Here is a 72,089-nt window from a genome sequence, read left to right as displayed (position 1 = left end):
TATTATGGTGTTCCCGGATTCCCGGATTACATGCCTCTGGTTCAGCAGTTGGCAGGGTATGCTCAGACGTGAGTCCCTTGCTCACTTGGCCACTGGATTCAAGATAGCCTGGCTGATGAGGATTATGAATCCAAAACCGGTCACAGGATGCTTGTTTCCGGTCCAGGGAAGACATGGCTTGGCAGTTCGGGCTGGACTGTTCCCATGAGGCACAGGGTCGGACTGATTTGCATATGGCCATGTCTGAACTGGGGTGGCTGAGTGAGCTAAAGAATGGTGATGGATTAAACCCAGATCAGTTGACTGAGGGTGAGTGTTTGATTTGCTCAAACGCTCCGTCCATCATCCCCTTTTGTATCGCTCTGGTGCAGCAACAGCGCCAATCCTTCACAGCTGCGAAGCGCAGACTGCGTGAGCTGAACTTGCAATACATGTTGTTGTACCCAGCCAGGATGCGGGTGATCTACAACTCCAAATCCTTCTTCTTTGACACCCCTGAGGCTGTTTTAACATGGACAGATGAGCGCCCCCAACTGAGACCTAACTCTCCACCTGTAGTTGACTCTGATTCCTCTCGCAGCCACGGAGAAACAAATCCAAAAAACGATGCAACTCCGGATCAAGCAGGAGATCGGCGAGTCCGGAGCGGCCACCTTGACAGTCCGGAAGCCATTATTGCAACTCAAACCTCAAGTTGATTTGGGACTGGTATAATTCAAACCTTTTTCATAATAGTCTCCTCTGGGTGGGCGTGGGACACGACCATGGGACTGCATAGCCACAGACTTATTGTGCCCCCTTGTTGTGTATGGTTGCGGTGGGAAGGGATCCTTTGGTGTGGATATGGGGGCCCCCCGTTGGGGGTCTCCTGTGTCACACACCGTGACAGATACCCCTATTTCTTGGCAGTGTCGGGTGGGGGGGAGGGTTTAGGGATATTTAGCTTTGTTGTGTTTGAGTTAATATTTTTTTTTCCGCAGGCAGGCCATGATCTCCGTGCTCTTCTACCTGTAACTTCAAGGGGTGATAATGTCAGGTGAGGCTACTCTGGTTGGGGATCCAACCGTAGTGTCTTGGAATGTTAAGGTTCTCCTCAACAAGGTGAAACGGGGTGCAATCTTGCGCCAAGCAAACAGATATGGGGCAGACATCCTACACTTACAGGAAAACCCACTTATTAGGCACCAAGGCCCCTTGTCTAGCTCGATTTGGTTTCCACCATGTGTACCCGCTGGGTTTACTCGGGGTTCCAGAGGGGTGGCTATTCTCATCCACAGCAGGGTCCAATTTCAATACATTACACACCAGGCGGATCTGGGAGGCCGGTTCCTCTTTGTCACATGCACATTGTCCGGGAAGGGGGTCACCATAGGTGTTAGCTGAGCTGCGCAGGGTACACACGCATACTATTGGATGCATGGTTCTCCGGACACTCCGCATCTCCGCATAGAAACAGTAGTGGCCGCCCCACTACCACTGCTGGCGTTGATGTTCCAATCTGCTGACCGTAGGATGGGCATTCTGGACTCAATCAACGCAACGACACGTGCGTAGCACCATCTATTACAACAGCAGGCAGGTGCGATTCTCTACTCACCATCTGCTCCGCTCGATTGGTGTCTCTGGCTGTCCCCATGCAGAGATAAAGGGGTTACACGTGCACTCTCCACACTGGGTATACAGACTGTTGGTGAGTTATTCCAAGATGGAACTAGGGTCATAGGACCATAATACCCTGACATGGCCAAATTGTATAAATAATTTCTATACAGTATTTTTAACTTCTCAGATAGACCCCAAAATAAAGGGACACCGGGGATCTATCTGGGTGATTTTATCTTACGTAAAGCCCCCTCCTTGAATATATCAGAAGAGCTTCCCAACACTGTGGTCTAGCCCACCCCGTCTTGTAGGGGTCGGGGTGACCCGATGATGAAGCATGACACCGCTAGGGTGTGTGAGGGTAATATAAACAAGCTAATTTCTTCCCCCACATACTTGGTTGCGCTAGACACAACCTTATAGTATCATTAGTCGTGTCGCTCCTACCTTTCTTTCCTCTAGACCACAGGTACAGTGTTTTATATATTACTCAACTGACCACCATGTGGTCCACTGGAGTATTTTCTGTGCTATACTTTTCTGGGAGGACATACTCCGGTTACTACCTCTCTTACCCTCAAGGTACCTGGGTCATTCCAGTGCCTATTTGTGTTATCGCGATTCTCTACTCACCATCTGCTCCGCTCGATTGGTGTCTCTGGCTGTCCCCATGCAGAGATAAAGGGGTTACACGTGCACTCACCACACTGGGTATACAGACTGTTGGTGAGTTATTCCAAGATGGCACTAGGGTCATAGGACCATAATACCCTGACATGGCCCAATTGTATAAATAATTTCTATACAGTATTTTTAACTTCTCAGATAGACCCCAAAATAAAGGGACACCGGGGATCTATCTGGGTGATTTTATCTTACGTAAAGCCCCCTCCTTGAATATATCAGAAGAGCTTCCCAACACTGTGGTCTAGCCCACCCCGACTTGTAGGGGTCGGGGTGACCCGATGATGAAGCATGACACCGCTAGGGTGTGTGAGGGTAATATAAACAAGCTAGTTTCTTCCCCCAACATACTTGGTTGCGCTAGACACAACCTTATAGTATCATTAGTCGTGTCGCTCCTACCTTTCTCTCCTCTAGACCACAGGTGCAGTGTTTTATATATTACTCAACTGACCACCACGTGGTCCACTGGAGTATTTTTTTGTGCTATACTTTTCTGGGAGGACATACTCCGGTTACTACCTCTCTTACCCTCAAGGTACCTGGGTCATTCCAGTGCCTATTTGTGTTATCGCGATTCTCTACTCACCATCTGCTCCGCTCGATTGGTGTCTCTGGCTGTCCCCATGCAGAGATAAAGGGGTTACACGTGCACTCACCACACTGGGTATACAGACTGTTGGTGAGTTATTCCAAGATGGCATCGCCAAGACTTGGAGGGATTTAAACTCTGGTGACCCGACACTCAGTATGCTTACACAATTCTAATTCCACAGAACACGACACGCACTGCTAAATATTTTAGGGGATGACTTATTCGAACCCCCAGAACTACCAGCCTTAACCTATGCCATAAAGGCGAAATCCCCGTTAAGAATAGTTTTCACAATATATAAACTATCTATGTCCTACAGAGAAAACCATTACACCATGGCCAGATTAGCCTTGGCAACGAGACTTGAATAGAGATATAGACAACAGGACTGACATCTGCACCATTTGCCATAGAGAGTGGGACCCGTCAGGGGTGTCCTCTGTCACCACTATTGTTTGCAATCCTCCTGGAACCGTTAGCGTGTGTTATTAGACAGCGACATAGGGAAGCGGCCCTCAATTTTAATTATCGTCCGGTAGCTATCTCACTCTATGCGGATGACATGGTTCTTTTTGTGCCAGAACCTTCCAGGTACCTGATGCAACTGCTCCGGGAATATGTGAGATATGGCCACCTGTCGGGTTTATGCATAAATTGGGATAAGTCTGTTATCATCCCACTGACGACATCCACGACACAACCAGATTTAGAATTTCCCTTAGTATGGTCAACGGACCGGATGAAATAACTCAGAGTGCGGATTCACCGAGATCCCAATACAGTCGTTCGTGAAAATTTCGGGAGAGCTTACGCGAGGCTGTGGAGTCAAGTGGACAGGTGGATCTCGCTACCGCTGTCATTGGCGGATCGCATTGCACTTATTAAAATGGTAGTCTTGTCACAGTTTTTATATCTTTTTATTAACATCCCGGTGGTATTGACGTTGGGGTTCTTTCGAATCTTCGCACACAGTTATTACGTCCGGTGTGGGGAGGCAAGTGTGCCCGAGTGAGAGGGTCGGTACTTGCCTAGAGTTATGACAGGGGAGGATTCGGAGCCCCGGACTTCTATGTGTATTATCTGAGTGCACAGGCACAATACGTGTTTTACTGGTATAGACCTCATGCGTACACTCCACATGTCGCGGTGGAGGAGGGGGACGCCGCCTCGACACCACTACACAGGGTGATTACTCACCGGACAAGATGCACCCCGAGGACAGAGATAAATGCGGTGGATGCCACTGTCACTGCCTGGCAGAGGATAGGGCGATTGGCACACAAATTGCCGATATATGCACCGCATATGTATCTGGAGCATCATGCTGCTCTATCTGTCACACACGAAGCACCTTCGATGCGTTTGATACAAGAGGCGGGTTTCCGGAACATGATGGATGTGTACCCAGATGGCTCATTCATTACACAAGCCGACCTCCAATACGTTAGTAATCCATCGCTATTATTAAGATTCGCGGTACATCGCTTACGTCGTGCGGTAAGGGAGCACTACACCACGTACCCGCGGGAACCCTCAACGCTATTGTCCTTACAATTTGCACTCACTACCTCTACCAATAAACAGTTGATATCTAAACTCTATAGGCTGATTAAAGATGAAAGCATTAATGATCCTGATGGGAGCCGAGAGCGATGGAATGAGAGCTTACCTGACCCGATTTCGGAAGCTGATTGGAAATATGTTTGTGAATTGACCGGGACGCTCAATATGAATGGGAATCTGTGTATTATACATTTTAAATACATACACCTGTGTTATACTCCTGTACGTCAGCATAGGTTCAGGTTACGTGAATCGGATAGATGTGTGCGGTGCGGACAAGAACATGCAGATTTTTTACATTTAGCATGGGACTGCAGGAAGGTGTCTGAATTCTGGAAAGTGGTGGTACGCCATTTGAAAGATATGGTAGCTGTGGAGCTTCAGTGTTCTCCTCTTGTGTGTTTGCTCTGTTGTGTGCCGCACATTAAGGGAGTGAGTGGGAAATTTGTGCGTCTGGCACCTGCTATTAGGGGCGCGTAGAGTGGAGGTTGTCTGGGGGGGCAGATGCCAACCGAAAGTAAAACAGTGGCTGAAAGATCTGGTCTATTGTAAAGATAACCTAGATTTATATGCAGAAGAATTACAGACAATCTCGAGACCAAGGGATATTTGGGAACCACTACGTATAGCATTGCTAAATAACAGCGATGTATACTGACTATTGCACAGAGAAAGAAGGAGCGGGGCAAATGAGGAATACATAAAATAGAAAATACCCTACCATGACTATGTAAGATAGGCATGGGGCATGTTGAAGAAGTGATTATCTCTTGGTTGTGATTTATTTTTCTTTTGTTTAATATTTTTTATTGTTGTAGCGTTTTGTTGAGGATTGTCTCACTCTGACGTATAGAACACTTGTAAAGTTAGTACTACTGGATAATGATGGCCTATTGTGATATGTGCAAAATTGACTTATTGGAGTGACAATATGTGATGTTTTTTTATGTGTGTCCTTTTTTTGCATAATAAAAATAAATAAATAAATAAAGATATAGGCAATACAATGTGGACTTACTGCTGCGCTAGCACCCAACACATCTCACTAAATGGTAGGCATATATTGATACACTTTAAATACCTCAATAGGGTATACTACACCCCAGAGTGATTGCATAGATATGGCCTACGGGAGGATCCAGCATGCGAACGTTGCACTACACAGTCTGCTGATTTTCTTCATTTGGCCTGGTCTTGCCCTGGGATCTGCGTCTATTGGGATTTGGTTTTCAGGGAGCTGGGACAGATTACCGAACTGACACACCGGAACCTGCACTTGTCTTTACTAGGCTACTCTAAACAGATACCTAAGGGGATCCGACGACTGGTAGCCAAATGCAGGGTATCAATCTGCTGGTCAAGTGGACCTATTCACACTTTAACACAGTGGTCACGAGACATGATATACTGTAGCAGACAGACAGAACTATTTAGTGAACTCCTACCTCAACGTAATAGACCGAAAAACTTCTGGGGATTGTACAAAACTTACCTCGCCACCAAGATGAGTGGCGAAGTGGCAGCTGCTGACACTACACAGGACACGACCTGATCAGCTAACAACAGCCCCTAGCCGCCACACTGAGAGCGACGCACTCAGACTTTTAGCTAGACACTGAAACTGCACCGAGGCTGTGCTGGGGGGAACACTCAGGATATGGGTGTGGCAATGAGGATAACTGAGTTTTTATAGCTGTACTAGGATGAGCTTCCTGTCGCAATGGTGCTCTGATTGCATTTTCCTGGTCAATGTGTGTAACTGCTAATGTCATTTTGTCATATTGAGTCTCATGTCTGTTTAAAAAATAACTCAATAATTTTAATTTATTTTTTAAAGTGTAGGTTAAAAAATAAAACAGTTTAATTTGACTGATGGTATTTATTCCCTATACAGTTTTAATTCCATTCATTTGGCATTTCAGTGTACCCTTTATATACTCTGAATTTATACTGTACATCATTATATCTCAACAAAAGAATAACTCAAAACTGATGAACTCACCAAAGAACCAAATATATTTCCACTACAGTGTTTAAGCTGTACCATCCTCAGGTAGTATAAGATTGTTTGTCAAGTTTCTTAATCATTATTGCTGATTTTTGATCACTGGCTAATTTGTCAGTTGAGGCTGCAGTTTTAAACTGCAGTGGTCAGGCTACAGTGGTACAATTCCATATGAAAACCGTTTTAAGTTTAGTGTATAACTTAGAAGCTGTTTATCAATTCTACACAAAACTTTCCAAGCCAAGAGTTCATCTATCTCAGCTCCCTCCAGGAATGTTTTTCACCAACCCATCTAGTGGGGGCACAGAAAAGGGTTTCCCCAAAACGTTGGTTTCCCATGTTAATTCCCATAGGAAACTTAGCTCTCCGATACAGAAATACCACCAAATAAACAGTATTATTCCAAATTTGGCAAAAAGATGAAAATATGCTCAGAAAACACTTTTTGTGGTTTGGTGTAAATCATAATTGGTTTTGTTTTTTTGTTTTAAAATTTTGCGGGTACAGCAGTACTTCAGCATTTCCAATACTCAAGCCTCTCCTCCATGGAAGTTGAGTGCCATGCAAGCTTCCCTTAGGATGTTTGCAAGGTACCACGGTACCATGGGGGTGATGCTTGAAGGGCGGTACCCACGGGAGTACCTCAGTATCCCATAGAAGAGCGGGTTATATAACCAGCTGGAGTACCGTGGTACCTGCGGCATAATTCTTTTTTGACATTTTGTTCCTTGGGGAGGCTCTGGGACCCCCATTTCCCAATAAATGCCAGGAGTAATGGGGTCCCTACCCAGCTTCTTCATCAATTATTATTTTATACATCTGGAGGACACAAGGACCAAGTCCACGTGGCCTGCAATGGCAGAGCAACATTTTTCTTTTGGATGAGGTCACCAGTGAGATTGCTCAGTTTAGCCAAAATGAGGGCCCAATTTTTTACTTTTCAGTGCTCAGGATTCTGACAGGAATCCTGCTGGGCCAACCATCCAGATATACCTATGGACAAATTTACATCAATGTGCATGCTGAGTTCAATTGTAACTTTTGATCAGATTTGGAGAGCAAACCTTCCTCTGGGAATTAACATGGGAAATTCATGTTTTGGACCCCCTCTTTTTTGTCGGACCCGCTTATGAATACGTCGCAAAACTTTCACGGAAGGAGCTGAGGTGGACGATTATATTTTTGAGAACGTTTTGTGCAGATTTCTCAAACAGTGTCAAAGTTATAAAAACAAAAAACAGTTTTCCTATAAAAAACTCTGACCTAACTATAACTAGAGATTGGCAAACTTCAAGCGTCGGCTAAGAAAAAGGAGGGCCCCACAATGTTGATTTCACATGTTAATACCAAAAGGAAATTTTGCTTTCTGATACAGAAAAAAAAGAGAAAATGTAATAAAAACCAAATATGGCAGAATTCCAGAAAGCGTGCTTTTTGGTCATGAAGGGGGGGGAAAATTTGGGGGGGCGTGGCTAGCTAGCCAACATGGCGGATGCAAGTCCGTAACGCTGGGACTGACATCCCCCTTGAATCTGGCGAATCTATACTGTAAGTGAGCCATCCATGCTAAATATCAGCGGGACCAGTCGGCTAAAGACTTGCTGAGGTCAGAGAGCCCGAATTGTGCTGCTCGGCCAACCAAGACTGTGGTTGCTGCGGGGAGAAAGGCCGGGGCCTGCAGATGAGAGGTGGCTGCCCACGCTTCAATAGCGGCCTCTGTGGCGGAGAAGAATAGACGGCCGTTCTCCCACACGACCCCTGGTACCTAGAGCATCATTGTGGTGATCGGCGAGCCAGCGCATACCAGATCACTTGACCCCCCAGGACTGCAGCTGATGTGGTGAGGAGGGCCTGCAGCCTGTGAGCCAGGGCGCAGGTGATTATAAACGGCGGGTGGCTGCCCGCGCTTAGACTACGGCCCCTGTGGCGGCGAAGGACAACAGACAAGGAGAGACCGTTGCGTCCCGCGCGACCTCCGGTACCGTGAGAGGCGGGGACGCATCCGGCGTTGCAAGTCGTACCGGATGCCGCGCTGCAGGTGGGAACTGACCTTGGGGGGAGCGTCCCACAGTGATCAGACTCCTGATGAGGCCTTGATGGTGTGACTTGCAGGAGACCGCTGCGAGGTGAGCCGGGTCCCCACCAAGTGAGCCTGAGCCGCTGGGCATCGCTGAGAGACCTGACGGCCGTAAAGCCAAAGTAGACACCGCCCTCTCCTGGAACCCCACGGTGAGTGACTACGCAGAACGCAGGCCGCGTCGGGGGCGAGCGCGGGTTGCCACCCGGTGCAAGGGATGAGAAATGAACATCGGAGGAGCTGAGGCGTGAGGAGCAGGAGCGGGCGCCCGGTGCCCGCTGCGGGGGCAATTAGACTCCTGGTAAGGCCTTGCTGATGAGAAGTGCAGGGGGCCGTTGCGGGGCGAGCCGGGTCCCTACGAGGCGAGCCTGAGCCGCTGTGGCAACGCTGAGAGACCTGACGGCTGAGAGACCAAAGCAGAAGCCGCCCTGTCCCGGAATCCCCCATTGAGTGGCTGCACAGAGTGCAGGCCGCGTCGGGCGGCCCACTGCAGGGGGTGAGACCCGTACGTCAGAGGACCTGAGGCGTGAGGAGCAGGAACAGACGCCTGGTGCTCGCTGCAGGGGCACTCGGCGGGACTCCAACACATCCAGGCTACATTTGCACAGCAGTGGACGTTGTACATTTGTGGGGAGAAGCCTGGAGGCAGTCAGGGTATGGCATGGCGGTCCCCAGTTCTTTTCCCAGGGAAGCAGCAGAAGTCACAGCGTATCCCTGTACCCAGCAAATGTAATATAATGCATGAACTGAATCAAGAGTTGGGATCAGATTCTAAAAAGTAGCAGTGAACTGAGGCAGCCCATGGACAAGCTGCCTAACCGACCGAGGTGTGTAGCCCAGCGGGGACAGACTGGAGAATGTGAAAGCCCCCAAAACTGAGGCCTGGGAATCAGGCATCGCGCTGACAAGGCGTACGTCGAAAACAAAGGGAAAAAAGTTAAGAACGACCTGCGCAATATCGATAGAGGAGGGAGATACGGGCTGAGACCTACACGAAGACATACAAGGTAGCCTGGGAGGCACTGACTCGCATAGACCAGCCACTCTGCCGCAGCGGCTACCGGCCACCGAGGAAGGAAGAGAAGGAAATGATGCCCTGTCACTGGGGGGTGCTGCTGACTGCCATTCTGCTGTAGGCCCAGACGCCCTGCCCTACAGTAAGACCGCAAAACATTCCAAACGACATAACATGCGCCCTCGTGAATAGGCAGTCCCGGGCAATGTGGCTGCCACTAGCGACCCCGGCTGACTGCACACCTGAAGAAGCTCACACCTGCGAAGAACACCAGACACCTGATCAGAACCTCAGCAGAGGCATTACTACCAACATAACAGCCCCCCCCCCCCCAGCGGCTAGTCACGAATGCCCACGGCCCAACAGCTCGTGATGTGCTGGATGCGCGCCAAGATGCAGTAAGGGGTAACTACTCATAATATCGATTTCAAAATATCAAATGGGCTAAATATCGAGTCAATAATATCGAGTGTAGAGAAATATCGAATGTAAGTATATCGATGTAATAAATATTGTTTTATATTTCACTAATAAAATATCGAAGTACAAAATATCGAATCAAAAATATTGTGTAGTGTTAATATTGTGTTGTTAAAAATATCGAAATCACATATATAGAATGTAAATAATATAGAAAAAAAATATCAATAGTATAAAATGTATGTAATATTAATAATATAAGTATAAAAAAAGAGTTATTATAGAAAAATGTGTCATATTTATTAAATTTAATTTTAGAAATAAAATTTTAATTGTGTTATTTATTTTTTAGGAGCGGGATGTTGGGTTATTAGGGGATAAGGGTGGGGAGTGTTTTAAAATAATACATTTTAAAATATTTAAAATAATTTATAATATTTTTGGAAAATGATTTCTAAATTTTTTGGAGCGGGATGTTGGGTTATTAGGGGATAAGGGTGGGGAGTGTTTTAAAATAATACATTTTTAAATATTTAAAATAATTTATAATATTTTTGGAAAATGATTTCTAAATTTTAGGAGCGGGATGTTGGGTTATTAGGGGATAAGGGTGGGGAGTGTTCGAAAAAAATCATTTAAATTTTGGAAATATGCAATGAAATAAAAAATAGAAATAATATTTTTTTTAATATTTTACATATTTCATGTTATTTTAGGAGTGGGATATAGGGTTAATAGGGGATAAGGGTGGGGAGTATTTTAAAATATTTAATTACATTTTCAAAATTGATGAAAAAATATTTTTTTTAATTATATACAAAATTAAAATTTCAATTTTTTAAATGTAAACATATTTAAATAAAATTAAAATTTTAAAAATGTATTATATTTTTAAAATTTAAATAAAATAAAATTGTACATTTCATTTATTGTGTGTAATGGTGAAATTTTTAACTTATAAAATATAAAATTAATGTAAATGTAATGAAAATTTGGGGTGCATTTAAAAAAATTAAAATTAGATTTCAAATTTTCAAATATAATTACTAAAATATGTTCAAAATTTATAAATCAATATATGATTTAAAATTTTATTTTACATTTTTTACAAATTTATAAATAGTTCAATATTATTATAGAAATATAAAAATTTAAGATTACATTTTTTATTACAAAAAATAAAAAATAAATGATCTTACATATAAATATTATTTTTCTAAAATAAAATATTTATATTTAGATGGGAGGATATGTTAATATGGGTAATGTGATATATTGTTAGACTTATATAAATATTATATTACAATTAAAATTTTGAAGTAGGAATAGTAACGTTGATATGATTATTATCCAGCTATTTATGTCAAAGTAATTTGATTGGATTTGGAATAGTAGATTATATTGGGTTGGTGTCCAGCACCTTCCCTGACATTTGTTAGACTGGAGTTGGAATAGTAAATTATATTGTGTCAGTGTCCAACACTTTCTCTGATATTTGTTAGATTGGAGTTGGAATAGTAAATTATATTGGGTCAGTGTCCAGCACCTTCCCTGACATTTGTCAGACTGGAGTTGGAATATATAATTATATTGGGTCAGTGTCCAGCATCTTCTCTGATGTTTGTTAGATTGGAGTTGGAATAGTAAATTATATTGGGTCAGTGTCCAGCACCTTCCCTGACAATTATTTGACTGGAGTTGGAATAGTACATTATATTGGGTCAGTGTCCTGCACCTTCCCTGACATTTGTCAGATTGGAGTTGGAATAGTAAATTATATTGGGTCAGTGTCCAGCACCTTCTCTGATATTTGTTAGATTGGAGTTGGAATAGTAAATTATATTGGGTCAGTGTCCAGCACCTTCTCTGATATTTGTTAGACTGGAGTTGGAATAGTAAATTATATTGGGTCAGTGTCCAGCACCTTCTCTGATATTTGTTACAATGGAGTTGGAATAGTAAATTATATTGGGTCAGTGTCCAGCACCTTCCCTAACATTTGTTAGACTGGAGTTGGAATAGTAAATTATATTGTGTCAGTGTCCAGCACCTTCCATGATAATTATTTGGTTAGAGTTGGAATAGTAAATTATATTGGCTCAGTGTCCAGCACCTTCCCTGACATTTGTCAGACTGGAGTTGGAATAGTAAATTATTTTGTGTCAGTGTCCAACACTTTCTCTGATATTTGTTAGATTGGAGTTTGAATATTAAATTATATTGGGTCAGTGTCCAGCACCTTCCCTGACATTTGTTAGACTGGAGTTGGAATATAACATTATATTGGGTCAGTGTCCAGCATCTTCTCTGATATTTGTTAGATTGGAGTTGGAATAGTAAATGATATTGGGTCAGTGTCCAGCACCTTCCCTGACAATTATTTGGCTGGAGTTGGAATAGTAAATTATATTGGGTCAGTGTCCTGCACCTTCCCTGACATTTGTGAGACTGGAGTTGGAATATAAAATTATATTGGGTCAGTGTCCAGCATCTTCTCTGATATTTGTTAGATTGCATTTGGAATAGTCAATTATATTGGGTCAGTGTCCAGCACCTTGCCTGACAATTATTTGACTGGAGTTGGAATAGTAAATTATATTGGGTCAGTGTCCTGCAACTTCCCTCACATTTGTCAGATTGGAGTTGGAATAGTAAATTATATTGGGTCAGTGTCCAGCCCCTTCCCTGATATTTGTTAGATTGGAGTTGGAATAGTAAATTATATTGGGTCAGTGTCCAGTACCTTCCATGATAATTTATTGATTGGAGTTGGAATAGTAAATTATATTGGCTCAGTGTCCAGCACCTTCCCTGACAATTATTTTACTGGAGTTGGAATAGTAAATTATATTGGGTCAGTGTTCTGCACCTTCCCTGACATTTGTCAGATTGGAGTTGGAATAGTAAATTATATTGGGTCAGTGTCCAGCACCTTCTCTGATATTTGTTAGATTGGAGTTGGAATAGTAAATTATATTGGGTCAGTGTCCAGCACCACCCCTGACATTTGTTAGACTGGAGTTGGAATATAAAATTATATTGGGTCAGTGTCCAGCATCTTCTCTGATATTTGTTAGATTGGAGTTGGAATAGTAAATTATATTGGGTCAGTGTCCAGCATCTTCTCTGATATTTGTTAGATTGCAGATTTGTTAGATTGCAGTTGGAATAGTCAATTATATTGGTTCGTCGGTGAACCCCCTGGTTCACCGACGAACTCAAGGAATCCAAGAAGAACTGCCGCACCCTCGAGAAAACCTGGCGGCTCGACCACACCACAGACAACAGGACCGCCCTCAAGCACGCCACCCGCAAACACCATCAGCTGATCCGCGCCACCAAGAAGACGGCACTCAAAGAGAACGACTAGACAACAACACCCACGACAGCAAGGAACTCTTCAGCATCGTCAAAGAGTTCTCCAACCCCAGCGCCGGAAACAACAACATCACTCCTTCGCAAGACCTCTGCAACTCACTTGCCTCGTTCTTCCACTGCAAGATCGCCGACATACACAACAGCTTCGACGCACAGACCACGCACCCCACCACCGAACCAACGCCCGCCACCACCACCCTCTGCAACTGGACCCCGATCAGCACCGAAGACACCACCCGCACGATGAACTCCATCCACTCCGGGTCACCAACCGACCTGTGCCCACACCACGTCTTCAACAAAGCCGACGCCACCATCGCACCCCATCTCCGAGACACCATCAACTCCTCCTTCCACACCGCCACCTTCCCGGAGAGCTGGAAGCACGCCGAGCTGACCGCCCTCCTGAAGAAACCAACGGCGGACCCCACCGACCTCAAGAACTACCGTCCCATCTCGCTTCTTCCTTTTCCGGCCAAAGTCATCGAGAAGACCGTCAACAAACAGCTGGCCGCCTTCCTGGAGACGAACGGATCCCTCGACCCCTCGCAGTCCGGGTTTCGAGCCAATCACAGCACCGAGACCGCCTTGATCGCAGCCACCGACGACATCAGAACCCTGATCGACAACGGGGAAACAGCGGCCCTCATCCTCCTGGACCTCTCTGCGGCATTCGACACCGTCTGCCACCGAACTCTAGTGAAGCGCCTCATCAACATCGGAATTCGAGAAAAAGCGCTGGAATGGATCATCTCGTTCCTCACCAGAAGAACCCAGAGAGTCCGCCTCCCTCCGTTCAGATCCGAGGCCACCGAAGTCATCTGCGGCGTACCACAAGGATCTTCACTCAGCCCAACCCTCTGCAACGTCTACATGAGCCCCCTCGCAGCCATCGCACGCCAGCACAACCTCAACATCATCTCCTACGCCGACGACACCCAGCTCATCCTCTCCCTCACCAGCGACCCCACCACCGCCAGAGCCAACCTACAAGAAGGGATGAAAAACGTCGCCGACTGGATGAGGAACAGCCGCCTTAAACTGAACTCGGACAAGACGGAAGTCCTCATCCTGGGATCATCACCCTCCGCCTGGGACGACTCCCCGTGGCCCTGGCCCCGGGCACAACTCCCAAACCGACGGACCACGCACGCAACCTGGGCTTCATCCTGGACTCCTCCCTGTCAATGACCAGACAAGTCAACGCCGTCTCATCCTCGTGCTTCAACACCCTGCGCATGCTCCGCAAGATCTTCAGATGGATCCCCACGGAAACCAGGAAGACCGTCACCCAGGCACTTGTCACCAGCCGACTTGACTACGGAAACACCCTCTACGCCGGAACCACAGCGAAACTTCAAAAAAGACTCCAACGCATCCAGAACGCCTCCGCCCGACTCATCCTCGACATCCCCCGACACAGCCACATCACCGGACGCCTGAGAGATCTGCACTGGCTCCCCGTCAGCAAGAGAATCACGTTCAGACTCCTCACCCACACACACAAGGCTCTCCACGACCTGGGCCCCAAGTACCTCAACGACCGCATGACCTTCTACACGCCCACCCGCCAGCTACGATCGACCCGCCACGCACTCGCCACTGTACCACGCATCCGCAGAGCCACCGCCGGAGGAAGATCCTTCTCCTACATGGCAGCCAAGACGTGGAACTCCCTCCCCACCCACCTCCGGCGAACCCAAGACCATCTCGCCTTGAGACCCTCCCGGGTGAGTAGTGCGCTATACAAATGTCGTGATTGATTGATTGAGTGTCCAGCACCTTCCCTGACAATTATTTGACTGGAGTTGGAATAGTAAATTATATTGGGTCAGTGTCCTGCAACTTCCCTCACATTTGTCAGATTGGAGTTGGGATAGTAAATTACACTGGGTCAGTGTCCAGCACCTTCTCTGATATTTGTTAGATTGGAGTTGGAATAGTAAATTATATTGGGTCAGTGTCCAGTACCTTCCATGATAATTTATTGATTGGAGTTGGAATAGTAAATCATATTGGCTCAGTGTCCAGCACCTTCCCTGACAAATATTTTACTGGAGTTGGAATAGTAAATTATATTGGGTCAGTGTTCTGCACCTTCCCTGACATTTGTCAGATTGGATTTGGAATAGTAAATTATATTGGGTCAGTGTCCAGCACCTTCTCTGATAATTGTTAGATTGGAGTTGGAATAGTAAATTATATTGGGTCACTGTCCAGCACCTTCTCTGACATTTGTCAGACTGGAGTTGGAATAGTAAATTATATTGTGCCAGTGTCCAACACTTTCTTTGATATTTGTTAGATTGGAGTTTGAATAGTAAATTATATTGGGTCAGTGTCCAGCACCTTCTCTGATATTTGTTAGATTGGAGTTGGAATAGTACATTATATTGGGTCAGTGTCCAGCACCTTCACTGACATTTGTAAGACTGGAGTTGGAATAGTAAGTTATATTGGGTCAGTGTCCAGCACCTTATTCACTGTTATTTGAATGGAGTGGGAATAGTAATTTATATATGTTTTATAATTATTTCTGAAAAGGCTTGTAAAATGAAATTATGATGTTATATTCTAATTGTAGAATACATCTTTGTAATGGAAAAGGAAGATGTACATATATAATATTATTATAATAATAACATTTTAAAAATAACATTGTAATATTCTTTGTCAAATAAGTAGACATGAAGTTTTAGCAATTTTTTATTGACAGATTGTATTCATAATATGTACAGTACAGTATACAATAATTCTAATGTTTTCATTATAAAGTTAGGTATATAGAATGTATTATATTACATTTATTTGTATTCATAAATGTTTAACATTCCCATAAAATAATATTCTAAACAGTATTTCTTAAAAAAATATAGTGTTGTTTTAGAAAATTAAATAATTACAAACATTTTGTTTTTCTATCTAATACATATTTAATTAATAATGTTAATATATAATATATTAATAATTATATATTTAGAATATTTACATAAACTGAAAATAAACAGGTAAGTATATATTTCCATTATTTACATGCAAACTATGTTTTAATAACATCTATAAATATTAAATACAATGGTCTCAATAAGGACAAAAAATTGAAAATAATTATTAATAACAATATAATTGTGTTTTGACCAAAAAAATAAATGATAATACAGAATGAAAAAATAATTTAGTTTTACAGTTGGATACAATGTTTGATATGTATTTTAAAATTATTTACATACATAGATATAATTAATAACAATAATCAATGTATTGTATTAATTAATATTATTAATTTACAAATGATATTTAATTATTACATATTTTTTTTAAAACATAAACATATTTTGAAAATATTAACTGAAGTGTACATTTTCTTTTGTATTTATTTACAATTTTGATACATAAATATGATTAATATTAATATTAAATATTATTTTATATTTATTATTATTATTAATTTACAAATGATATATAATTTTCTACAAACTTCACAAATATTTTGTAAATGTAAAATGTTATATAAACTCCAAATAAATTTGTTCTATGTATTTATTATAATGTTTACATATTTAATGAAGTATTAATAATAATTAATAATATATTATTAATATTTATTATTAATTTACTAAGGAGATTCAATCAAATATTATATTTATAAGTGTTAGAATTTTTTTTATTACATTTTAAGTCTAGTAATGTATTTTATTTTTATTTAGAAAATTGTATTAAAAATGTTTAAGTTTCTATTATTGTTTAAATGGGACTATTTTTTTACCGCGTAAGGTTATTTTGCTTCATTCCGGACTGGAGAAGCTCGCGGTTGAATGCTGCGTCGAGTTCGGAAAGATAAGGTGTGTTTTTGTTATTATATGTTATAGACTAGTAGGGCCCCATTAGGATGGCGGGCGGGCTTTGCCCGCCCGCCATCCTATCGGAAATCGGGACCGCCCGCCCTAAGGGCGGGGGTCCTGCACGCACCATTAGGATGTGCCCGCCACAGTGGCGGGCACATCCTGTATTTATAGTATTGTGGCGGGCGGAGCTCTCTGCTCCGCCCGCCACAATACTAAAAATGCTTAGCAGCATTTACGTAATCAAAGCGGCAGGCACCGCGCGGTGCCTGCCGCTTTGATTATGCAAATGCAGGGGGGTACCACAGGTACTCCCCCGTGTGCCACCCCCCTTTGGCCTTCCCTCCGGGGGCCCACAGAGTGAACACCGCCTGCCTTTTCCTGCGGAAAGGCATTGCACACTTGCCATTGTAATATGGCTGGCGGTGTCTCATAGACACCGCCACCATATTAATAATTTTCCGCCCCGGCCGCAATGCGACCGGGCGGAAAAGTGGCGGGCGATGTTTCCCACCGTTGCGGTCCCCCCCGCCATTGTAATGTGGCGGGGGGGAAAAGGGTGGCGGGCGGTCATTTCTGTTGGGCGGATCGCCACCGCCACCATGGCGGTGGCGATCCGCCTGACATCCTAATGGAGCCCGTAGTGTTTGAGTGTATTTAGGAGGTGTTTAGTGTTATTGTGTGGTTTTAGTCATGGTTTTGGTATGTTTTAGGTGTAAGTTGGTTTTTACGGAAGTGTTGTGAGTGTTTAAGGCGTAGTGTATTTTTTTAAGTTAATGTTATAATATGTTTATTTTAATGTTTTATAGTGATGATTATGTATATTTTGAAATGTTTGGGAGTTTGTATGGGTGGTTTTGTTGTAACCATTTTTATAGGTTCCGGGATTTCGCGGTTTCGTTCCGAAAATGGATGCGATTTTTTTTGGGAGAAAAGAGTGTATTACTTTATTAAAGTAATGTTTTAAACTCTCTCTCCTTTTCTCATGGTTTCATGGTGCGATTTTTTATCTTTTTGTTTAATTTTTGGGTTTTTAAGGGTATCTATTTGGATTTGGAGAAGACTGGATGGCGAATAATCGTTTACAACTTAACGCCACCAAGACGGAGGTCATTATCTTCGGTAGGGACAGCGGGCTCTGGGGAGACCAATGGTGGCCTTCTGAACTGGGTCCTGCTCCCACTCCTGTAGCCGAAGTCAGAAATCTGGGCGTATGGCTTGATGATCAACTGTCTTTTATTCCTCACATCAAGCGTGTCGCTGGAACTTGTTTTGGCGCTCTACAGTGCCTACGGCCTATTTTTAAATTCTTTGACGCGGACACCAGGCAGATCATAGTCCAAGCTCTGGTGTTGACCAGATTGGACTATGCCAGCTCCCTGTTTCTGGGTGTGAATCAAGCTGAGCTAGCCCGCCTTCAGCGGGTACAAAACGCGGCGGCCAGGATGCTGGTCGGCCTTCCTAAATTTGTTTCTGCTCGCCGCACTATCTACGACCTCCACTGGCTCCCAGTTGGCCAAAGAATTAAGTTCAAGGCTTTGTGCCTTACTTTTAAAATTCTCAATTTGGCCTCCCTCCTATTCTCACCCAGACTATTCTCCACTATGTCCCCTCAAGAGCCCTTCGGTCTGCAGGGTCTAATTTAGCCATTATTCCTCGCTTTAAAAAGTCCAGAATGGGTGGACGTTCCTTTTCGGTGATGGCGGCTACACTATGGAACTCTTTGCCTGCATCACTTCGTTCCATCCCAGATTTGTTTCAGTTTAGGAAACTATTAAAAACTCATTTATTCTCCTCTGCTTAGCTCCAGTGTTACCTGGTCCTCTCTGTTGTGTTGTGTGTTTCATCTCCAAAAGCGCCGGGACGCCTCTTGGCTGCGGCATCTGTGCGCTATACAAAATAAAATAACATAACATAACATAACTAGGGGCCCCATTAGGATGGCGGGTGGGCTTTGCCCGCCCGCCATCCTATCGGAAATCGGGACCGCCCGCCTAAGGGCGGGGGTCCCGCACGCACCATTAGGATGTGCCCGCCACAGTGGCGGGCACATCCTGTATTTATAGTATTGTGGCGGGCGGAGCTCTGTGCTCCGCCCGCTACAATACTAAAAATGCTTTGCAGCATTTACATAATCAAAGCGGCAGGCACCGCGCGGTGCCTACCGCTTTGATTATGTAAATGCAGGGGGGTACCACAGGTACCCCCGTGTGCCACCCCCCTTTGGCCTTCACTCCGGGGGCCCACAGGGGGCCCCCAAAGTGAACACCGCCTGCCTTTCCGTGGCGGCATTGCCGCAGCGGAAAGGCATTGCACTCGTGCCATTGTAATATGGCTGGCGGTGTCTCATAGACACCGCCACCATATTAATCATTTTCCGCCCCAGCCGCAATGCGACCGGGGCGGAAAAGTGGCGGCTGGTGTTTCCCTAGGTTGTGGTCCCCCCCACCATTGTAATGTGGCGGGGGGGAAAGGGTGGCGGGCGGACATTTCTGTCGGGCGGATCGCCACCGCCACCATGGCGGTGGCGATCCGCCCGACATCCTAATGGAGCCCTATGCGTTTTATTTTTAACCAAAGTGTGTGTATGTGACTTTAATTAATAAAGTTACCACACTTGCTTTTATCGGGATTTCCTGGAGCGTTTTTTCATATTTTTACTTATTTTCGGGATTTTGAGGGTTTCATCAATTGGATTTGTAATGGATTACCAGTGGAGTACATGGATAAGAAGTGGCTGGAATACGTATTCTTGAGCAACATAAATTGTAAGTGTTTTTATTTCTTATTAGTTGGGTGGGAAATGTCATTGTTATTATTGTTGGTGTATTTGATGTCATAATAATAGATATTTCGTAATTGTCTAGAAAATGTTTTTTAATTTGAAATAAATATGTTTGACAATTATGGAATATTTTTTATGATCCAATATTATTTTGATAATTTGAACATATTTTTAATATTGATAAGGTATTGTTTTTTTGGATCACATAATTCATAGTAGGCTTTTTGCTATTAGGGATAGGTAGTCTAGGCCTCTTGTAGAAGGATATAGGGTGACTTGGCTTTGGAGTAGAGTAAACATTTGTTTTGTTTGTTTAGTTAGTTTTGGTCCTATTTGTGTTACTGATTGTTCAATGCGTAGTTCTTGGTAGCTTTGTTCTTTTTGTAAAGCTTCAATTAGTTTCTGTACAGTGGGATTTCCTCTGCTAGTGGTAGCTTGAAATGCATTATGCCATCCTTCTACACTGTTGTTTGTTTTAGCTTCTTGATTCAGTGTACTTAAATATACATTCCACCAAGCTATGTGAAACTTAGGTTGGCGTCTGTGTCCTGAGCTATGTAGCCTTCCCACCCATGTATCTTCAAAGTAGTCTAGGAGTGGGTCTAGTTGTTCCTCATATTTTTTGTAGTATGGGCTGTCAATTAGTATGTCATAATGTTCTGCTACATCTGTAACAGGGACATAGGATAGTGAAATTATTTTTTTTATTTGGTATGCAAAAGTGCTATCGGTAGCATATTGCACGCTTAAGGTACATTTTTGGAGATGTCTCCAAATGCTCTGATTGAAATGATAATAGCAACCTTGTATTGCTGTGTGGGGAAATGTTTTTAATATGCTATTAATCATTGCTACCTCGAAATCAATAATTATTTTTTGTGGAAAATAATTGTTGATTTCTTGTTTTATTGTATTCAGGAGTTCTGTGTAAGTATTTTGTTGTTTGTTGGGTAACAAACAGTAAATAAATGGGATGTTGGAATGATGGTACAATCCATGTATGCTGTAGAGTTGGTTAAATGGTTTAGGGCATGTTTTAAAAGTACCATCCATCATCCAGTGTTCGCATTCCTGGAGTTTTCTTAGATTGTTTGCAGTAGCAAACATTATAATTCGGTTGGTAGGGCTTTTGTTATCAAATAGTAGAAATGGTTATTTATCATGTGTTATACTCAATTCAGGAGGAATGACTACTTCTTCAAATGTTTTGGGGTTAGGTTGAGTCGTTGTTGTGACTCTTTTTTGTCTGGCAATTGTGCGTTTTAGAGAGTCAATTGAGGGTAGTTGGCCACAAGCATGTTGAGGAACTTTTAATAGTTCCTCTTTCAGTATTTGGGTAGTTGGTTTGTCAGTTCCTGTACTTGCTTCTTTTATGCTTTCTAGAGCAACCATTGACCTCAATTTCAGTTACATTAGGGGGGTGATTGTGTTCTTTGGTAAATAATACATTAGCTTCTTCAGTTGTAGCCCTACCATAACATTTATTAGAGTAGTATTTACTACATTTCCAGAATACTTTGCGTCCTGATTGTTTTTCTTGCGTATACACATACCCCATATAACACAGTAAAAGCTTGTTTTTCTGAGACATAACAAACTCAGCACCTTCAGTCATTTTTCTATTTCTTGTGCTAGGAAAGATTAGAAAGTAATATATTTTAAGTTTAAATATTGCTATACATGTGTTTTATACATTTCTCTTTCAATGATTATACTTACATTTATTATGTGTTGTAATTTGAAATGTTGAGAAGGTGTTTTCAAGCTTTTTCTTCTATTTGCTTGCTTTATTTCTGTTGGTAGAAAATAAAAATAATTAGAAAATCTATTCTTTTATTACACTTTGAGTCTTTTCTAGGGTGAAGATTTCTTTTATTTAGCATTTACTTACATTTATTATGTGTTGTAATTTGAAATGTTGAGAAGGTGTTTTCAAGCTTTTTCTTGTATTGCCTTGTTTTATTTCTGTTGATAGAAAATTACAAAAATTAGGAAATCTATTCTTTTATTACAATTTGAGCCTTTTCTAGGGGGAAGCAATCTTCTAGTTAGCATTTAAGGTTTTCTTAAAAATTTTACAAATATACTTACTTGTTTAAATTGTCTAGTCTTTAGCTTTGATGTAGTAGTTTTTGGATGTTTTCAAAATTTCTGTAAATAACATAGAATAAAGATAAAATGTTTATTAGAAACTTGGGTTTAATAAATGTAGTTAGTTTGTCAGAAAACATTTAAATATACTTACAATAAGGAATTTCTAGTGAATAATCAGTTAAGTGTTTTTTGTTGTGTTTTGGAGATCTGTGTAGAAGAAATGTAAAGGCAAAAAAATAATTAATTAAATTGTTTAGAGAAATATGTCCACTTTTAGGGCCCCATTAGGATGGCGGGCGGGCATTGCCGCCGCGGAAAGGCATTGCACACTTGCCATTGTAATATGGCTGGCGGTGTCTCATAGACACGCCACCATATTAATCATTTTCCGCACCGGCCGCAATGCGACCGGGGTGGAAAAGTGGCGGCGGTGTTTCCCACTGTTGCGGTCCCCCCCGCCATTGTAATGTGGCGGGGGGTAAAAGGGTGGCGGGCGGTCATTTCTGTTGGGCGGATCGCCACCGCCACCATGGCGGTGGCAATCCGCCCGACATCCTAATGGAGCCCTAAGTCTACTACTTTAGTGTTAATTACTAAATAGTTTAACTTACTTCAATTATTTCTGTAGGAGTCTTGTTTGGAAAAGTATTTTTCTCTGGAAACAGTTGGTCAGAGTGTCACCTTCTTTCTTTAGAGTTAGAAGCAGGAAGTAGCAGTTGGACAATAATCCTTTTATACTGTGTATTTGATTAGTTCTTTAATTTGATTGGATGTTTTAAGAATGGGACATTTTTATTGGTTGGTTTGAATTTTTTTAACCCCTTAAGTGCTGATGACGGAACCGCTCCGTCATCAGCTGCGGGTGCGCTGTGCTGATGACGGAGCGGTTCCGTCATGGCCCGCTCGGCGCGCCTGCGCTGAGCGTTCTATTGAGCGGGGCGGGCCATGACGGAACCGCTCCGTCACAAGCACAGCTCAACTGACGCTGGTGATGGAGCGGTTCCGTCACCAGCATGCGGCCGCCGCGCGGCCGCCCCGCCCCCTTAGCACTGCGGCGGAATAGCCGCCGCAGTGAAGGGGTTAAATTTAATTGCTATGTTCGTTGTTGTGGAAATGCTATTTTTTTAACACAGCTGCAGGAAACTTGGTTTGTATTTAGTTCTATTTTAAATATATGTAATTATAATTTGTGAATATATGTTAAAAGTATTGTATTTATTTATTATTTCACAGCGCTGTTTGGATTATATGTGGCTAAAATGTTTAAATTTATTTATGTGTTGAATTTTTTTTATTGTTTTTCTAATATGTATTGTGGAGTGTATTTTATATTTTAAATATATACTTGTATTGTATTTACAATGTTTTAGGTATATTTTATAGTGTTGATATTCCTTATTTTTCGATATTAGTGTTATCTATATATTTGCAATCAATATTTTTGTAGTGTACTATTTATTTTTTGACAACACGATATTTGGTTATTCTATATTTTGTCTTTCGATAATATTGTTTTCGATAATTAATTCACTCAATATTTTGTAGTCGATATTTTAGTAGTTTCCTAATTAAGTATAGGATGTCGATATATTTGTAGTCGATATTATATAGCCGCTATTTTGGTAACTCGATATTGTGCTCGTCGATATGTCAGTGATCCGCAGTAAGGGCCTATACGCGCGAATAGCCTGGACCCCACACGCACAGGAGATGAGGGAGAGATGGAGACAACGACCACGCCCCTGGCAGCCAAGATGGACTCAGTGCTCGCAGCAGTGGAGGAAATCGGTGCTGCATTATAACACACCAGAACTTCTCTGGAAACCTGAATAGATAAAGTTACTTCGGACTTCACGCTGCTGCATGCAGATTACTGAAAAGTGGCCGAAAAAGTCACCACGCAAGGCCAAACACTCAAAGATCTACAGCCTATCACCCAAAGCCACGCAGCTGCATTACAGGACATGATAGATCGCATACAAGCCCTGGAAGATAGAGCAAAGGATGCAGTAGGATGCACCCGCCGCCAGAACGTCCGCGTGGTGAGACTGACAGAAGGGGGAGGAAGGCAGGAACCCCGAACAATACATGGAACGCTGGCTTCGCGACCTTCTCCCCCAGGAAGCATTGTCAATGCAGTTCGCAGTAGAAAGAGCCCACCGCGTGCCGGTGCAGAAACCCCAGCCAGGAGCTAGGCCGCGTCCGTTCATCTTCAGGATCCTCAACTACAGGGATAGAGATGCGGTGCTACGGGAAACACGTAAAATGGACAGCCTCAGAGTGGGTGGTAGTCAAGTAATGCTCTTCCCAGACTACACCGCTTTAGTGCAGCGCCACAGGAGCAACTATGCAGAAGTGAAGCGCCAACTCAAAGCTCAGGAATTACCGTGCTCACTGTTATTCCCTGCTCGGCTGAGGGTGGTTGTGAAAGAATGGACCCACTTCTTTGATTCTCCTGCAGAGGCATGGGACTGGTTGGAAGAGACAGGGCGGTGGACAGGTGCAAGGCCCTCGGATCCAGAAGGCAACAACCCAACAGGCAGGAGGAACAGGTGGCGAGGACGTCGAGGAACAGTGCAAAATGCAAAACCAGGGGCGACAGTCCCGAGTCCGGAGAAAATGAGAAGGGAGAGGCAAGATGTCCCGGAAGCAGCCACAACCCTTGGATCCTCATACTCAAAGGAACACTTAGACAGTTACACAAGAGACGGTGCGGAGGCCGCTGCGTACGCACCCGGCCAAGCCTTTTTATATTGCCACAGGGAGAAGGTGCACATAAGACAGCACTAAACCTGAGCCCGGCTGGACTCACATACTTCTCTGGGTAATTATTTAGATGGCACACTACATGCATGGTGTGGGGGGGATAGCCGCAGCAGAACGTTACCTGTGCGCGCACCCCTTCAGGCAACACACTGAATTAGTCTGTACTTCTAAGCTGTTACAGAGGTTTGGACGGACATTCCGCAAAGTTTACCCCAACTGTTATGTTCTTTCTGTTGTAGCAGACCGATGCATTAGTATATGTCAATGGCCCCCGTGCACCACGACACGCCCTGCCCTTGACGACCCCAGTGACTAAACACACTAGAAATGACACTGACTAATATAATTACGTGGAACATACGCTGCATGCACACACCCACGCGGCGTTACTCATATTTTCTTACCTCTGGAGACACTCGGTTGGAATTGCCTTATTGCAGGAAACACATATGACACAGCCGGAACTAGACAGGCTGCACCAGCGCTGGAGGGGACAGGTGTAAGGAACAGTGTACTCTGCACACGCGAGGGGCACACTAGTCTGGGTGAGAGCGGGCATCCCGTTCATCTGTGAGAATGTGGTGACGGACCCCGAAGGCAGATACACTTTAGTGAGTGGGACACTTAATGGTCAGGCAATACTACTGGCCTCGATAAATGCCCCAAATGTAGACCAGCTGTCATTCCTAACACAGTTGTCATTAATGCTGACTCCTTACGCTGGGCTCCCCTGGCTGTTGGGTGGGGACTTTAACTCGGTGCTCGACGTACATATATATAGGCCCCCCCCCCCTCCGGAAGACATTGGCTGTGTGAGGCACTCACGGACTGGCTATCACACCGGACATTGCTAGATATATGGCGCGTCCTCCATCTCAACAAACGTATTTATTCCTACTACTCCGTGCTACATGACCTGTATGTACGCTTGGATAGAGTGGTGGGCTCCCAGACCCTACTCCCACCAGTCGAGACATCGGAATACCTGGGGCAGACACACTCCGATCATAACCTTATGCAAATCCAGCTCATTTGAGAAGCTGATCACCCTCCCATTCCCACATGGCGCCTCCAGCCAACCGCATTAGAAGACCCTGAATTCCGCGCATCACTAGGAACTGCTGTCCTCACATATTTTGAACTCAATGAAGGTACAGCAAGTAATGCACTGGTGGAATGGGATGCCCACAAAATAGCGATCAGAGGTCACTGTTTAGGGGCCACATGGAGCATACGTAAGCAACTAGCACTATCGTTCACCCGCCTAGAATCACAGCTACTCCAATATGAATGCGAGCGGGGGCAGACACTCGGGTCACCTGGAAACCCTCAGGGCACAACACATGGAACTCATGGAGCGATTACGATGCCACAACTACACGGCTCACACGGCTCGCACACATGCCACAGCTGATAGGGCGGGCTGCCTGATTGCCTGGCTGCTGAAGCAGGAATGTAATCACGCCCCAATTGGAGCCATCCGTACATCGGAGGGGAACCTGGTGTACACACAGCGTGAGACCCACAAGGTGATGATAGACCACTACACACAATTATACCAAAGAAGGGGACGCTGCTAAGGTCCAGAGCTGGAAAGATTTCTAGAGCCTGTCCAGCTGCCCACAGCCTCGGAGGCACTCAATGGTCCCCTTACCTTAGAAGAACTCAGGGAGGCGATCCGTTCTATGGCGTCTGGGAAAACGCCAGGACCGGACGGCTTACCAGTGGAATATTACAAGGCTTACTGGGAATCTTTGGTGCAGAGATTGCACACCCTTTATATGGCAGATCTGGAAGAGGACACGCTGCCCCTTTTGATGCACGAGGCCTCCCTGGTGTCTCTGCTAAAGCCAGACAGGGATCCCACAGCATTGGGATCTTATAGACCCCTGGCGCTGCTCAATGTGGACTATAAGATATTCGCCAAAGTGCTAGCAGAATGGCTAGTGCTGGTAGTCCCCGAATTGGTTCACAGTGACCAAAATGGATTTGTACCCAAACATAGCACATTGTTAAATCTGCGCAGGTTTTTTAGAGTGGCATCGGACAGTGTAAGGGCGTGGTCCAGAGCAGGATGCCTTATGTTGTTATGTTATGTTATGTTAATTAGGGTTTTGCAAAGCGCTCAGCTACTCAAACAGAGTGTCCCGGCGCTGACAGACCCGACAAAAGGCACCAAACGAAAGACGCAGATGGAATTATTGGCAGAACAGCCAGGTCTTGAGCTCTTTTCTGAATGACAATAGGTTGTCGATCTTCCTTAGTGACATTGGCAAAGCATTCCAGGCCTTGGGCGCCAAATACTTAAAGGAGCGACCTCCGGTATGGGCACGTCTAATGACCGGGGTCGTGGCCAGCGCCAATGAGGCTGAGCGTAAGGCTCTGGCCGGGTTGTGGAAACCAATCCTGTTCCTCAAGTATCCGGCGCCCTTACCATGCAAAGCTTTGAACGCGATGGTAAGGGTTTTAAAAACAATACGTTTTCGTATGGGCAACCAGTGGAGAGATTTCAAGAGCCCCGCGGCGTGGGATCTCCGGCCAAGACCGAAAATTGCCCGCGCCGCAGAGTTCTCCACCACCTGTAAGCGGGACAGAAGATAGTCAGGGAGGCCAAGATAGAGCACATTCGCATTATCCAGCCTGGATTCTATCAACGCTTGGACAATCGTCCTCCTATGAGAGATAGACAGGAGTGGAAGAAATTTCTTCAGCATTTTGAGCAGGCCAAAACAATGCCCGACCAGGCCCAGAATCTGTGGTTTGGACGTAATACCATTGTCCATCTTCAGTCCAAGATTCTTCGCAACTGAAGTGTCCGTGGCCGGCGGAAACATGTCTACCGGCCACCAAGATTTCCAGCCGGGGTCCAGAGCACAGCCGAAAAAAAGGACCTCCAATTTATCGGAGTTACACTTCAATTGGTTTAGTTGGAACCAAGCGAAGATGGTATCCAGGCCGTTCCTAATCTGCTCTCCATTGAAATCCATGTTCTTACCACAGGTGAAGAGAAGCTGTGTGTCATCGGCATAGGAGACAATCCGGGCACCACAAGACTCAGCCAGTGCCGCCAGAGGGGACATATAGATATTGAAGAGAGTGGGGCTCAGAATGGAACCCTGAGGAACTCCCACCCTCAGAGGCGGCACTCCGGCTGAGTACGGAGGGGCCCAGACTGTCTGTTGGCGGTCCGAAAGAAAGGACTCGAACCATCTGAACACCGTCCCCTCAACCCCAATTTCCGAGAGTCTTGCAAGGCGACGGTTGTGGGGGACGGTGTCAAATGCCGCCGAGAGGTCTAGCATCACCAACAGAGCCTTTCCCCCACCGTCAAAAACCTCCTTAATGGCCTCCCATACCTCCAACAGTGCCGTTTCAGTGCTCATAATTAGCCCTGATCAGACAGCGTGGGTCTGTCCCCTCACGTAGTTAAAGAAAGGGGAGCAACATTACCGGTCATCCCTGGAACAGCCGGCCCAAACGAGAGCTGAATGTTACGAATTTTATGAGCAAAAAAGCCGGCTAATTCCAAAACCCATGGCTCCGAGAAAAAGCACTTGGTTGTCATTGAAGCAGGAGATGTAAATTCCTTCACAATCGTGAAGATTTCTTTGCTAGTGTTAGTTGCCTCATCAATCCTCCTGGCGAAATAAGCCTTTTTTTCCAGGTAGATTTCTTTGTGATAGGCTTTAACACACTGTCTATAAGCTCTTTTAAGTGGTTCTTCATAATTCGATCGCCATGCTCTTTCAGCCTTCTTGCACTGCCTCCTGCTGATGTTAAGTTCCGGCGTGAACCATGGTGCCGAGACCCGCGACGAGTTCTTATGCGGCGACTAAGAAGGTGTTAATTCATCGAGACATTGCACAAGCCATGTTTGAAAACGCTCTAAATCATTCTCAAGACAGCCCATGAGCTTGCACGGATGTGTTGTTAGGTGCTGCTTCACCATATCAGCCGATATCCGACCAAGAGCCCGCGGGGGCTGAGATTGGCGGCCAGGACCCCTAATCGTGGGCCTGGATTTACCCAAGATGTCAAAACTCACCGCATGTGGTCAGACCACAACACTGGTTTAGGCACGGCTGCTATCATCGGGACAGTAGAGAATATTTGATCCAGAGTGTGTCCCTTGTTGTGAGTAGGGGACACAATATAGGGCAATAAGCCTAATGGTTTAGTGGTATCAAATAATTTCATGGTGTCAGCTGCATCTGCCTGATCCATATGAATGTTGAAGTCGCCCAACAATATGCAATGACCTGGAAAAGGCCTTTGATTGCCTAGAATGAAGCGATCTAGTGGTTGTACTATTGAGATATGAGCTGGGCCTCGGATTTCCTCAGATGATTGGACTCTTATTGAAAAATCCCACAGTTTGGGTGAGATTGGGGCCATACATTTCTGACACTATTCCGATATGCAGAGGCACCAGGCAGGGGTGCCCGCTGTCAACCCTCTTGTTTGCACTGGCGATAGAGCCCCTAGCAGCAGCGCTGCGTGCAACACTAGGAGATGGAATACCCCTGGGATATACGGCGCACCAAGTGTTGCTGTACGCACGCGATCTCCTGATCTACATGAGGGACATAGAGGATATACCAACCCAGCTGGCAGGTACACTACGCGACTTCGCCGCCATCTCGGGTCTCTGCGTAATCGCTGGCAGGTCCTGTATTTATGCACTCGGGGAGGGAAGTCGAGACCCGTGTTATACACTAAATGGTATAAGGGTGCAATGGAAGGAAGACACTTTCCGCTACCTGGGAATCCACATATACCGTCAACCGACGGATCTAATTGACGGCAACCTAGGAAGGGCCTTTACGGCACTCAAGTCACAGGTACACTTTTGGAACACGTTCCCACTAACGATCACTGGGAGGGTGGCACTATCCAAATGGTGATCCTTCCCCGCCTCCTGTATTACTTTGCTAATCTACCTCTATATATCCTGGCGTCCTTCTTTGCTACACTAACTAGACTACTCAGGGACTTCCTTTGGGGGAACGCCAGGCATAGAATGGCACTGACAAAATTGTACCTGCCAACCGACCAGGGGGGTCTCGCTGCGCCTTGTTTTGAGCACTACTACTTCGCCGCACAACTGTAGTGGATTGCTCGTTGGCTTGCAGATAGGGGTCGCGAGGACACTGCGACCACACTGCCTACCCGCTCACTGGAACAAATAACAAGGCTCTTTCACCCGGCCACCAAAGCGGCAACGTGGGCGCCGCTCCTTCTTGCGGTGGCGTATAAGTGCAACCGCCGTAGCCTCTACCTCACCAGAGCGCTAATTCCCTATGTGCCGGCAGTACCACTGGAGGGATCCTCAAGTGGGCCTGGGGTACTCACGTCAACCGTGCTCAGGGAATGGCATGCAGCCGACATGCAGACCCTGGGAGATCTGTAGCGGGATGGCACACTTATACCATTTGAAACCCTAGTTGAAGACACAGGACTACCACCGGGGCAATTCCTAAGGCATCGGTCGCTGGTTGCGACACTAACTGCTAAATGGGGGGACATATCCAAGGAACCAAGCCAACACCTTACTATACAGTACCTCCACGTCATGGGGCGGGGCAGTCATTTGGTTCGCGGCGTCACTCCGAACACCCGCAGCGATCAGTCTAGACCCACTCCGCCGCAAATGGGAAACAGATCTAGGGCGACAATTGGAAGACAGGGAATGGGAAAAGATAATGAAGAGTCCAGTTCGTATACCCAGAAATATGCGATTCAGACAAATACAATTGTTCATAGGCCACAGAGCATATCTTACGCCGAGACGATCAACATGTACTTTCCCCGCACTGATGTGGTATGGCCTCGCTGTGCGGAAACAGGAGCAGGACTGATACATATGCTGTGGGGCTGTCACAGACTACATACTTATTGGCGTGCAGTCAGTGAGCAATTACACACATGCACAGGACGCGACATGCCCTTTGAATGGCCTGCTTACCTATTACACCATTTCCGTAGAACCCCGGCCACAAAAGTCACCTCTAGGTTCCTTGACCTAGGATTGGTTGTTGCCAAGCGCCTTCTCACTAAGCGGTGGAAAGCACACGATCCACCGCATATATGTGCATGGAGGAACTCGCTTTTAGCTTGGGCCAAAGCAGAGGAACTCGCCATCTTGCGGGAAGAAACGATGGTACTGAGAAAGGAGCCCACAGCGACCCAGTGGGAAGGATTGCTCTGGGGCCTACTACAGGCAGGGGGAACAACCCTGAGGGACAGTCCAAGGAAACTCGACACAAGCCCGCAGTGAGAGACGACACCCCGCCAATAGTCAGTCGTAATATCAGACACACACACACATATCCCACTTAACAATCAGGGTGGACATAGCCACAGCCAAAGGATGGGGGGCTGCTGTCAAGCTGATGCCACAAGATGGGGCGATGTGTGTGAGGGAGGGGCCATGGGGAGAGATAATTGCATAGACATTGATTAATGCTGCCATGGTTAGTTTTGGTTTTGATTGTTTTGACCATAACATCTGTTCAGAAAAATAGCTGCATAATAACAATCCACTTGCCGACCGTCGATGAGCATCTATAGCATCAATAGTGCTAATTCCAATGGTCAAGAACATTGCCACTTTCATAGAGCAAACAATAAACAAAGCGTCTTATGGCCATCGGTGATTTGGTACCAAGCCCGATAAGTTAAGATGAACTGACACTAGGGCACTGACTGTCCAACCCTATGTATATGTATATGCTTTTTTTTTCCTCTTCTTTTTTAAATCCCTCTGCACTTTCAATGCTTTTAAACGCTTTTCTTTTATCAACCTACTGTTTTAACCATGATCATAATATGCATCGCTTTTGTTAATGATTTTAGGTAATCATACAAAGTAAAGTATTCATTCTGTTCAATTGTATATGCTGATTGATCGGAAAGGACTCTGTAAAACGCACTAATGAGACCATGCAATTACTGTACTGTAACTTCTACCCTCCGTGAAATGGACTGTTTGCTGGGGTTAACCTCGATTCTGAACCAGCGACGACACAGATATGTATGTTTTGTTTAACACCCACTTCAAGTAATGCACCTCTAATATTGATAGAGGGAGCAATGTATAGATGGCTCTTGATGTGACATGTTGCCTTTCATGGATATGTAACATCAAAGTAAATAAAAACAGATTTGAACAAAAAAACGAATGGGTGAAAAAGTTCAATATATCAGGCTGGTTAGTAACAAAGGAGTCCCGTAGTGGAGTAGAGCAGCTGAAGGCGGTTGGGGTAAGGTGTTTGAGCAACCCCATGCTGTACATGGTCCAAGGCTGAAGGCCATGCACTATGGGGATGTTGGGTGAACATGATTAAAAGAAAACAGAAATCCACTGGGAAATAACAAAGGTTAAAGTTGCATTATAATTAGGTATGTCAATAACATTTTAGCTTACATTAAAAAACACAGAAACTTGTTGAAAAAAACTGAAATAATTTCAGGTTAAAGTGCATTATAGTTAGGTTTGGTAATAAGAGCTTAGCTTACAGTAAAACAAAAATCAGAAATTCACAGAAAAAAACAAAAGTTAAAGTGACGTTATAGTTAAGTGTGAAATGAGATCAAACTAATGTTTTAAACCAAAAGAACCATGAAATCCACCAGTTATAGTTTACTGAGCTAACAATAATTTGCATCTTTGCCATGCTCTGCTTATGACCTCACATATTACATCACTCATGACGTGTGATTTAGATATTTTTTTATTATACTTTTCACTTTCCGCTTTCAAAGCATTACATCTTGATCTCTTAATGACAGAATTATACAAAGCAGTTAGATCACTTTCATGAACATTTTATCTGTACAATTGTAGTGCATTGAAATATGAAACTAACCTTATACAATTTAAACCTGTACTGCTCACTCATGACATTTTAAATTGCGTTATTGAAGACGTCATTTATGACATCTCAAATGACATTGTTAATTACTCTATTTCAGACATGCAGAATCAACTGTAATGTGGGTTACCAATGAAATGTAATTTAACTTGTTCTGTAGGTACTCTACCTGCATGCTGGACATCATGCAGTGTTCTGCAAATATTTGGATCACCATTCATACTGCACTGTCAAGTTAGTCATTAAAACAACACTATTGAAACAGGGCAAATATGCAAGCGATGTAAAAAAAGAAAACCATGATAAATGCAATTGATACCTTACTGGGAATGCCTGCCAAGACTGAAAAGTTAAAATAAGTTTTAATCAGTTAATTAAAAACATTTGAAAAAACTAAATACATGACAGTTTTTGTTTAGATTAGTTACATACCATTTTATAGAATAACATCAGAACAATTTGAAATTGTTAATTACCGCACAATTACAGTAAACTCGAAGTTTTGAGAGACAGGCCCTCTTACCGCTGCCCTATATATGCAAAGTTCTCAACCCTGTCTCAGCACTGTCTACTAGATAACATGAAACAAGATGATACAGACAGGAAGAGGCAGAGAGTATACAATGAGAGTGCGATATAAAAGTAATTGATTCATTGTACAATTTATATTTCTATCAATCAAAAGTCTAAGTTTAGGTTTTGTCAACCAATTACAATATACATTTTACAGTACACACAATTATTTTAAACCAATAAGTGATTATTCCAAAAAACACACATAAAGCATTAATTAAAGAATTAGTTTTCAAATTGGCATGACAAATAACATACACACATCAAGAGTAAAGTGACAGGTCATATAGTCAGTTTGTATTTCTTTTTAATTGTTTTGGACTTTTATTACCAGAATTTCTGCTTGATTTTACGGTCATGCTGTAATATTCGGGGGTTTTAACTCATTATTCAGCATATGACAACATAGAGGTCACATTAATTTATTTGACCAATTATTTCTCAAGTTAATCTATTAGGGTGGGACTTTTTCAAACCGAGCATTTAAAAGTTGAGATTGTCAATGTATTTTATAAAGTTGAATTGGGGTCTAATTGATGCACATATGTTATACAACCACATAAATATGTTTCACTTTAATGAAAACGGCTGCTTGTCCCTATCTGCAGCTACCATGAGTCAGTCAGATGGGGTGAAATATGTACCCCACACCGTAAATACCATAACTGTGAGGTCTGGTATTTTATGGGTGTGGTAAATACCTCCAATTTGATGTTGTTCTCAAAGAAAATGAAGAATCACATGCAGAATTCAGTGCTTTTTGCAGGAGAAAATTGTGTACAACTCTTAATTCCACTGCCTGGCTAAGATAGCTTGAGTACTGATCATAATTTAACAGCCCTCCACAAATTTTGGGAAGACAAATATGTCAGAGTCAATGGACAATTCTGATACAATTACTATATTTTCCTAATGTGTTACAAATACAATAGAACACATTTTATGTTATCAGCATTTACACTGCACTTTTCAAGCATTTAAACTGTATCACAGACCTGTTTTAATCTTTCTGCATCATTATTGGATTTCTCATTGACTGGTACCAGAGTGGTTACTGTATTTTGTTGGTGAAGTGTAGATCGGAATGTTCAGCGTATTGTTTAGTAATCCATACTATGAGTATGAGAAACCTACTCCTTTGCCTTATGATTCCTATGAGTAGGTTGAATAGCTTTCCATTGGTCGTTTAGGTTTTACAGTTGGACCTGGGTACTGGGAGATGCCACAGCAGGAACATTCAAATGGGATTAGTGTTGTTTGTCAGAATATTGATAACAAAAATGTTGTCTGACATAAATGCAGCTGCCTAAATATAATTTATAAAGATATTGGTCTCTTGAATGAGGATTTTCAATTATTAAATCCAATGGGGCACTATTTGTGTAAGCGATATTGGTGATGCTATATTTTTGTCAGACGATACTTAGGCCATGATATTCTGTTATTAGACTGCATGCGCAGGGGTGATGCTTGTAAGAGAACTCTCAACTCCCTATAATGTTGGACCTGGTTCAGAGTTTGGTTGATGAGCTACTCCACAAATGTGACAGATATTCGGTCCGCATTATTATAATTGCAATTATATTCTATGAAACTTGCAATAAGGCGGGCGGGCTATCCGTCAAGTTGGTGACCAGGTAACCCATTTGCCAAACTCTGAATTAGGCCCATAGTCTTCAAATTCGGCAAGGTATTGACCAATGCTATTGGTGTAATGTACTACAAGTTCATGCTTTTCCACAACCTTACTATCCAACTTCTCCTGTTCACAGTTGCCAGGAACCCAACCTATCTTCAACCCACAGAACACCAGGAATTTCTGAATAGATGCCAAACAACAACCCTGACCCCATTCTGGACATGCTGGCTACTCTTAGTTTTGTATATCTATTGGTGGCCTGTATGAGTATGCTGTGTCTCATCTGGTGACAGTAAGTCAGTGAGTTTAAGGATCACTCTCTAAATTCTGCTAGGTGACCCCTGAAACCTGTCAGTCATAAGGCACAAATGTCAGCCAACAACGGTCAGTGTTATGAAAAGAAGAATTTAGTCTTCCAATTCTGATAGCAAGACCATCCTCTTCTCTACCAGAGGCCATTGAAGGTGCATATTTATGAAATAGCAGTATAAAAATAGTGTTGAATTAATCCATATCCACAGTAGCCAAAAAATCATTCAATTTGACACAAATACCCCATGGAAGCCACTTGGTATTTGCACTGGCACTTCTGCTCTTCCAATTTCATTGAATGTCTTGGCATCCAGTAAGAGAAGAAATGTGTTTTTATTCTGTAGAGAAAACATGATTTCAATTAATCAATAAAAAATGTAAACAGGAAATAAAGAAATCATAGTAAATGTTTATTTACGCAATCTGTCGTAGTGAGCTTCTATTAACAAAAACGTCCTCAAAAACACTGACTCTCGCCCAAGGATATTTAATAACTGACTACTAGAAAAAATGCTATTTGATATTGGCCTCAAACAAAACAGTGTGTTAGAACGATCAAATGATTTTTTGGGTAACTTTATAGCCAGACAGGTTTTTTATATTCAGCTGAAAGGTTAAAAACAGACATAGGCTATCATTACGCAGTATGTCACATTTTATTCATTCTAAGACAAACGGCGCCAATGTCAAATCGAACTATTTAATTACCGTCCCAGAAGACAAATATATATTTGGGGCTAACATGAAAAGAATTTACAAAAAACATGTTTTCCTATCGGGGTATGTGTCAAAGAACAAGTGTTTTAAGGTTTTGAAATGCTTCAAAGTTTAAAATAAAGTATTTACCACTATTGATTTGTATTAAACTTGGTAAGCTTTTTTCTGCATGCTTCTAAGTTCCTGGAATGTCCAGTGTAAGATTTTAATGAGCCACTGGGAATACAATTTCGGTGTTTGAAAAGAGCACAATGGACCAGGCCTGCAAGTAGGGAGTGAAAAAGAGGCATTTGTTATGTTATGTTATGTTAAAAGTGCTTACAAAGCGCACATACACCAAGCGGTGTCATGCCATGAGCTGTGGAGTCACCACTTAGTGGGCATAGTAATGGCCATAAAAGGGGATTTCATGATTATGAGTATAATGCTGTGGTATTCTGTATACTTGCCATGACCTCATATGTTGGAATGCCCAGCTAGTTGCTAGGATGATTTTGTGTAAATACAAATTCCATCTCCGTTGGCTGTTGAAGGTTACTGTTCCCTGTATCCTATTAAAGAAGATAAACATTTCTCTACGAGTCTCTTCCTCTTTCTTCTGCAAAGGGGAACTTTGCATTGGCGACATGCTTTTGATGTGCAGAAAGCAAGGTGTTTCCCAGCACAGAAGGATTACTTATGGCGGATTTCCTTTAGACCTCAACGCTACAGTTAATACAGTTAAACATTGTTGCAACCAGATTCAAGCCAGTGGGAAGGTATTGAAAACTCATGTTTTAGAAGTTCATCTCCTGGGCTGGAGGTAATTTTGACTTTATTTGCACGTGAAGCATGCACGCGAACAAACTTCTAATGAACTTCTGTTGTTTGTAGATGACGCTTTACGTGGCCGCGTTACTTGCCAACTACTGTAATTAAAAGTGTGTATTGAAGGTGCCCCTCATCACATGTGGTGTACGCTCCTACTTGGTCACCTGGCAACATAAAACAAAGGGAAAAGCGCATCAAGCGACGTGTGGTCGCATTACTATGTAGTTACCGGGCAACAATGCGCTACAATAAACAAAGGCCCGCCGCGTAATGTGACTGTTTGCGCTGCCTGGCAAACAATTACAGCTTTATGCGACATAAGGATAAGCTTGCCTATGTTGTTACTAGGAAACGCCAGCGTGTCTTCAAGAAGCTTTGAGACTTGTGGTGGAGCGTCTGAGTCAAGGAGTGTAGAGAGTGCAGTGTTCACAGAGTCAATAAAAAACGGCATGGAAGCGTTTCTCAGTTAATGCTTGATCTCTTAGAAATCTTTTCGTCAAAGTTTTTTTTTCATTTTTTTTTTCAGAGTGTTTTGAATTCCGGATAACTGTAACTGTATTTATCACACCTGGTGCTCAAAAGAAGGTGAACGCTGTAAGACTTCCAGATTTTGGAGTGCCCTTAATCAGCAACAGATTGCTTTTCATTTACTGTTTTCATCTTTTTGCTTTATTACAAAGAGCATGGGAAACTGTCTTTCTGTTTAAAATATGGTAGTATGTGTTTCTTTGTAATTTTTGCAGGTATCAACATCTCAGGCATTGGGGTTGAATACCAGTATTTAATATCTATAGTCTCTGTGATTAAGTGCTCATAGTCATAGACGTTCATAGACTTTTTATTTAAATAAGTAGGGTCAACAGGCAAAGTGTTATGGCACCGTCATTTTTTTCACGTCAACTGGAGATCTTCCCATAAAATGGCAAGAATTGCGCAAAGTTTTTAAACATTATGCTAGAGTATGTGATACTTTTCTTAGTGCAGAATACAAAATGTCTTTATTGACACACTGTCTTGGGCCTGAAGGTTCGAAGGTATTTGAACATCTCCCTGACATATCCAACAATGATGCAGCCAATCTAAATGATTTTCAAATTTGTTTAAAGAAACTTGATCTGCATTATCTTCCTCAGGTGAGCACAGTGTTGGAACGTTACCACTTTGGGAGGAGAATACAACGCCAAGGTGAATCTGTGGAACAATACAGATTAGCTGCTCCCTGTGGTTTTGTTGCCTCTAATGAGGAACGTTTGAGGGATCAGTTCATGTTGAGGTGTGCATTGAATAAGGTCAGAGAAAGCATGTGGCAAAAGGACAATCATCCTTACAGAAGATACTAGCAATATTTAAGACGCATGAGCATTCTAAGGCTTGGGTTGATGTTATTCACAAAGATGCTTCTTTATCTGATAAAGGTGAACCTACAATAGTTAAGGTGGTTCAAAAGAATTCAGTCCATGAGAAGTCTTCCCTGAATTCAAAACATTTTAGAAACACAAAAACTTTTCTGGGCAAATATTTTTGTTGTGATAATTTATGGCACATTCTAAATAACAAAGACTGTCCTGACCAAGTGTTGTAAATCAACCAAATATTGGAAGAAGATAAGGGAGGTAGACTGTGATTATAAGGATGATGATATTGAAGAGATTAATAGTCTCCAAGTAAAAGAACGTTCCTCAAAAGGTCCTTTGGAGGTGGTTCGGGCCAACAATGAGCTTGAAAACATTTTGTTTTTACTCTGGTGCCAATGTAACACTACTACCAAAAGAGTTTTGTGACCAACATTTAAAAGGGAAGGTGAAATTGCGGAGATGTGACATTAAACCTAAGGGTTATGAAGAAGAACCTACAAAGTTACTTGGTTATTTTGGGGGCATCATTGAGTTCAATGATAGGATCATACTGGGGTTAACGTATGTCTCCATAAAAGGTGATTCTGTCATCAATTAGTTCCATCAATGAGACAAATGTCTACGTGGGCCCTAATGAAAATACCTGTGTATAAGTTAAGAAAATGCCCTCAGTTAGGACCGTCTCAGGAGGTGGTTGTGAGTGAATGAAGAAATTCCCCAGGGTTTTGCAAACAAATTGGGGTGTCTTAAGGATTATCTACATTTAGATTAAAGTCAGATGTGCAACCAAATGTAGCTTAGGTATGGAAAGTTCCTTTACTGGTAAAGAATAATATGAAAACCTAACTACATAAACTGATCAGGTGTGGCATCATAGAGGAAGTGGAGGCTAGGGAGTGGCTTGCTCCAGTAGTTATGGCCAGGAAAGCCAACGGTGAAACCAGGATTTGTGTTGATTTAAGAGAACTCAACAGAGTGGTGGTGGTTGATCACTATCCCCTGCCAACCATTAGTGGAATGTTGTGTTCGCTCAATGGGGCCAAACACTTCTCCCTTCTCAACCTGACGTCAGCTTACCATCAGGCAAATCCCCTCATCCCAAGAGCTGACAACTTTTATTACACCCCACTTTCACGTTTTTGAGGATGCCCTTAGGGTTAATCTCTGCTACCTCAATTTTTAAAGGGCAATGGGACGGATCCTTTATTGCATGGATGGTGTCAAAATGTACCAGGATGACGTGTTGGTATATGGGTCTAATCTGGGTTAACAAAATAGCAGGTTACGTGAGGTGTTGTTAAGGTTGCAAAATAGTGGACTCACTTTGAAGGCAGAAAAATGCAAATTCAATGTCACTGAAATTGAATATCTGGGTTACATGGTAACAGCATTTTACATTAAACAAAAAACGGATTGGTAAAAGCAATCAAGAGCCTGCATTCACATAAGAATAAGGAGGAACTGGTAAAGATTCTGGGGATGGCTGAATTTTATAATAAATGTGTGCCCCAATTTGCAGAGAAGACTGCATGTATGAGAAGTTTGCTAAGAAAAGGGAAGGGGTTTATAGGGTGCCAATTGTGTGAGGAAGAGTTTGAAAATGTTGAGGCTAATCTTGAAAAAGGCACAGGTTGGGAAGTGTTGAGACAATGTGATGAGACTTGTTTGATGACTGATGTATGCTCAAAAGCTCTTGGAGCCGTTTTGATGCAGAAATTCAAAGGGGATTTATTTCAAGGGGATTGAAAAGCAGACCTTAATACTCTGAAATCGAGAAAGAAGCTTTAGCAGTTTTTTTAGCCTGTAAGAAAGTTAAAATAGTTTCAGCGGGGGAGCACGTTTGTGATAAAAACAGATCACAAACCCCTTAGGGAGGTAGTTTTTAAGAAACAAGTGAATTTGGATCTCAGCGAATTTGCAAATGAGTGGTTCCCTCCAGGAGTTTGAATTTGACATGTCTTATGTGCCAGGTGCCAGTAATTTACTGGCGGATTGCTTCTCAAGGTTGGGTGACAGTGAAAATATTCCAGAACAAAATTATTTCTTTGGAGGGGAGGAATTTGAAAAAGAGGTGAATGTTTATCATATCACTGATGGTATTGTACAGGAAGAAGAGTGGAGAAAGGAGTTGGTGGATGATCCAGTTCTTCAGAAAGTCATGAAGATGACTTCTGATGGTTGGGGAGACAAGAACAACTGTGAGGAAAGCATTAGAGGACTTTGGCTGGTGTAGGATGAATTAAATATTGTAAATAGTTTTTTGTTGAGAGTAAGTAAACTCATACCGCCTCACAAGTTGAGAAAGAGGTTGGTGGAAAATGCCCAGGCCAGTCATATTTCAAGGAAAGAGTCTGAGAAGGATACTGGTGGCCAGCAATGGACCTAATAATTTAAAGGGATGTGAGGAACTGTGTAGATTGTGTATGCAGTGATAAGGTGTTGAAGTGCAGGACGCAAACCATGGTCTTGAGACAATTGGCTTTGAGTCTTTAGGCAGACATAGAGGTGGATATTTTGGGTCCTGTAATGAAGATGTGACAGATATGTCATTGTTTGTATTGTTATGTTCTCTCGTTGGCCTTACATCAAAGTAGTGAACTAAGCAGAGTCTGGCGTGATAATACCATTTTTGTAGGAATCATTTAAGAGGGAATGTTTTCCTTCAACCCTTCTTACAGACAATGGGATGCAGTTCACATCCGGTGAGGTGGAGGAGTTTCTAAATGCAAGTGGCATAAAGCATAAAGAAGCAGCCCTTTATCATCCTGAAAATAACGGTGTGGTGGAACGGTTTATACAAGTGCTAAAGGAGAGTTTGCAACAAGCAGTTGTAAGTGGAGTGAACTGGGAGTGTGACATCCAGAAAAAGGTGCATGAATATTGTTGAGCGAAAGAAACAAAACACTTGCCAGTGCTGAGAACCTTATTTACAACTTCTTATTTATAGAAATAGTCAACATGAACATAACATGGAAACTTGCTTTATGAATTGCAACGTATCATTTTTAATTGCTTCTTTTTCAGAAATGATTTAAATTGTTACCATTTCTTGGTTTCGTGCTTGGAAATACAAAAAAGGTTATGTACATTTATATACAACAGTACACCATACAAATGAATATATACAACAAATTACACACGCTCTCAAATCCAAACACTCTTGGCCAGACATTCACTCCTCTAATCATACATACTGATCCCGGTGTCAATAAACCTGTTCAAAAAACAAACAATGACTCCTGTTTTCTAAACAATTTAGAGTTCTTTGTAAAGTTCAAAGGAAAGAAAAACACTCCTCGTGCTGTTTCCAATTATTGTTTTGATTTCAGTGTTTTTTTTCAAAGAATAACCCGGGACCGGGTTGGTCGACGCGTTTCAAACCCCGTGATTGTCAGGGTTCTCCTCAGGACCAAACACAACTCAATTCCTGGGTCGAGGCTCCAAACCAAAGGTAAAACAAATGTATTCCAGCGCAGAAAGGAGGGAGGAGCCGTGAATTCGTGTGCTAGTAGCACTTGTGTATCATCATTATCTCAAAGGTAAGACTGAACTCAATCGCGCTGAAGATTTAAACGCATTCTCGTGTACAAGGGCGCTCCTCACTGTAGACTCGATCTTGCTCCCTCTGTGACTCCTACTCCTTGACTCGCATGAATGTTGTTTAGCGTCACACTCATCAACGGGAGTCAAACTGTTTCAACTGTCCAAGGGTAGGCTTCCTAATAGTGAGGTGATCCCAGCTGGAGTGAATGATAAAAGAATGATGGTAGAAGATTGAGTAGACAATGGGGAAGGGTGGAGAGAAAGAGAGAAAGAGAAGATGATGAGGAGGAAAGGTTTGTATGACGTGCGGAAAGCAGTAAAGAGACCGGTAGTGCTGGTTGGCAAATGGATTAAAATAAAATCTCCTATGAAGAGAAATAAAGTGTCTAAGTTCAGTCATCCTGTGAAAGTTATCAAGGTGTTTAAAATGCAGTGAAAGCAAGTGATCATAAAATATGGAATCTGAACAGGGTGGCTACATTTCATCCAACAAAGGGTGAGTCTAAGTCTCCGGCTTTAGTGTCTGGGTCTCCATGTGCAAATCGTGCTGTGTTGGGTAATGCTCAATTAAAGGAGCATTCTGGGTTGAGATCACAATGGATCAAGAGGGATCCTCTGCATCTGACAGACTATGTTTAAAACTCAAGGTTTAAGAATGCTGTGTTATTATATGATATGTGTTCCATTTGGTGTACATATATTTTGTTGCTTTTGTATTTATAGTACTGGGAAACTCCCTTCCTCATGTTTGGCAATATTGGGAAAGGAGGTGTGTGGTATTCTGTATACTTTTTATGACCTCATATGTTGGAACACCCAGCTGGTTTCTAGGATGTATTTGTTTAATTGGAGATTCAATCTCAGTTGGCTGTTGAAGGTTGCTGTGGCTGACTGTCGTCTCTGTTCCTTGTATCTTATTAAAGATGATAAACCCATCTCTACAAATCTGTGCCGCTTTCTTTTGAATTATGGCACACTTTGGCTGGAGGTGCAGTTTGTGAAGTCAGCCAACACAGAAGAGGTGCTGAAGTTTTTGCAGTCTTTGTTCAGCAGAGAGGGGGCCCCGGTTGAGTTGGTTATGGCAATGGGGCACAATTTACGTCCAAGGATTTTCACAGGTCATGTGTAATTTAAGGGATAAAGCACATCACAGCTTCTCGTTATCATCCCTGCAGTAATGGCTTGTGGAGCGCAGCAACAGGGCCATCAAGGATAGCATTTAGTTATCTGTGGCTAACAGTTTGAATTAGGAGAAAGAACTTAAGGATTTATTGTGGGCATTACGTACTACTCTGAGTGCCACTACCAATGTTTCACCTTTTGCCCTGTTGAAAGGTGGGATTGCAACTAGTTAGACCCTGGATGAATGACTTGAAAGTGTCCGGTGCCAAACTTAAGCAGGTGAAAGACAGTTGTGAGAAGGCTTAAAGAAAATATTCAAGGAAGGAAGCTAAGAAGGAGTGACGTCAAACTATTTTTGATAAAGGAGGTTGGGTAAAAGTCAAGTTACCAGGGATTGTGGCTAGGGGTCACTCCAAATTCTCTCAGCCAATGGAAATTGTAATGTTTATGGGCTGAGTGGTGAAACTAAGTGACGGGAAATGGTGGAACAAAGCTAAAACGTCCAAACAGAGAGGGGAAAGAAATGTTGGGAGTAAACAAAACAAAGATGGCCTGTGAGATTTCCTGGACCAGGAAGGTTAAGTACAGTAAGATCTGCAAAAACGAAGAAAGTACCTGCAACAATTCAAAGATTATTTAGGTCTTCCTTTTTAACTGTGGGGGTTTTCTTCACTGTTTTTCTTTAGTGTTCTTACCGGTGTGGTGTTGTGTTCTTAAAAAATGCTTTCGAAATGTAAATCCTGTATAAGTTTAGTCTTAAAAGGGTATGACTTATTTATATCCAATATTAGTTTTTGGTGCACCAGTTTGCATGTATATGTATGAAAACATTGTTCATGTGACATTCTTAGTTTGCCAATGTATATGCGATATAGTGTTTAATAAGTGTTAGTCATTTGATTATAAGGGGAAAGATGTGTTAGATTCTGGGTTCAGAACCAGGGGTATGAACCACATTGACAACCTCTGTCAAGGTGGAATGTAGTGTTGGTAAGATGACCGTTGCTGACTGGCGTTTGCTCTGCTGGTCGCACCAGTACTTGCTCTAAATAAATCTTGGAGACTTGTCTTAATTTTTCCTTGAAGATGTGTTTGGATGTTAATATATTAAGATGTAGGGCTAATAGGTTATGGTGGGAGTCCGTACCAACTTAGAAAATCAAAGTTATAATTCTGGGAATTAACACCGGTAATACAACTTCTGTGATTGAAGAAAGCACGATGGACCAGGCCTGCAAGTAGGGAATGAAAAAGTGGCGTTTGCTGTGGAGTCATCACTGAGCTGGCATCAGTGATGGCCATAAAAGGGGATTTCATGATTCTGAGTAGGATGCCTTGAGAAGGTAAATGAGGAAGACGCCATCAAAGCGGTTTGCTCTGGTTTTACTAGGCAGCTGGTTTGGGCGCTGTAGTAACGGAGCCACCCGGCCCGTTCACGTACGCACACACGCACGCATACGCCTCAGGGGCGGGGTAGCCCCTGAGTATAAATAAATGGCCGGAAGACCGCTCGTGGTCTTTGGCCCTAACCAGCAGACAGCGTGTGTGTGATTATTTACTAGTTATAGTTAGGCCCCACTCTGAGGCCTAGGCATCCCTTCCCCCGTGTCTCCGGACACTACACTGGCGACGAGGCGGTCTCTGTTACCCACGCCTCGCCACACAGTGGTGCCTGCAATCCTGCGCCCACGTGTACGGCCGGGCCCTGCACGGACGGGCCCCCGGCGTTGGCACTGTCACGTGCGCACTTCTGCTGTCCTGCGCCAGGCCGTGGTGCACCAGGTGAGCTTGCGCCTCTCCGAGGCCGCGGCCTGCGACCCAACGCTCTGCCTGGCCCCTCCCGAGGCCCGCCAACGCTCACGCCGGCATCCTCACTCCTGCACGGCGTGCAGTTACCTGCTGATTCGGTGTGCGCTCTTCTCTGCCGCCGGCGCCTCGGGGGGTGGTTCTCGGCCCTCGCGCTCAGTCCCTCGCGGCCGCGCTGGGAGCCTCGGCTCACGCATGCGCACACCGCACTGGTTCGCGCAGACCCTGTCTCGCCTCACGCATTAGGCAGACGGGCGTTGTGAAGTGCCCTGCGTTTGCTCACGCATCGGGCGGGCGGCGGATACCATTCGGGGGGTGTGTTCGGCCCTCGTTTTCTCCGCTATTCCTGCACGCCAAAGACCACGTCTGCTGCCCCTGCGCACCACAGACCTCGTTCTGCTGCCACGGTCACCAGAGCCCCATTCCTGATACACTGGGACTGCACCTGCCTGTGCCACATGGACCGGGTACCCGGCACCACCTCCTCCGTCACGCAGGACCTGCTCCTTGCCGCGCCTGCTCCTCCAGGCCTATCCTAGTCTTGCTTCACGAGTTCCTCCACGTGCTCACGCACCAACGACCATGAACCAACAGCCTGCTGATGGTGGCGCCACGGCTGCGACTCCCGCGCAAAACCAGACACCAGCTCCCACTGGTTCTCATGCCACTGTGCCGCCCCAAGTCGCTGGTCCAGCTCCAGGTGCTGCAGCGGCCGCTGCACCAGCTCCCCCTGGGCATGGCCTCGCAGCGCCACTTCCTCCATTTAGCGAACTTGCGGATCCTCCCACAGCTGCGGCAAGATGGCGTCTATGGATTGGGAGGTTGGAGCACTACTTTGTCGGCGTCCGGGAGACCGATGGCAAAGTTAAACGCTCCCTGCTCATGTGCTATGGGGGTGACGAGCTCTACGAACTCTTCGAGACACTACCGGATCGGGTGGTGACCATGACTACGACGCCGCGGTCAGAGCATTGAACCTGTACTTCGACCCCAGGGTGAACCCTGACTACGAGTGGTTTAAGCTACGCCAGGCAAGACAAGGCGAGACGGAACCCATTGACTCTTTCTATGCACGGCTACGGAAGCTGGCCCTGGCCTGCGAACACCCGGACCAGCGCCAGGAGATACGTGCGCAACTGATCCAAGGGTGCCGATCGGTGCAACTCAGACGCCTCATCCTCAGGTAGCCGCGGATCACCCTGGATGAAATCCTCGTCCTCGCGCGCTCGCATGAGCTGTCCAATGCCAGGGCTGACGAGATGCAGGCAGCCCTCGACCGACCTGGCGCGCCCACAAAGATCCCTCACATCAAGGAAGAACATGTGGACGCCGTTAGGCGCCGGCCACAACCCCAGAGGGGGACCTCACATGCCTCTTCCCGGACCTCCTGTGGAAACTGCGGGATGGAACACCGCGCCGGTGGAAAATGTTTCGCAAGAGGAAAAGTCTGCTCCAACTGCGGGAAGATGAACCACTTCGCGAAGGTGTGCCGCAGCAGCGGGAACCGCCGCCCCAGTTCGAGCGGGAAAATCCCTGCACAGGCTGTGCGACGACTCTCCCTGGATGATCCAGGCCCATGCAGCGATGTCTCCAGATCGGCATTCCGCCTCGACGACGATGAGGACGACGTTTTCTTTGTCTCCTTTGTTGGGAGAGATGGCTCCAGAAGAAGACCTCCACCGATGTGCGAGATCTCCATCGCCGGCTCACCCGTGCAGGCACTCATTGACACCGGAGCGTCGGTGAATGTGATGGACAGCACACAATACGAGCTACTGTCACCACGCCCACCACTGTCACCATCAAAGGCCAAAATCTACACCTATGACAGTGACGACCCACTTCCCCAGAGAGGAGTGATCGAGGTGGCTGCTGCTTGCAACGATCACCAAGTCAAGACCAAGTTCCATGTCACCGGAGGCAGGCGTGGCACGCTTCTGAGCTGCCACACAGCTGAGGACTTACAATTGGTGTTCTTCGCACGACAGGTACATGAGCTGCATGCGGATGCAATGCTGCGGGACTTCCCAGCCCTATTTAAAGGACTTGGCTGCCTAAAAGGAAAAACGTTCACACTACATGTGGACCCAACGGTCCGACCAACGGCCCTCAGACACCGAAGAGTACCATTTCACCTGCGGCCGCAGGTGGAGGAAGAACTGCGAAAACTCGAGGAACTGGGGGTGATCGAGAAGGTGTCGGGCCCGACACCATGGGTGTCGCCTCTGGTGATCGCCCCGAAACCGAAGCAGCCAGGCGCTATACGCCTGTGTGCGGATATGCGTCTTCCGAACAAAGCAGTGAAAAGAGAAAGGCACCTGACGCCAACTATGGACGACATTGTGGCAGACCTCAACGGCGCCCGCTGGTTCTCAAAACTAGACCTCAACGCCGGGTATCACCAGCTTGAACTCCACCCGGACAGTCGCAACATCACTACCTTTTCCACCCATGTCGGACTCCGGAGGTATAAACGTCTGAGCTTCGGTGTGTCGTCGGCCGCCGAAGTCTTTCAAAACGCCATCAGGGAGACACTCTCAGGATTGCCAGGAGTCATAAACCTGAGCGACGATATCCTCGTCTTCTCCAAAACCTTGGAAGAACACCACATCCACCTCCGAGCCACTTTGCAACGCCTCGCCGATCACGGCCTCACTCTACACAGGGACAAATGCTCCTTTTACAGAGAATCCGTGGATTTCTTCGGCTATATCTTCTCCAGGGAGGGACTTCAGGTCGATCCAAAAAAAGCTGAAGCCATCCGAACTGCTCCCAAACCCACGTCGGCCACGGAAGTCAGAAGCTTCCTGGGGATGGCCACTTATTGTGGCCGCTTCATCCCTGGATTGGCGTCCCTCTCCGAGCCACTACGTGTCCTCACCAAGTCGGGCCAACCGTGGGCGTGGACCGCCAAGGAAGACGAAGCCTTCACGGCGATCAAGGCCGCTTTGATTGACGACAAGGTTATGGCTTACTTCAGACCACACCGGCGTACGGAAGTTGTTGTGGATGCAAGCCCTGTTGGTCTGGGGGCTGTCCTCATGCAAGAGACTGAAGCACACGAATGGGTACCGACAGCGTACGCAAGCAGAGCATTGACTGCGATGGAGATGAGGTATGCTCAAATCGAACGTGAGGCGTTGGCCATCAAATGGGCCTGCCAGCATTTTCACCTCTACCTATATGGACACGAATTCAAGGTCGTATCCGATCACAAACCCCTCGTGCCTCTATTCGCTGGAACAGCCAGGCTTGCTCCCCCCCGGATCGAGAGGTGGGCCGTCCAACTTCAAGCGTACCGTTTCGAGGTCATCTACCGGCCTGGAGCCGACAACCCTGCGGACTTCCTATCACGGCATCCTGGCACCGCCGTTTCGGCTCAAGCAGCGGGTGACATAGAGGACGTCGAGGAGTATGTGAGGATGATCTCTCAAGAGGCCTGCCCGGCAGCCCTGACACTGGAGGACATTGGCAAAGCCACGGATGAAGACGAGTGTCTCCTCAAAGTAAAAGCCACGCTGTCAAATCGGAACTGGAAGCACTTCCTGGACGGAGTTAGCGCCCTCACACCTCAAGAACAGTTATCAAGACAACAGATTTGGAGAGCCCAGAGCGAGCTGAGTGTCGGACCCCATGGAGTAGTCCTCCGAGGAACAGTGATAGTGATACCCGCGAGGCTACAGGAAGAGGTTGTACGTTTAGCCCACCAAGGACACCAAGGCGTGTCGAAAACAAAAGGACGGCTGCGCAGCAAAGTATGGTTCCCCGGCATAGACGCAGCGGTAGAGAAGGAGGTCGGCAACTGTCATTCGTGCACCATAACAAGCCAAGACCCAGCTCCCCACCCTGTGATAACCGAGGACCCATGTCGTGAACCATGGTCAAAAGTCAGTGTGGACTTCGGATCCTTCCCGGATGGGCGGCACACCCTCGTCCTAATTGACTCTTACTCTCGTTTCCCCATCGTGGAAGTAGTGCCCTCCACAGCATTCGCTCACGTGAAGAAAGCCCTGGAAAAGGTGTTCGCCACGATGGGCCTGCCAGAAGAGATGAGATCAGACAATGGTCCTCCCTTCCAGGGAAGGGACTTCCAGGCATACCTAGCCGCCCGGGGCATCCACCACAGGAAGATCACTCCGCAATGGCCCCAGGCAAACGGGGAAGTCGAGAGGTTCATGAGGATCCTGAACCGCGCGCTACAGATTGGAGTGGAAAGAAAGGAGGACGCAGAAGAATGCCTATCACGGTTCCTAAGCGCATACCGACAAACGCCCCACTCGACCACACGCTGCGCCCCGGCACACCTGGTGTTCAAGAAGGTGCCAAGAGACTGCGTGCCAGCTACACCTGCATGGTGCCCTCCAGAGATGAACCAGGGAGCCACTCAAGAACGACGGAGGCGCACAAACGACAAAGCCAGTCGGACCAGAAGAGCCCAGACCAGATCATTGGTAGTCGGCGACAAAGTGGTCCTCAAGAACAGACACCGACATTCAAAATACGACCCAGCATTTGAACCGGAAGTGTGGGAGATCGTGAACGTACACGGCACCATGGTATCCGCATCTAGGGGCACAAGAGCCGTGACCAGAAACGTGTTGTGGTTCAAGCGTGTCTCTCGTGAAAGCGGAAACACCGACTCTGCATCTGAGGGTGCTGAAGACGGGGACCATGAGCCGGTGCAAGATGAGTCATCTACGGCCCCACGAGAAGAGGAAAGACCGACTCCACCGAGACTCGAGCCGGACAACACCACCAGTCCAGGAAGCACCTCGAGTGAGACTCAACACCGTCCCGAGCGACCAGTGGAGATGGAGGGCATGGAAAACCACCGAAGCCAAAGATACCACCTGCGGCCAAATCCAACTCCCAGTCAAAGACTGAAGGACTATGCATGGACTATGAACTAATCAAGAAACAATTCATGGCCGGGACTATTGATCTGTAAGTTTGGAGGGATGTAGTAACGGAGCCACCCGGCCCGTTCACGTACGCACACACGCACGCATACGCCTCAGGGGCGGGGTAGCCCCTGAGTATAAATAAATGGCCGGAAAACCGCTCGTGGTCTTTAGCCCTAACCAGCAGACAGCGTGTGTGTGATTATTTACTAGTTATAGTTAGGCCCCACTCTGAGGCCTAGGCATCCCTTCCCCCGTGTCTCCGGACACTACAGGCGCTATTCTTTAATTCATCATAACTCCTCCCGCGAGTCACCCTGCCCATTTGATAACCGGGCTCTACAGTGGTAGTCATACCCTCCCTTACTAACTCAAACACAGACGTCACGTGTCACTGTGGAAGAAGGGTTTTCAAATGAAGTCCATTTTGAAAAACAATAAGATCTATCCGAGCATCAGGCATAACAAGACAATATTATGCATCGCCGCTAGATGTCACTATCTGCCCTATTGTCTCCTAAACGCTTGAACGACTGAAACAAATAGCATTGAGCACCCACAGAAGCATAATACATGAAAGGACTTAAAAAACAAAAAAAAACAACCTTCAGTCACATTATTGTGTGCATACATGCATATTCGTCAGCTTGCCATACGGATTTTCAGTTTGACATCTACACGAACCCATATTGCGGTAAGTTCCACAGGTTGAACAAAGGCGAGCTTTTGTAGTTTCACCTTCAAAAGACTCCACTGCAGTATCCGGTTAAGAGAAAAAGACAAAAAGAGTTTTAGCTTAAAATGATTACCTCATTTGGGGAGACGACAACAGACATAATAACCCCTTCATCCTCCTCCTGGGATTCTGGCAGTGAGACGAAAACAGGCTCTGAAGGGTAGAGCCCCTCCTCCTTCCACACCTAGAAGCATTGCATCACACTGTCAATAGCCTAGCAAAGATCAAACGTAAATCTTATCCACATTCACGTTTAAACTAGTTAGAAGACTCCACCCAGCCTCCAGCTGGATGCTGTTTAACCTGGAGTACATTATTCGTTTTCACATTTGTTTATTTAAAGATTTTTTACATTATCAAAAGATTTATTTAACTTTATTCAAGGTCTACAGGAAATTTTAAATCTACTATTGCTAAAAACTTGTCTAACATACATTATACTCTAATGTAGAAACATATGTTTACAACATGCAAACTGAGTTAAATTATTCTGTCAGAGACGAATGTAATAGATAAACAAATTCTTGCCACAGAATGCCTACAAACAGCTATGAAGTAGCTACACTTATCATACAGGTCATGGAAATCACACAAGTGCGCTGGAAATATTTGTCTTCATTTTCCTTTTATGTAGGTTATAGTCGGTGAGGCAATAATCACCAGGTAGGGTGGAGGAATTATTGTCCATTCCGTTCCCCAATTCAATGTTCCACATAATCAAGTGAGAGAATGGACACTTGTAACTGCGTTACCGTAGGTTAGATTGAATCACCCTCATAAGCGCTATGTTCTCTATGCGGTTTATATCGTTTTTCCGCCCCACATATGCTTTATGGCATTAGATAAGTGTTATAATCTGTAAGTAGTGTCTCCTAATGTATGTTTCTACCATTTTAATAACACCCAGTAGAATGTTCAGTGCTGTGATGTAACACAGAATGTTGAGTGATGCTGGGGGACTTTTGACAGTTAAGATGGGGCTGAGCTACCTGCTGGCTGCTCCTGGTGGGGCTAGACTTTGACTAGATCTTGACTAACTTAACATCTTAATAAATACATCTTAAAATATACCTACTTGCCTGGACCAACTGACTTCATTTTGATGGCGACGATTTGAACTTACCCTCTACGTGCTCAACTGGATTTTCAGCGTCACAGCTACCTCTCTAGGATTTCAACTCAATACTTCTAACATGATTCAAGCAACAAAAAGGCAAGTGGTTTAATTCAATTTTCTACCTTATTCAAAGAAGGCTCTGGCACCTAGCCCCACCAGTGACCATTTCACCGGTCGCCCCCAAAGTCTCTATGCCAGACTTCTTTTTCCAAATAACAATGATAGACATTTAACCACCTTCAATTTTTCTATCAAGCTATTGTTCAGGGGTGTTTTTCAAATCCCAAGTAACCTGTCTACACTTCGAACATCATCTTGTACTCTATCGTGTAAATCACACAGCTTCTCCCTGCAAACATCCTCCTCTATTTCTAAAGACATATAGGAAGCTATCTATTCAGCCTTGTCCAAGCATTCTTCCACACGGTTCACAATTCGACATCACAACTCGGCATCAACAATATTTTGAAAAACTGTTCAAGCGTGCTGTGGTCTAGTTCATAAGCTTTTTGTCAAGCAGCTTTTCTTTGTTCTTGTGTGTGGAAAACCTAATGTTTCCTGTATTGAAAAGGAGCCGTCACACTCAGTACTTCGTCTGGAATTTTTGTCATTTAAAAAACTCAACTGATGCCCGATGTATTCACTCTGTTTGACATTGAGCTTACTTTGAAATTACAAAAGTACATTACCGGCGTTTTATGTCAAGTTACATGCATCGGGAGTTATTTCATGCTGCCAAAACGCTTTCTTTGCCTTTGATCATTTTTAGTAAAGGCGTTCTCGACTTGTTTTTGGGAAACTCGAACACTCACCGTCCGGTTAGCGGATGACGGTTGAGTTGTCAGTTGGTTTGCAGCGATCTTTGCCCTTTCCCTGTCTCAGTGTGATTGATGACGTCTTCAGAGGGCTTCGAGGAGTTAGCGAAGGGAAGCTCTTCTCGCGTTCTGCTGCTGTGATGTCAGACTTTGAGTCACTGCCTTTGTCTAGTCGGATTTTTTTTTTTTTTTTTGTCAGCACACCTTCGCCGTGAGCCATCTGGTGAAGACGTGACAGCGTGATGCTTGCTGCATGCTGTCGTCACTGATTTACGCTTAACATCCAGTTTGTTTTCATTGTGTGTTTTAATTTCCTTGCCAACAGCGTTTCCTACCGAGTATGATGAAACATATTGAGTTTCTAATGGTTTGCCTGCTTTATTTACGGAGGTCTCAATCAGGTCTGCCATCGCATCTCACCATCATCCTACAGCGATAGGCACGCTTTATCATATTTGCCTACTTCATTTCTTCAAATTTGTTACAGCGACTGGCACGCTATCTGTTCTTCGAAACCCTGCATTCCACAAGTCTCCGGGATGTTTTCTTCTATTTTCATCGAGACAAGGTACTGAAGCTATTTTCAATGTAAACACCGTGATGCACATATTCAGACGGGACTAATGCTGTCATCTAGTGGGTATTTTGCACCAGCTTCTCCTCGAGGAAGACAATATTCGATCTAGTTCAAGTAATTTCGAGTTTACCCACTTTTCATATCGAAATAGAGTGTAGTATTTTAATTGGTGTAAATATATATTAATATTGCACTTTAGTACTGTTTCTTAGCACTCAAATGTTGCATTTCATCAGAATATGTTTACACTATTTCAAAGTTTTATTATGGTGCTGTGTTTTATCATTTTCATTTTGTGCAACAAGAAAAGCGTGTAATAGTTGTACATGCATTTATTTGAAATGCTTTCAATTTATTATTCAACTTACCTGCAGGTGTTCTATTTTTTCAATTATCTATGCATGTGCATATTTACAATGTTTCTTAGTTAGGAATGTACATTTCAATTCGATTTTCAAGTTATGTGCATGTGTTCTAATACATGCATTCATTTGAAATGCTTTCAATTTATTATTCAACTTACCTGCAGGTGTTCTATTTTTTCAATTATCTATGCATGTGCATATGTACAATGTTTCTTAGTTAGGAATGTACATTTCCATTCGATTTTCAAGTTATATGCATGTGTTCTAAATTTTTAACTTTTCAAAATATATGCATGTGTGCTGTATATCTATTTTCTCAATTGTCAAGTTACATGCACAGAGTATCTCGAGTTTTTCGAGTTTCAATGTATATTCAATTGTGATTTTGGTGAGGTTATTTTCTTGTTATTTACTCACTGGTTTTCAATTTTCAGCCTTTAGGTTGTGTAGATGGATTTCTTCTTGTCAATAACTCTACTATTTTCAATATTCTATTTTGTTGTTGATATAGATATATTCCTGTCAACATTTCAATGTTTTATTAGCGGTTTGGGTTCTCTATCCCTTTTTCTACCTTTATTTATCCAGGTTATCTATATGAGTTTCAACTTCTATTTACTCAATGTTTATTTAATCCTTATAAGTCACTATCTGTTCTTTCTTATACTTTCATTCAGCTTGTCTATTTTCCTCTCGACGTCCTTCTCCTTACTTTTTTTTTTTTTAGTTAGTTATGTGTGGGGTGGTTGTTGAGCTGTTCTTTCCTTTTTACTCTTTTATGAAGAAGAGGAGAAGAGAATATAGTATATCAATCTAACGTTTTCTTGAGTTTTGATTTGTTTAGGAATTGTATGACGTTTTCTATAGTTTTGATTTGCTTAGGAAATGTATGAGAATGATCTTTTCTATTCTTCTTATTTCAATTTCAACTCCACATGCTTTATTGTGCTTTCTGACACATTTGCCTGGCCAGTAGATGGGTCAATGGGTATTGATGGGTATGTATACTTTTCTCTTCTAGTCTCTTAGTTCTGAAATTTTCTGTTTGCTTTCAAAGGAAAGGAGATGTGTTATAATCTGTAAGTAGTGTCTCCTAATGTATGTTTCTACCATTTTAATAACACCCAGTAGAATGTTCAGTGCTGTGATGTAACACAGAATGTTGAGTGATGCTGGGGGACTTTTGACAGTTAAGATGGGGCTGAGCTACCTGCTGGCTGCTCCTGGTGGGGCTAGACTTTGACTAGATCTTGACAAACTTAACATCTTAATAAATACATCTTAAAATATACCTACTTGCCTGGACCAACTTACTACAATAAGTAAGCAGCAAACGTGTCCTCGGCGTCCAGGGGCAGAGCCAGCACTAGACGTGGAGGATTTTCCACTTGCGGGTGAGAATGGCGGCGGCAACAAGAGAACAGCAGTCTTGGCCGAGACGCGGTAAAGTAAACGCCCGCATGTTTATTTCTTTTTCCAGCTCAGGACCAGTGTGTCCTTTTTTCCCTGTCGACGCACGACGGTAAAGCCTTTAAGGTAATTATCCGTACTTCTATAAGCTACCATGTGTGATTAAGAAGATGCGAGTCAATAAACGGTAACATATAATAGCGAGAAACGCATATATTCGCTGTTTATACAGAACGGTAATTACGACCAGAGGAGAGCATTACAGTAATATCATGCTTACCAACTTAAACACATGTGCTAGACCAAGAGCAAACTACCGGCATATAGCCAATAGCGTAACGCAGTACAGACGACTCACAGAATCAAACACCGAGCAGCCATACCTGACTTATCATTGAAATAGACAGAAAACTGTAATAACCATACACTAAGGATATTGAAAGCACTAACGGGGCGCCGTACGTGTGCTCATAGTAGACGCAACAGAGAACATGAACTTACAAACAATTTCTAACATCATGGAAAACTGAGGTAGTTAGACATCGACCATTCCCCTGAATAGAGACAAAGCAAGAATCTATCCACATTTTATTATATCTTATCACCTCCAAACGTAGCGAAACACGGTGGTCTCCGTAAGGACTGCTTTTTTTTAATTTCCTTTAGCGTGCACAATATTAGCACCATTTTGCTTTGAGTGTCTAAAATTGAGATTAATTAAGAGTGCTGAATATGTACCCCCACATCTGTATGTGTGTTTCTTTTATGTTTTAACAAAAAACACCAATGAGTACTACACAAATTGTGTAAGTAACGGATTTTAATTTTATATTGTTTGTCCTGACGAATGCCCCTTAGACCCGGCTAGGCGAGATGGGGCAGAAACATGTTGACGCTGTTTAAAGTGATATAAAGAGATCTAGTAACACAATCTGCAATTATACCCTTTGTTTTTAATAACAAAACTTCACCATTTGGCAATTAAAGTTTCAACTAGGTGGAGCTTTGCTTTTACGGAAATAATCTTTACCTCCTGTTTGGGGGTGTCTATTTATCTCTGGACACTACTACGCTACACCAGAGGTTGCCTTAGGCTTGAGGCAGGCATACAGCACGAATTTGGAACACCCAATGATAATGCCATAACGCATATGTGGGACGGAAAAAAGATATAAACCGCATAGAGAACATAGCGTTTATGAGGGTGATTCAATCTAACCTACGGTAACGTAGTTACAAGTGTCCATTCTCTCACTTGATTATGTGGAATATTATAGTCAATGAGGGCCAACTGTGACATGTTGGGTAATCCAGCATCCTTACATCAAATATGAGGACAATTTCCATTTTTTAATTTCCTGTGAACCCCCCGCTGAATCATTACTTCAATCGGGGGCTCCAGACCCACGGAATCATTATTGGAAGCCTGGGACCCCTCACCCCAAGCAATTTCTATGATTTGAACTTCAAAAGAATACACAAAAATACAGGAACATGTGTGCACCAAACAAATGCTCTAATATCGGAATATTTTGTTTATTCACAATCAAATATAGAAAAAGTTTTCAAATTTTTAATTTAGATTTTTTATTTGTATACACTTTAGTAATTGTATTGTATTGTATTAATTTCAATGTTATTTAATTTTGTAAAACAGTCACAGGCCCCCCCTGAGTAAGCCTCTCAGACCCGCAGGGTTTATCGGACCACAGATTAAGAACCAATGTTTGCATGTTGAAAGTGCATGTTTCAATCTGCACGTCACAATTTTTTAATGAAATGTAAGAGTAAGATATTTGAGAACTCACTTAAAACGTGTCCCATTTTTTTTTCTACAGAACTAACAGTAATTTCTGTGACAAAATGAACCCCCTCATTTGGTTCCTTATTAAAAAAAATTGTGCGCTTTACCAGTTTGATTCAATCAAGATGGCTTCAGATGTGCCATACGTTTGTCATAAATAAGACTGTTAATGCTCTAGTTGTTGTTTAGAACACTCCAGGAGGCTAGAGTACAACTGTAGGAAGGTGGATACCTGACTATGGTTACCCCAGATTTTTTGCCTTGTGTTTAGCTGGTTTTCGACTTAGTTGGCCTGGTTCCCTGCTAATCAGGGCCCCAGGCTATCTGCTCTCTCTGTAAAATGGATTCCATGCACCCTAGGTGCATAACCAATCTGGTACTGGACACCTTATCAGCCCCTGTACAGTGCACTATCGGTGCCCAGGGCATAGGTGCATCCAAGGCCTACCAGGGGCTGCAGCATATCTTTTGCCACCCCTGGCTGGACCTTAAAATAACACAACTGGCTGATCACTCGGCTGGGGCAAGGTGGTGTAATCACCCCTTGCTTAGATATAGTATACCTATATCTAAACCTATATCTGGACACATATATACCTATAAGTCACTCCTATGGCAGGCCTTAACAAGCCTAGAGGCAGAGTGCTTGGTTTTATGTGAGATGGTGCTCTAGCATGAGCTGAGCCTGTCTTCAGCTGTCGGGACCAACTCCCTTAGCTGTTCCGGGATATTGCCATACCATATACTCTTAAGTGCATTATAATCCATCGCGGTTATGTGATAACTTTGGTTTGGCTTTATCAAAACATGTCCTGTAAGGTGTCATACGATTTGGAATACTATCCCCAGGCCAGTCCTGGCAACGGGGATAGCATCCCACCCTTCTAGAGAGAGAAGACATGTTACTTTACTAAAACGCGGTTAATCCTAACCAGAGCCTCAGCATCACAAAATGGATGCTGCTGCCACCAACACAAGTCTGACCTCCTGCTGCTGACCGAAACTTGGCAGAGGAGGCCTGGACAAAGGGTTTCCTGTCACAGGGAGGTGCTACACCTCCACAGACAGGAGATAATGTATTGGGGCAGGGAGGGCTGAAAGAAACTAGACACTACCTGGGGCGCACAAGGCTTCCCCTTGCATAATCCGGTCAAACGGTTCTGGGGCACACCAGCCCCAGCCCCAGCGCGACCCTGGACAAAGGGAAAGGGGTGTAACCACCCCCTTCCTGGGTCCGACCCATAGGAGGGACCTAGCAGGTAATCCAGCCCACTAGATTGGTATAAGAGTGGGAGCAATGCCAACGCACATGAGATTATCCCGACTGAAACTTATGAAACGAAACTCTGGACCCTTCGACATCCTACTCGACGTAGAAGACTGAAGAATCTCCCTTGTGGTCAAGGAGTGACCACCCTGTGCAAACAGGCACCATCCAGCACCTCGACGTTTGCTTTGTTGCAGTTCCCGCCGGAACGCGAGCGACAGAGATCGACAAGACCCAGTGTGCCTGCCTTCTAACAGCCTGATCCACAGTCCCTGCAGAGCTGAGACCCGTGGAGGCGACCTGAAGCGTGGGGCCAGCCATCTTGGAAAGACCACGAGGCGCTGACCGTGCAGCTCCCGAGGCTCCCTCGAAGCTGTGCATTGGGTTTTGAGAAGCCCCAGCCCTGAGCCACTCTTGCACCGAAGCTCACCCCTCTACACTCACCGAGTGCTGCGTGGGGCCCTTCTGCATCTTTTGGCTCAACGCGTTGGTCCGGTCGCTTGCCCATTGGCTAGTGGCCCCAGTACCACCGAACCTTTGAATTTGACCTGCCAGTCCAATTGCTTTGGACTGGTCGCTCCCCTGAAAAGGAGCACCCACTCTGACCTTGCTGGTCCGAGTAAGAAGCGATCTTCGAATCCTGTGTGGGTTGCGCTTACCAAGGTTTGTTTGCTTCAATCCGGAAGCCGACACCGCCGACAGCGAGAGCCTTCGTGGGACAGCTCGTGATCCACTCCTGGACATCCTCGGTGCCCCAGAGTCCACGTGGCAGCGGAGACAAGCTTCTCGACAACCACCTGATTGCGCCCGACATTGCCTGGTTCCACCCTGGTCACTGCTGAGTGACCCAGACTCTGTCCCCTCTGCTTTCAGGTACTCTACATCTTCGATCCACCCTTGGATCCCACCGGACACTTCTCTTCTGGCCGCCTGCAGCATCTTCATCTTCAGGCACCATAGATCTACACGACGAAAGCCGACACGACTTTGCACCTGTGCACCCGCTTCCTGTGGGTGAGGTAACTCTTGAACGCCGTTGCTCCTGTAATGGTATACATCTCTAGTGTCCCAAGGCTAAAGTTTTGTACTTCTAGTCCAGTCGGAAGACTCTTAAAACAGTAACTCGATAACCTTTACGCACCATTGACTTTGCATTGGTGCATGTGTGTGCTTTCAGCGCTGCACCCGATTCCCGCGGGCTATTCCCGACTTCAGCATTGCTAGTCCCGACTGATCCCAGCGATTCCCCAGGCCCTAGGCCTGACCACTGTTGGATTAGTGATACTTATACCACTTTTTTAAGATAAGGTTTGCTTGGCCCCCCGGCCTCATCCATAATTGTGCAACTTTCATATGTTTTACTGTGCTTTTGTTTAAACGCTTGTGCTTCTAGACTCATAAAGAGTATAGAGGATTATTCTAGTAATAAATGCATATATTTTTATAATATATAACTTGTGTGGTGTCCTTTCATGTGATATTACAGGATTGTGATTGGTAAAACAGCTTGCTTAACACGACCTCTTGAGTTAAGCCTTTAAGGGTGCTTAGTCCATGCTACCCTTAGGATAGCTTGTCTATAAGGTTGACTTAAAACCATCACCATAAGGGATTGTTTGGACTGATACAAGGTGCCCCCAGAATTGAAGACATCATATATCAGGCCAACTTCTCACATTGGTGCGCAGCGGTGCGGATTTGAGCTTGCTGTTGTTTTACCATTGCAATCTTTTTATCAAATTGAAAGATCACATCAAGTACCTTAGGTACATATAAACAAAGCTTAGCATATTTAAGTTCTACTGAACTTAGTAGTTGTAGATTAAAGGGCTTAGCACACCCTGCCTCCAACTCACTAGCAAGGTACAGTAGGAAAACACTTAGTGTAGGTAAGTGCACCACGTACACCTCACTAGCAGTCATGGCTGGCACAGAGGGAACTTCAGGCTCTCAGCCTGTGATGGTTGACCTTACCAGGGCACCTTCCAGCAATTACAACCTCAGCCATAAGGACTTGGGTGCCTTGTGCACTTCAAGGGGGCTGAAAAAGGGTCACAACCCTACCATTCCCATCCTGATAGCCATCCTGGAGAAGGATGATCTTGAGAAAGCTAGTGTAGCTCCCTTAGGGTCAGGAGATGGAGTGACTCCCCCATAGAAGGAGAATAGCACCCCAGAAAATGAGGTGGACCCAGAATCAGATGGTAATGAGTCAGATCAGAATCAAGGGGATATCCAGGTGCATGTGGGGAGGCTTAGCCAAGCCAATGTGGACCTACATGGAAATGGAGAGGGCCAGCACCTCCCCAGAGTACATAACAGAATTGTTCCAGGCAATAGAAGATTGAGATCTCCCTCAAGGGATTCTCACCTTTCTTGTGCCTCAAGAGAATCTCAAAGGGGAATGACTTCCCCCCAGAGAAGAGAGCATAAGGCCAGAATGAGGGCTGTCCAACTCCAGATAGAGAGGGAAGAAGTAGCCTTGGCCCAAGCTAAACTTGCTTTAGCAAGGGAACAAAAATTGAGTGGATTAGATTCCACTGGTGGCAGCAACATAAGTCCTAGAGAGAAAGACAGGTCCTATGATACTAGAAACCTGACAAAGATTGTGCCCCCCTACAAGGAAGGGGATGACATCCACAAATGGATGACTGCTCTGGAGAGAGCCTGCATCGTACAGCAGGTTCCTCAGGAACAGTGGGCAGCAATCTTATGGTACTCCTTTTCTGAGAAAGGGAGAGATAAGCTCCTCACAGTTCGACCTGAGGATGCTACAAATTACACTGTCCTGAAGAGTGCTCTAATAGATGGGTTTGGCCTAACCACTGAACAATACAGGTAAAAGTTCAGAGATACCCAGAAGACAGAGACACAGGACTGGACTGATTTTGTAGATTGTGCTACTAAGGCTCTGGAAGGTTGGCTACATGGCAGCAAAGTACATGACTATACAGGATTGTATAATTTGATTATGAGGGAGCAGATCCTAAGTAATTGTCAGAACCAGCTTTTACACCAGTGCCTGGTGGACTTAGATCTGACATCTCCACAAGAATTGGGTAAGAGGGCAGACAAATGGGTCAGAACCAGGATTAGGCCTAAGAATCAGGGAAATGACCAGAAGAAGGAGTCTACCAAACCTCAAGAAAAGGGTGGGGATAAATCAAAAGAGAAGACTTCCCCAGGGCCCCAAAACTCCAAGGATGGGGGTGGGTCCCAAGACACTTCCTCTACACAGAAAAAGCCTTATTGCCATGCCTGTAAACAGGTTGGCCATTGGAAAACAGACAGCTGTAGTAATAAGGAAAATATACCTCCAAGTAAATTTGGGTGGGTTTACTTTTGGAACACAGGTGTACTCTGGCCTAACCAGGTCCCCTAACTTAGCTACTCTTGTCTGTGATAATGGCATGGGGTTTGCCATTTTCACTGCTTGCCCAAACACTTTGAGCAAGTACAGACAGGAGCCCCTCATCAATGGTCTAAAAGTTGAGGCCTTTAGAGACACAGGGGCTAGCATCACCATGGTGGCTGAATGTCTAGTCCCCTCAAGGCAACTTATACCTGGTGCCACATACCAGGTGACCAATATTGATGGAATAGAAACCAATCATCCCATGGCAGTAGTAAATCTAAGCTGGGGAGGTGTCACTGGTAGTGTCAGCAAACTTGCCTGTAGATTGTCTACTGGGAAATGATTTGGAAATCTCAGCCTGGGCTGAGGTTGAACAGGAAATCCATTCTAGAATGGTAAATGTCCATGGAAAGGTTAGTGGGGCTGTGATGGCTACAGCCCCAATCCAAGATGTCCTTCCTGAAAAGGTTGGTAGGGCTGTACAAAGCTCAGCCCCATCTTTAGCAGAAGCCCTTCCTGAACAAGTTAACAGAGCTGTTATGATAACAGCGCATACACAAACTGAGTCTCCTCCTGAAAAGGGTGGTGGGGCTGTGATGGCCACAGCCCAAACTCAAACTGATTCATGTGTTGTGTGTGAAGCCTGAAGTGATGGATCACTCCACACAAACAGAGAGCATTGAGGAGGAAGATAAATCTCCCTCCCACCAGACATTAGGACAGGATCAGCCTCCTCAGGGAACTGATCTTACCCCTGACGAAGGAACTGTCCCAGAGGTTGTTAGGCCTGGCCTGACAGAGCCGCTGATGGCAGTGGGCCTTTCTCAGGTGGGACCCAGTCCGGAGCAGGTAACCTACCCTCTCTGCCTTGCCTTAATCAGCCCAGGGCTGCAGAGGACAAGAAGGACAGTGAGCCCCAGAGGGCCCCCTGTCAAATAAAGCACCCCCATCAGCAGATTAGGGGCACCGAAGCTAGCAGCCCTAGCCAGGTGAAAACTTTAAAAACTCCTGAGGGATCCCCCTTAAAAGTAGTTAGGGACCTCCCACAGATGGATTCTGTTGGGCACAGCCAAACCTGGGACCAAAAGGGCCCAAACCTGAACTGTCCCTCCAGTAAGCCAACAAAAGGGACCCAGCCTCCAGCTTTAGGTAGCCAGAGGTTGACCCTGAGAGCACAGTGCAACTCAGTTGATGAAAGAAAGGCACACATGGTGGAAGATAATTGGAGGAAGCTGAGCCCTACATTAGTGGAGCCTCACCTCAGAACTCCATATCAACCCCAGCCTCTTACTTTGCAAAAACACACCCAAGGTAGTGATTCCCTATGGTGGAGACCCTCTAATACCCCAAGCGTGAGGGATTGCTTAGTGGACCATGAGACAGGGGGTAACCATGCTAGTGCAGGTACTTCCTTATATGGCCACTCATGCAATATAGGCTTACCTGGTCAAGGATAGCCTTATCTCCTTTCGTTTGGGGGAGGGGGGGTTGTGTAGGAAGGTGGATACCAGACTATGGTTACCACAGATTTTTTGCCTTGTGTTTAGCTGGTTTTCGACTTAGTTGGCCTGGTTCCCTGCTAATCAGGGCCCCAGGCTATCTGCTCTCTCTGTAAAATGGATTCCATGCACCCTAGGTGCATAACCAATCTGGTACTGGACACCTTATCAGCCCCTGTACAGTGCACTATAGGTGCCCAGGGCATAGGTGCATCCAAGGCCTACCAGGGGCTGCAGCATATCTTTTGCCACCCCTGGCTGGACCTTAAATTGACACAACTGGCTGATCACTCAGCTGGGGCAAGGTGGTGTAATCACCCCTTGCTTAGATATAGTATACCTATATCTAAACCTATATCTGGACACATATATACCTATAAGTCACTCCTATGGCAGGCCTTAACAATCCTAGAGGCAGAGTGCTTGGTTTTATGTGAGATGGTTGTGAGAAGTTGGTCTGATATATGATGTCTCCAATTCTGGGGGCACCTTGTATCAGTCCAAACAATCCCTTATGGTGATGGTTGTAAGTCAACCTTATAGACAAGCTATCCTAAGGGTAGCATGGACTAAGCAGCCTTGAAGGTTTAACTCAAGAGGTCGTGTTAAGCGAGCTGTTTTACCAATCACAATCCTGTAATATCAAATGAAAGGACACCACACAAGTTATATATTATAAAAATATCTGTATTTATTACTAGAATAATCCTCTGTACTCTTTATGAGTGCAGAGGCACAAGAGTTTAAACAAAAGCACAGTTAAACATATAAAAGTTGCACAATTATGGATGAGGCCCAGGGGTCACGCAAACCATATATTAAAAAAGTGGTATAAGAGATACCAATCGAACAGTGGTTAGGCCTAGGGCCTAGGGAATCGCTGGGAGCAGTCGGGACTATCAATGCTGAAGTCGGGAAAAGCCCGCGGGATTCGGGTGCAGCGCTTAAAGCACACACATGCACCAATGCAATGTCAATGGTGCGTAAAAGTTATAAAGTTACTGTTAAAGGAGACTTCCGCTTAACCTAGAAGGATGAAACTTTAGACTCATATACTAGAGGTGTGTACCAGTACAGGAGCACCGGCGTTGCTGAGTTACCTCACCCACAGGAAGCGGGTGCACAGGTGCGAAGTAGTGTCGGGTTTCGTCACGCAGGTTGATGGTGCTTGGAGCTGAAGAGGCTGCAGACGTCGAGACGAGAAGTGTCCAGTGTGATCCAAGGGTGGATCGAAGATAAAGATGATCTGAAAGCAGAGGGGACAGAGTCTGGGTCACTCAGCAGTGACCAGGGTGGAACCAGGAAGGAACCAGGCAATGTCGGGCGCTTTCAGGTCGCTGTCGTGAAGCTTCTCTCCGTTGCCACGTGGGCTCTGGGGCACTGAGGGCGTCCAGGAGTGGATCACATGCTGTCCCACAAAGGCTCTTGCTTTCGGCGGTGTCGGCTTCCGGATTGGAGCAAACAACCCTTGGCAAGCGCAACCCATGCAGGATTCAAAGATGGCTTAATACTCGGACCAGGAGGGTCAAAGCGGGTGCTCCTTTTCAGGGGAGCGAGTGCAAGTCTGGAGCAACCAGACTCACAAGTTAGTTTTCAAAGTGTGTCGGCACAGGGGCACAAGCCAACGGGCAAGTGACTGGGCCAACGCGTTGAGCCAAAAGATGCAGAAGGGCCCCACGCAGCACTCGGTGAGTGTAAGGGGGTGAGCTTCGGTGCAAGAGAGGCTCAGGGCTGTGGCTTCTCAAACCCCAATGCACAGCTTCGAGGGGGCCTCGGATGCTGCACGGTCAGCGTCTCGTGGTTTTTCCAAGATGGCTGGCCCCACGCTTCAGGTCGCCTCCACGGGTCTCAGCTCTGCAGGGACTGTGGATTGGGCTGTTAGAAGGCAGGCACGCTGGGTCTTGTCGATCTCTGTCGCTCGAGTTCCGGCGGGAACTGCAACAAAGCAAATGTCGAGGTGCTGTATGGTGCCTGTTTGCACAGGGTGGTCACTCCTTGACCACAAGGGAGATTCTTCAGTCTTCTACGTCGAGTAGGATGTCGAAGGGTCCAGAGTTTTGTTTCATAAGTTTCAGTCAGGATAATCTGAATGCTTGGGCATTGCTCCCACTCTTATACCAATCTGGTGGGCTGGATTACCTGCTAGGTCCCTCCTACGGGTGGGACCCAGGAAGGGGGTGGATACACCCCTTTCCCTTTGTCCAGGGTCGCGCTGGGACTGGGGCTGGTGTGCCCCAGAACCGGTTTGACCGGATTATGCAAGGGGAAGCCTTGTGCGCCCCAGGCACTGTCCGGTTTCATTCAACCCACCCTGCCCCAATACACTATCTCCTGTCTGGGGAGGTGTAGCACCTCCCTGCGACAGGAAACCCTTTGTACAGGCCTCCTCTGCCAAGTTTCGGTCAGCAGCAGGAGGTCAGACTTGTGTCGGTGGCAGCAGCATCCATTTTGTGATGCTGAGGCTCTTTTAGAAATCAACCGTGTTTCAGTAAAGTAACATGTCTTCTCCCTCTAGAAGGGTGGGACACTATCCCGTCAACAGGACTGCCGAGGGGATAGTATTCCAAATCGTATGACACCTTACACGACATGTTTTGATAAAGCCAAACCAAAGTTAGCACATAACCGCAATGGATTATAATGCACATAAGAGTATATTGTATGGCATTATCCCGGAACAGCTTAGGGAGTTGTTCCCGACAGCTGCAGACAGGCTCAGCTCATGCTCGAGCACTATCTCACGTTAAACCACGCACTCTGCCTCCAGGATTGATAAGGCCTGCCATAGGAGTGACTTATAGGTTTATATGTGTCCAGATATAGGAATAGATATAGGCATACTATATCTAAGCAAGAGGTGATTACACCAGCTTGCCCCAGCTAAGTGATCAGCCAGTTGTGTCAATTTGAGAACCAGCCAGGGGTGGCAAAAGCTATGCTGCAGCCCCTGGTAGGCCTTGGATGCACCTATGCCCATGGCACCTATGGTACACTGTATAGGGACTGACAAGGTGTCCAGTACCAATTTGGTTATGTACCTATAGTACATGTCTGTGAATTTAGAGAGAGAACAGCAGGCTGTGGGTCTGATTAGCAGGCCCACAGCCGCATTAAGTCGAAAACCAGTGAAGCAAAAAGCAAAAATTGGGGTGACCATAGGATAGCAGACCCTACTCTCCTACAATGGTGCTCTAGCATGAGCTGAGCCTGTCTGAAGCTGTCAGGACCAACTCCCTTAGCTGTTCCGGGATATTGCCAAAGCACATACTCTTAAGTGCATTATAATCCATCGCGGTTATGTGCTAACTTTGGTTTGGCTTTATCAAAACATGTCGTGTAAGGTGTCATACGATTTGGAATACTATCCCCTGCCAGTCCTGGCGACGGGGATAGCATCCCACCCTTCTAGAGGGAGAAGACATGTTACTTTACTAAAACGCGGTTAATCCTAACCAGAGCCTCAGCATCACAAAATGGATGCTGCTGCCACCGACACAAGTCTGACCTCCTGCTGCTGACCGAAACTTGGCAGAGGAGGCCTGGACAAAGGGTTTCCTGTCGCGGGGAGGTGCTACACCACCCCAGACAGGAGATAGTGTATTGGGGCAGGGAGGGCCGAATGAAATCAGACAGTGCCTGGGGCGCACAAGACTTCCCCTTGCATAATCCGGTCAAACCGGTTCTGGGGCACACCAGCCCCAGTCCCAGCGTGACCCTGGACAAAGGGAAAGGGGTGTAACCACCCCCTTCCTGGGTCACACCCATAGGAGGGACCTAGCAGGTAATCCAGCCCACTAGATTGGTATAAGAGTGGGAGCAGTGCCAACGCACATCAGATTATCCCGACTGAAACTTATGAAACGAAACTCTGGACCCTTCGACATCCTACTCGACGTAGAAGACTGAAGAATCTCCCTTGTGGTCAAGGAGTGACCACCCTGTGCAAACAGGCACCATCCAGCACCTCGACGTTTGCTTTGTTGCAGTTCCCGCCGGAACTCGAGCGACAGAGATTGACAAGACCCAGCGTGCCTGCCTTCTATCAGCCTGATCCACAGTCCCTGCAGAGCTGAGACCCGTGGAGGCGACCTGAAGCGTGGGGCCGGCCATCTTGGAAAGACCACAAGGCGCTGACCGTGCAGCTCCCGAGGCTCCCTCGAAGCTGTGCATTGGGGTTTGAGAAGCCACAGCCCTGAGCCACTCTTGCACCGAAGCTCACCCCTCTACACTAAGCATGGGCGAATTTTGCGGATCTCGCGTTCGCGAATTTTGCGGATTTGCGGATTCGCAATCCGCAAAATCCGCGAATTCCCGCGAATTTGCGGATTTTTTTTTTTTTTTGTGTTCGCCCGTGTTTCTGCCAGTTCGCGAGGGTTTTTACAATTTCGCAATTTGCGAACTTACCTGTCGGGTCGCAAGTTTTGCGAACTTGTTGTTTCTACATGTCCAGCCTGTTTGGGACACTCTTCTTCATCACTGCCACTCTCTGTCACCACTGCCACTCTCTGACTACTCATGCCACCCTCTGGCCCACCCATGCCACCCTCTGTTTCATCACCACACCCTCTGGTTGTCCAGTGTACATTATTTTCGGCAAAGCAAAGCACACCTTCCCTGCCTCAAGTGACCTGAATTAATTTGGGGCTGATTAATGTGTCACAGAATATTTTTTTAGCTGGCACCTGCTTCCTTAGTGCGCCCTGATTAGTGATCTTTTGCACTTGCTAAGTGCTTTCATTGTTGCAAAATTAGTTACAACACCTGCCCTGCCCCAACTGACAATAATGAATTAGGGGCTAATTAATGTGTCACTGAAAGAATTTAAAGTTCCAGCCTGGCACCTGCTTGTCTGCTCCTTTAGCTGTAAATCAGGACCTTTGTGGCATACAGTTAAGGTCAGAGCAGGGTCACACAATAGTTGCAAGCAGGCAACCGAATTCTGGAGGGCCCCCTCAGGAAGCAATACAAAGAATCGTTACAAATCATGAGGTTGACCTTTTGCACCTGCTCATTGCTTTTGCTTTTGCTGAAATCGTTTTGCGGTTTTTTTCGCGCTATTCGCGGGGCGCGGCGTCGTGCGAAACCGACCGCGGAAGCCGCCAATTCGTGCGAATGAGCATTTTATTTTTTTGCGGCTTGTTGTTTCGCGAGTTTTTTTGCAGTATTCGCGAGCCGCTTGCAGCGCAACACGCGAATTTACCCCAAGGTCGAGTACGGGCGCGGCCATTTTGTTTGCGTGACGTATTTCCGTTTCCGCCCGCTATGTATAATCTCGCGCAGTAAGCGCATTGCGAGTAGAGGTTCGCACGAGATCGCGCGGGAAATCTAGAGGTTCGCACGAGATCGCGAGGAAAATCTCGCGCGAACTGACTTTCGCGCTCGGAAACGGGCGCCGGCCATCTTGTTTTTCATTCATTTCCTGTGTCTGGGCATGGTGTTTAATCCTCTTGATATCTTTCCCATCCTTTGCTTGTTTTCAGTTTTTTTTTTACGATTTTGCTTCTTATCTATCCCTCTCTTTTCCTAGCTGTATATTTTTGTCTTTTCTGCTATTTTTCTTTACTTTTAAACTACTTTTGTAAACTCTTTTCTTTTCTTCTTCCCTATCCTATTCTTTCTTAATTTTCTACTTCTTCCTACCTTACCTGCCCAGACCATGGTCAAGCCAGGCGCCGTGAAGCTGCCCAGGCACTTGAGGGCCGCAGCGGCGGCGGGGAGTAGTGCTGGACCCAGTGGCAGGACAGCAGGCGTGAGATCGAGGGGGGAGCAGGTGACGCGCCGGGAGATATTCAGCCCGGAGGAAGTGGGCGCGCTGGTGTACTTTGTCCAGCGCCGCCTGCCCAGGACCATCGCGGGAGGCGGCAGGATCGCGGCCGGCGGCTATAACATGCGGGAGCGCCGGAAGCGGTGGGAGAAGGTGTGCTGGGCCATATCCCACCTCTACGGGGTCCAGCGCACCTACAGCCAGGTCACCCATCGCTGGACGGACCTCCTGGACCGCGAGCGCGACCTGCTGGACCAGCTCGGCTTGGAGATCCCCGGCCTTGGTGAGTAGTAGTAGCCATTGGCATTTAATCACTCACTACTATGATGTTTTCTCCTGCTCTGTGTTGTTGTATTGCAAATATTTGTTTTTTACATGGAGCAAGCCAATAATGCCGCTGATGACGATTACATTGTAGTTAAATTATATTTCAAAATCTTCTGTGCATTTCAGGTGCACTGCTCTCCTTCTCAGTGGGGTTGCTACTATGCTTATTTGTTTTCTATTTCGTGGTCTCATTGGCCTGAGTAACTATTATGTATGAGTGTACTTAACAGAACTGCGTAATGCTAGACACTAGGGGGCAGATTACATTTACAAGCCCCTTGCGCCACGTTTACGTTGCCTTGCGTGACGCAACAGCGGCGTAAACGTGCCGCATCCCTGCAAGTCATTTACAGCATGACGCATCTAGGGAGATGCGTCACGTTATAAAGCCATGGGCCTGCACCACAATGGGTGCGTTCCTAGTACGCAGGGTGGGCGGTCCAGCGGCTGTGCGCCTCGCAAAATTGCCTGCGTGAAATCTACAAGATTTAACGCAGGCACTTCTGCGACGCTGCTACGTCAATTCAATTCCTTATGTCTGCTCGAAGCAGGCGAAAGGACTGACACAGCATGTAAAGTATTGGGTGGCCCTGAGCATTACTGGAGTTGCATTGCGTTGGCGACGTGACTCCAGCGATGCGCCGCTCTTACGTGACGAGATGCGTCACGCAAGTGCCTACCCTTGCGCCAGGGCGCGCCGCATTGTAAATGAGGCACATCTGCCGTGTCGCAAGGGTAGTTTTGCGTGACGCATTTGATCTGGCGCATCTCTGGAGATGCGCCAGAACGCGTAAGTAAGTATGCCCCTAAGGGGCAGAATTGCAATTACCGTCGCATCCCTGCAAAGTAGCAGGGATGCGCCATTAATTGTGCGGCCCGCTACCACCACCAAACATGGTGCGCCGTATTTGCAATGCGGCGGCGGCGCCCCATGGGCCCAAAACGTCACCGAAGCTTTACTGCTGGAGTTGCGTCGCAACGATGGCGCAGCTCCATCAATGCTCTGGGGTACCCTATCTCCCCAATGCTGGGTCAAGCCGTACGTCTGCTTCAAGCAGGTGCAGGGTTTGTGTGACGCATCATTGTCCTAAAGGTGACTGATTGATATTTTGTAGATTTCCCTCAGCCACTATTAGGATGTGTTCCAGCGCAGGAATGCCCTCCCTTGCGCCGGAACGCCCCCTGATGGCGCAGGGCTTTATAACGGGATGCATCTCCCAAATGCGTCACGTTGTTATAATATTATACGCCGCACCATGGCGCCCTTTTTTGTTTAGCTGCTGCGTCACAAAAGTCACGCAAGAACGGCGCAAAAGAGCCGCAAGGGCTTAAATCTGCCCCTTCCTTTGTAACCCTGACAATAAGAAAAATAGTGGCGGTGGATTGATAGTTTGACTATTTAAATGACTGGTAATGTAGCAGGCAACTGTTAGTGTTGTCACTGATCTGACTGAAATCACAATGGAGTTTGTCTGTCACTTTGCGTCTTGCCTGCGGACTGCTGCCTGCCAGTCCTAGGTGAACGTTTCAGTACTTTGTTTAGTGAGTTACGTGACTTTCGAAGTCACAGGTCCGCATATAAATGAAAAGTAACCATAATCAATATAATTTCGCAGAAATATTTTGTTATTGTTCTTTTGAAATGTTTGATTTGGTTGACATTGACAAGCAACAATCATCCATGTTTTCTGTTCTTTCTTTCATGTTGTACGTCAGCTCCCCCCAGGGGCGAGAGGAGGACACAGGAGCAGCAGGCGGCGGATGCTGTTCATCAACAGGGCCAGGATCGGGCAGGCGAGGGCTCCTCTGCTGGCCCCAGTAAGTTTTCATTTTAGACTAGTACCTATTTTTCCTAGCGTTCCTCATTTGACTTTTTTCAAAATTGTCTTTGCTCTTCTTGTAGACTGTATCTAAATTCTTATCCTGCCTCTACTATGACTCCCTGTGGTATTACTAGATTATTCTTATTAGTCTGTCTGTGTAGCTAACTAAGATTGCACGGTTGGCGAAACTCCCATGATTCTAGTCAGCAATAGCTCTATCAACTTAGTGCAGTCCTCTGGGATTGTCCATAATGTCTTTTGAAGTGTTCTATCTGGACTCATGCTTGCAAAAATTGCAAAACCTTTCGCTCAGTCACTCTAGTCTGGACCAAAAAACACAGATTGTATTTAAGTTTAAAAGCTTTATTAAAAGTAAACACATTTATTAAAATGAAGTCATAATAAAACTAAACGTTTAACTGATAATGGAAAAGTGGTTAGTGCTGACGATTAATTGAAGACATTTCTTGTGGTCGAGCCGAGCTCTCACCTGGTTTCAACTTGATCTTGTTGTTAGAAGTCCATCTTCTGTCTGTGTGGAGAAAAATGGTGCGTGTTAAAAAAACAGCCTTCATCAGTTGTGCCAAAAAGTGCAGCAAGACAACCTTCCCTGGAAAAAGGGACATTTTTTTTTTAACTTTAACGACAGTCACAAATTACATTGTTTTCACATGTCTTCATTCCTAGACCAAATACTAGTGACTGCTTTATTCTAACATTCTTAAATGTACTTTGTAGGTGGAACATCTGGTGGCGGGGCCAGTGTGGAGGTGGTGGTGCTCGACACCGAGGCGGAGGGCGAATCGGGCGATGCTTCAGGGGAGGAGGCGGCGGCGGCAGCTGTGAGAGTTGAGACGGTGGTGGTGGCGGCCAGAGGTAAGCTCTTATATATTCCTTACTTATTGAGATTGAAGACTAGCTGGGAAGGCAAGAATATGAGATGCATGGCTGGGTGAATGATGAAGCAATGATGGGTGGAAGGACAACAGCCTGGGTGGGTGACACAGAAACTGTATGTGTCCATATACCTGGATCATGCTACTATCTGACTCTTAGATAGCATATGTGTATCTAGAGCAGGGGTACTCCTAGTACGGCCCGCGGGCCGGTGGTGGCCCGGCAAGCCTTCGTTGGCGGTGCGCTGACCTTGCAGACAATCACTGCTCCCCCGGCCCCCACAGAGCAGAGGCTTTTTTGTATTTCACCTGTTAGCGCCCCTGCATCTCCACTCTGACAATCACTGCTCCCCCGGCCCCCACAGAGCAGAGTGGAGATGCAAGGCCACAAAGAGGTGAAATAGAACTAAGCCTCTGCTCTGTGGGGCCGGGCAAGCAGTGATTGTCAGGGTGGAGAAGCAGGGGCGCTAAAACAAACAAAGCCTCAATAATATGTTAATGGTCTTTTAAAGACCTGTTAAGTACTTTGGTGTTGTTGTCTGTGTGTGCGCGTTGAGGAAGCGGTCTCAACCCGGGCTGAAGGCTGACACAGATAGACACACACACAGTGAGATGACAGAGGGAGAGGGAGGGCAGGAGGGAGAGAGAGATGGAGGGAGGGCAGGAGGGACAGCAGGAGGGAGAGAGATGTATGTAAATGCTGGGTCTGGTGGCTCAGTGGATGAGGGCATCTGCTGCAGGGACCTGTGTGCAACCTCATGGTCACAAGTTATCGTTTTGCTTTAGCCCCGCCCCCTCTGACTCCGCCCCCACCAGTGCGGCCCTCGGCCCCAAACTACACTGTAAATGTAGCCCC

The 72,089-nt window shown here is 45.2% G+C and overlaps 1 long non-coding RNA gene across 1 annotated transcript; it reads right to left on the bottom strand.

Moving 5' to 3' along the window:
• Positions 1–32,541: 32,541 nt before the first annotated feature.
• LOC147666733 (uncharacterized) lies at positions 32,542–50,400 on the bottom strand. Its single transcript, XR_015304740.1, has 2 exons — positions 50,288–50,400; positions 32,542–35,562 (listed from the first exon to the last, which is right to left on the bottom strand). It is a non-coding gene; the product is annotated as an uncharacterized LOC147666733 (long non-coding RNA).
• Positions 50,401–72,089: the final 21,689 nt, after the last annotated feature.

The sequence above is a fragment of the Lissotriton vulgaris genome, unplaced genomic scaffold (assembly GCF_964263255.1).
Source record: "Lissotriton vulgaris unplaced genomic scaffold, aLisVul1.2 SCAFFOLD_5718, whole genome shotgun sequence".
Taxonomy (NCBI): domain Eukaryota; kingdom Metazoa; phylum Chordata; class Amphibia; order Caudata; family Salamandridae; genus Lissotriton; species Lissotriton vulgaris.
The sequence above is the reverse complement of the archived record's forward strand: the minus strand, read 5'-3'. Positions and strand labels throughout refer to the sequence as shown.